The sequence below is a fragment of the Phocoena phocoena genome, chromosome 1, assembly GCF_963924675.1.
Source record: "Phocoena phocoena chromosome 1, mPhoPho1.1, whole genome shotgun sequence".
In the NCBI taxonomy this organism is placed as follows: domain Eukaryota; kingdom Metazoa; phylum Chordata; class Mammalia; order Artiodactyla; family Phocoenidae; genus Phocoena; species Phocoena phocoena.
The window spans coordinates 116722855-116794943 of record NC_089219.1 but is presented as its reverse complement, the minus strand read 5'-3'; the positions used below and the strand labels follow the sequence as shown (position 1 = coordinate 116794943).

The following is a 72089-nucleotide window of genomic DNA, read 5'->3' as shown; positions in this document are numbered from 1 at the left end:
GTGCTCAAGGAGAGGGGATTCAGAGCACCGCGAAAACAAGCTCGAGAGGTGGGCATCAGCTGCAGCTATCAGCGCGGACACCAGAGATGGGCATGAGACACTAAGGCTGCTGCTGCAGCCACTAAGAAGCCTGTGTGCAAGCACAGGTCACTATCCACACTTCCCCTCCGGGGAGTCTGTGAAGCCTGCCATGGCCAGGGTCCCGTGATCCAGGGACAACTTCCCCAGGAGAACACACGGCGCACCTCAGGCTGTTGCAACGTCACACTGGCCTCTGCAGCTGCAGGCTTGCCCCGCATTCCGTCCCCCTCCCTCCCCCCAACCTGAGCGAGCTAGAGCCCCTGAATCAGCTGCTACTTTAACCCCGTCCTGTCTGAGTGAAGAAGAGATGCCCTCAGGAAACCGACATGCAAAGGCGGGGCCAAATCCAAAGCTGAACCCCAGGAGCAGGGCGAACAAAGAAGAGAAAGGGAAATTTCTCCCAGCAGCCTCAGGAGCAGCGGATTAAATCTCCACAATCAACTTGATGTACCCGGAATCTCTGGAATACTTGAATAGACAATGAATCATCCCAAAATTGAGGCAGTGGACTTATGGAGCAACTGTAGACTTGGGGTTTGCTTTCTGCATCCAATTTGTTTCTAATTTTATTTTTATCTTATTTTAGTATTTAGAGTTTATTATCATTGGTAGATTTGCTTATTGATTTGGTTGCTCTCGTCGTTTTTTAAATATATTATTTCCTTTTTCTACTTTTGTGAATGGGTGTGTGTATGCTTCTTTGTGTGATTTTGTCATATAGCTTTGCTTTAACCATTTGTCCTGGGGTTCTGTCTTTTTTTTATTATTATTATTTTTTAATTATTTAAAAAATTTTAATAATTTTTTCTATTTTAATAATTTTATTTCTCTTTCTTTCTTTCTTTCTTTATCCCTTTTGTTTTGAGCCATGTGGCAGACAGGGTCTCAGTGCTCCAGTCGTATGTCAGGTCTGTGCTTCTGAAGTGAGAGAGCTGAGTTCAGGACATTGGTCCACCAGAGACCTCCCAGCTCCATGTAATATCAAATGGTGAAAGATTTCCCAGAGATCTCCATCTCAAAGATAAGACCCAGCTCCACTCAACGACCAGAAAGCTACAGTGCTGGACTCCCTATGCCAACAAACTAGCAAGACAGGAACACAACTCCACCAATTAGCAGAGAGGCTGCCTAAATCATAATAAGGTCACAGACATCCCAAAAGACACCACTGTACGTGATCCTGCCCACCAGAAAGACAAGATCCAGCCTCATTTACCAGAACACAGGCACTAGTCCCTAGATCATGAGAGATTACTACAAGCAACTCTATGTCAATAAAATGGACAAATTGGAAGAAATGGACAAATTCTTAGAAATGCATAACCTGCCAAGACTGAATCAGGAAGAAATAGAAAATATGAACAGACCAATCACAAGAAATGAAATTGAGACTGTGATTAAAAATCTTGCAACAAACAAAAGCCCAAGACCAGATGGCTTTGCAGGCGAATTCTATCAAACATTTAGAGAAGAGATAACACCTATCCTTCTCAAACTCTTCCAAAATATAGCAGAGGAGGAACACTCCCAAACTCAGTCTATGAGGTCACCACCACCCTGATATCAAAACCAGACAAAGATGTCACAAAGAAATAAAACTACAGGCCAATGTCACTGATGAACATAGATGCAAAAGCCCTCAGCAAAATACTAGCAAACAGAATCCAACAGCACATTAAAAGGATCATACACCATGATCAAGTGGGGTCTATCCCAGGAATGCAAGGATTCTTCAATATATGCAAATCAATCAATGCAATAAACCATATTAATAAATTGAAGAAAACCATATGATCATTTCAATAGATGCAGAAAAGCTTCGACAAAATTCAACACCCGTTTATGATAAAAACCCTCCAGAAAGTAGACATAGAGGGAACTTACCTCAACATAATAAAGGCCATATATGACAAACCCACAGCAAACATCATTCTCAGTGGTGAAAAAATGAAACCATTTCCTCTAAGATCAGGAACAAGGTAAGGTGATTCAGTCTCACCACTATTATTCAAAATAATTTTGGAAGTTTTAGTCACAGCAATCAGAGAAGAAAAAGAAATAAAGGAATCCAAATTGGAAAAGAAGAAGTAAAGCTGTCACTGTTTGCAGATGACATGATACTATCTATACATAGAGAATCCTAATGATGCTACCAGAAAACTTCTAGAGCGAATGAATGAATTTGCTAAAGGAGTAGGCTACAAAATTAATGCACAGAAATCTCTTGCATTCCTATACACTAATGATGAAAATCTGAAAGAGAAATTAAAGAAAAACTCCCATTTACCATTGCAACAAAAAGAATAGAATACCTAGGAATAAACCTACCTGAGGAGACAAAAGACCTTTATGCAGAAAGCTATAAGACAGTGATGAAAGAAATCAAAGATGATACAAACAGATGGAGAGATATACCATGTTCTTGGATTGGGATAATCAACATTGTGAAAATGACTCTACTACCCAATGCAATCTACAGATTCAATGCAATCTCTATCAAACTACGAATGGCATTTTTCACAGAACTGGGAAAAAAAATTTCACAATTTTTATGGAAACACAAAAGACCCTGAATAGCCAAAGCAATCTTGAGAAAGAAAAATGGAGCTGGAAGAATCGGGCTCCCGGATTTCAGACAATACTACAAAGCTACAGTAATCAAGACAGTATGGTACTGGCACAAAAACAGAAATATAGGTCAATGGAACAGGATAGAAAGCCCAGAGATAAACACACACACATATGGTTACCTTATTTTTGATAAAGGAGGCAAGAATATAGAGTGGAGCAAGACACCCCCTTCAATAAGTGGTGCTGGGAAAACTGGACAGTTACATGTAAAAGAATGAAGTTAGAACAGTCCCTAACACCATACACAAAAATAAACTCAAAATGGATTAAAGATCTAAATGTAAGGCCAGACACTATAAAGCTCTTAGAGGAAAATATAGGCAGAATACTCTATGACATAAATCACAGCAAGATCCTTTTGATCCACCTCCTAGAAAAATGGAAATAAAAACAAAAATAAACAATTGGGACCTAATGAAACTTAAAAGCTTTTGCACAGCAAAGGAAACCATAAAGATGAAAAGACAATGCTCAGAATGGGAGAAAATATTTGCAAATGAAGTAAATGAGAAAGGATTAACCTCCAAAATTTCCAAGCAGCTCATGCAACTCAATATCAAAAGAAGAAACAGCCCAATCCAAAAATGGGCAGAAGACCTAAATAGACATTTTTCCAAAGAAGATATACAGATGGCCAACAATAGCACATGAAAGAAGGCTCAACACCAGTAATCATTAGAGAAATGCAAATCAAAACTACAATGAGGTATCACCTCACACCACTCAGAATGGCCATCATCGAAAAATCTACAAACAGTAAATGCTGGAGAGGGTGTGGAGCAAAGGGAACCCTCTTGCACTGTTGGTGGGAATATAAATTGATTCAGCCACTATGGAGAACAATATGGAGGTTCCTTAAAAAACTACAAATAGAACTACCATATGACCCAGCAATCCCACTACTGGACATATACCCTGAGAAAACCATAATTCAAAAAGAGTCATGTACCAAAATGTTCATTGCAGCTCTATTTACAATAGCCAGGACATGGATGCAACCTAAGTGTCCATCAACAGATGAATGGATAAAGAAGATGTGCACATATATACAATGCAATAATACTCAGCCATGAAAGGAAATGAAATTGAGTTATTTGTAGTGAGGTGGTTGGACCTAGAGTCTGTCATACAGAGTGAAATAAGTCAGAAAGAGAAAAACAAATATTGTATGCTAACACATATATATGGAATCTTAAAAAAAAAAATGTTCTGAAGAACCTACGGGCAGGACAGGAATAAAGATGCAGACGTAGAGAATGGACTTGAGGACACGGGGGTGGGAAGGGTAAGCTGGGAACAAGCGAGAGTGGTATGGACATATATACACTACCAAACGTAAAATAGATAGCTAGTGGGAAGCAGCCGCATAGCATAGGGAGATCAGCTCAGTGCTTTGTGACCACCTAGAGGTTTGGGATAGGGAGGATGGGAGGGAGACGCAAGAAGGAGATCTTATTGGGATATATGTATATGTATAGCTGATTCACTTTGTTATAAAGCAGAAACTAACACACCATTGTAAAGCAATTATACTCCAATAAAGATGTTAAAAAATTTTTTTAAATAAATAAAATACAACAGAAAATAATCCAAATGACTTCAGCTTCATGTGATCTGGGAAATATTCAGTATTAAACTAATATCTAGTATTAAATTTTGGTTAAGTTTATTAATTAATACAGACATGTCTTTAGAGTCATCAACATTAAGTATAATACTTTTTTACTGTACCTAGCTATCCTGAAAGTCAATAGTTCATATTATATTTATTACAAAATTTTTCAGCAATAAAATTATCTTCATATGATATTGTCATAGCTAATGAAAAAGAGGTAAATGGTAAAGATGTCTTACGTGAAATCTTTAGAAATAATTATGTTTTAGTTTTTATAGATTCTTAGTAACTTGAAACTTTAGGGTTTTGCTAAGTTAACTTCAATGATAAAAATTCATTGAAAGTCTAGGTCATTTTAATTAAGATAAGATATTAGAACATTGCTAGACAAGCCATTTTATTAAGAGAAAAAAACTTAAAGATATTTGGGTTTATTAGGTACATGTTTTGTACCACATTAAAAATTATGCTATAAAAATGTGTGTTTTTAGAGGTTATGGTATATGTTGTTAAGTTCTTTGCTATTCAGGAAATACTGGTATGACATACAGTTCACAATTGCTTGTTTCTTGATTTCCATTTGAGATTAAGGTTTTTAATGGTTAAAAATGGTAATATATGTAATTCAATCTACTAAAAATGACAAAGGAAGCATTTCAGTGTGTAAAGAATGTAGGAAATAGGTTGTCAGTGATATAAAATATGAAGACTAGATATACATTTGTTGGAGAAAAAAGAAGAATAATTTTTTCTTAGAGTTGATTATTTCTGGATGAAAAAATGGGACAAATTAATATGGATTCAGAAAACTATGAAAAAAATGTAGAAAAAGAACCTTGAAAAAAGAGTTTTGTACATGGTCAGGATTGATTAAGATTTTAGTGAATTTAATTAGTTAAATGAATTTTGTTATTAACAGTAAACTAATTTAAGGCTGGAATCTGATTCTCTCTCTCTGTTAAGAGAACAAAGTTTCCTTAGAATGCTGCTTTTGATAACAGGCTAAAGTTTTTTCTCTAGCTAACTTTAGGATGCTTTACAGGGCTCCTGAAGCATCTCAGAAAAATATTAAACTAACTAGGATTATTTGGTAGATTGGATTACAGGGGAAGCATTGTCAAATAAAAGGTAATGTTAAGCCTTCTTATGTTATGTCTATATAAATATATATTATAGGTGTTCCAGAAGTTATATGAAGTTCCTGGAAATCATATATGTCCTAACATAAAATGTTATCTGTCATCAAAACTGAGGCTCACTCTAAGGGGACTGAACCCGAGTATTAAGGAAATGCCCTAGCTGACTTTCATGTAAAGGCAACAACAACAGAATCTATAAAGATTATGGCACATATAGATAAAGTCCATTCTACTTCTACAAAAAATTAACCCCGCATGTCAGATTTTTGTCATCCTGATAGCCTTGTGTCATGGCAACAGTCTGCTCCTAAATCAGAGAAATTAAGATGGGTAAACAATAGTGGTGAATTAAACAATCAGGGCTATGGGAAACCTAATACAGCCAATTGGCTCTTCCCAACTCCCTGGAAAACCCCATTTTTCTACTTGGTGTGTTAAAGCCTTCCTTTAATGCAACGCTGACGCTCTCACAATAAAAAAAGAAATGGTAAAAATGTATTTTCTACTTGGGGTATACTTTCTACACTCTCCAGTGATCAAGGCATCCACTTCACTGGACAAAATATACAAGCCTTAAAAAAATCCCACAAACTTGTTGACATTATCACTATCATTCTTAATCATCAGGCAAGGTCAACAAAACTAATGGAAAAAATGGACTCAAACAGAACAAAAATTAATTACATGGGACTGAATGAACTGAAAAATATGATTATAATTTTTATGACTTTTTGTCTGACATATTACTGGCTTTCAGTCTTTGTTTTTCAGATGTAAGGGAACCTTTCCCCTTAAGCTGATTATGATTTATAACAATTTGGTAAATTATACCTTATAAATTGAAATATTTATCTTTTCTCTCTACCTGATCTCTCCAGAAATTAGAAACTCTCAGGTTCCCAGAAGCCTAATCAGATGAATAAGGAAGGCCACCTCTTAACAAGCTCAAGAATCTCAAAGGAGTTCCCTGGTGGCCTAGCGTTTAGGATTCAGTGCTGTCACTGCTGTGACATATATGTGTGTGTGTGTGTGTGTGTGTGTATGTGTGCGCGTGCATGTAAAATCTCAAGCTATTTTGGGGACCTTGAGAAGAGAAGAATTCACCCAAATCTATAGATATTGCAGGCAGAATCTGTGACAACACTTGGTGTGGCTTTACTGGCCTTGAGATTCCTTTTAAAAGTTCAGTCTGAGATTCCTTATGAAAAGTTTAAGCACAGCCAATTTTTTAAAAGCCTATGTGATCAATGAATCAGACTTATTTTACAAACAAATTAATCTTAATTTGGCTATATTTGGTAAAAATGAGGGTAATTTTAGAGAGAAAAAGATTGTGTTTTGTTATATATTAAATTCTAGTTTTGTTAATTGACATCAGTATTTACTGTCTAAAACTCATTTCCCAAATAGCTCTTTGTTGCTATGTTACATTATTGTAAAGCTTAATTGAGTTATTAAGAAGATATTCTAAGCTTGTTTCTGATCACTGTAATCTATTTTTGGATGAAGATCAGATGTACCATGATCTATAACCAGGGGATTATGCATACAGGAAAAAGCATCATTTAAAGGACTATCTCCAAACTAGATGAAAGACTACTTATCAGGTATTCTTAAGTACATGATGGACAAAGAAACTGAAGTGAATTAACTCAAATTCATATTTCTTACTTAAGAAAGGCCTCTGTATTGGACTGGTCTATAGAAAAGACTGCTGACTCCAAACAATATTAATACCAGAATGAGAAGAAGACAACAGCAGTGGTAGGCAGTTGAACCAGACTGGACCTGCAAGGCCTATCATACAAATCTAATGGAACTGTTTACCAAATGTTTGTCTCCCTATCAACATCGAAAGTTACTGTTTTACTTTTAACCACACTGTTGCCCTCAGTGTTTAGGATAGGAATATAATCCTCTAATGGAGCTTTCACAGAGTATAACTACTCATGATGTAAAACTGCTGGCTTAAACCTATTGCTGAAAGCACATGTACAATGTTTATGTGACAATTGATTTTTGTGACAATTATTGATAAAATGTATAGCCTATAAAATGTTTCCCCATTAACATACCTCTGAGCCTGTTCACAATATCTGATTAGTTTCCCTCAATGTGCATAACTAGGCAAATATAAAGGAGGCCTAGCACCTAGGGACATGATCTAACCCTGGGGCAGGCAGATGAACCACCCCAGCATCAAGGGACAGATATTCTGATTATCAATACTTTCTAATGAAAGATTTGCCATCAAAAGTTGAAAATAATGAAAGAAACTTTTACATATTGAGGTATGTGGAGGTCATTCTGGCTTTAGGCTAACCAGAACAGCCTGTTTGTGGGCTATTAAACATGCATTGTATATCTGCTTTAGCCATTAAGGAAACATACATTAAAAAAATCAGAATGAAGTAACTGTGGTTCAGACATCCAAAATGGAGATAGGTGGCCATTGTGGACCTGGGTTCAGACACATTCCTATGTTACTGAGAACTTTGTTTCTAAACTTTAGTAGACTTAAGGACATCACCAGCTGTTCTCAAAACAATATCTACTAACAGCTGCCAAGTGCAACCTTATGGTTTCAAGGTCTCCTTGTAACTATGAAACCTTTTCTCACTTTAGAAATAGCATTGGCAAATTAGACAGCTCAAGCTATAGCCTCCCAGCAAAAGGCACTTGTCTCTTTAGTCAGAATAATATTAGCTAATAAAATTGCTTTAAATTATATTTTGGGCAAAAATAAAGGGAGCCATGTATAGTGGCCAATAGTTACTGTTATGTATAATTAGTACCCCTGGAAAAGTTAAAACCCAAATATAGAACAATTCAAAAATCTACTTGATTACTGAATGTATGTAAAGAGGAAATACTCCAAAACTTATTTTCCTGGTTGCCATCTAAAGTAGGAGGACTCTTTTGAAAAATACTATAAACTATAGTTTGATCATTATCCTCATTGTAATATGTCTATTAATATTCAAATGTTTGTCCAGGTGGTATAACAAAACAATCAAAGATGGAAGTACTGTTTTCATAATACAAAATATTGATGCTGAGCTTGGAACTAGAGACTATTTCCAATTCTGTGTCCAGTTCCCAAATTAGGCAGGACTACGCCCCATTTCAGCAGGAAGAGGGGTCATCACCCCATTCCCTCAAAGAGTTGGGGAAAATTGAAACAGAAATGGAAACTAAAACTGAGTTCCTCTGCCAAGTTTATGATTAACCTCTCAATCCAAAACTATATTCCCTTTCTTGTTATGCATCTGTCCTCCCTCAAGATTGAGGAGTATCCAAGGAAAGGGGGGAATTGTAACTGAGCAGGTCTCTATGGGGCCTTTCCTGAACATACCACCCCCCGTGTCTTCTGCCTGCATTTTGTCTGTAGAAAAACTTAGTCAAAGAATAAATTTAAACAGAGAAGTGAGAAAATGAAGAAAGAAGGAAAACAGTTTGGTTTAGTAACCTAGGATAAAGAGAAAGTCTTAAATATTTCCAGACAGAGAATTACAGAACAAGAATAAAAATAGCATACTTTTTTATGCAAGTCTAAATGCTGCTCACACATAAAAAAGAATAAAATTTTGCCATTTGCAACAACATGGATGAACCTGGAGGATATTGTGCTACGTGAAATAAGGCAGACAGAGAAAGATAAATACTGGATGATATCATTTATATGTGGAATCTAAAAAATAAAACAAATGAATGAATATAACAAAACAAAAAAATTCACAGGCATAGAGAACAGACTGGTGTTTACCAGAGGGGAGAGGGAGGTGGGGAGAGGTGGGATGGGGTGCTGATTGAGAAATACAAATGTGTAAAACAGATAGGCTACAGGGATTTATTGTACAGCACAGAGAAATATAGTCATTATTTTATGGTGACTTTCAATGGAGTATAATCTATAAAAACGTTGAGTTGCTATGATGTACACCTGAAACTAGTATGATGTTGTAAATCAACTATACTTCAACTTAAAAAATAGATTAAAATAAATATTTCCAAAAAGAGGGGCAAGTTATGGAACTCAAGATATACTGGTGAGGGCTTCCCTGGTGGCGCAGTGGTTGAGAATCTGCCTGCCAATGCAGGGGACACGGGTTCGAGCCCTGGTCTGGGAAGATCCCACATGCCACGGAGCGACTGGGCCCGTGAGCCACAACTACTGAGCCTGTGTGTCTGGAGCCTGTGCTCCGCAACAAGAGAGGCCACGACAGTGAGAGGCCCGTGCACGGCGATGAAGAGTGGCCCCCGCTCGCCGCAACTAGAGAAAGCCCTCGCACAGAAACGAAGACCCTACACAGCCAAAAATATAAATAAATAAATGAATTAATTAAAAAAAAAAAAAAAGATATACTGGTGAGAAAGAAAACAGTAATAGTAAATTCCCAAACTGCTGAGAATAAAATTTCTAACATAAGTATTACTAGGAGAGGATTCATAAAACAGGAAATGATTTTTTAAAGTAATAAAAGAATACAATTCCAGCTTATTTCAATGAAATGAAGAAATTGAGAGAAATAAATGCTAATATTTCATCTTGCTGGGAGTTAGGAATATCAGCACTAATTAATTCTCATTACTGATAGAAAAATATAGATTTGTATGTTCCTTAAAATGCTATGTGTAACCACTAATAGAACAGATTAGTTTCAAAAGTCAGCCCAGTCTGTTAAGGCATTGACATATTGGTGAAAGAACTTGGCAGTAGAAACACTGACTTCTGGCTAACCAGTTTGTGGATATGAGGCTAGGTAGCTCCACCAAATAGAAATTAGAAGAAAACACTGCAGTGAGCAGGACAAGAGACACCATCATGAGACTGTTAACTGGCCAAGTTAATCAGAATGAAAAGAAACATAACCATCCTTCTGACCAATTTTACTTGTATTCTAAGCTTTTTTAATATAGGAATGTAAATGCTATGTTGTTAGGTGCCTAAAGTTTTATGATCACTATATCTTTTAAGTATATTGTATATATTTTTTATCATCATGCATTTTCTCATTGAAACAACATACTACAATGTGCTTATTGCACAAAGCTCATATTAAAAAGGAAATTTAGAAATTATGTTGGAGGCTTGGTGACACCCAGAGTCTTGACAGTTTAATGTAAATTTGAGGACTTGGAACTAGATGATGCACAATCTACCATTTTCCAAGGAGAGGTGAAACTGATTATTTAAAATGTCTAATAGTAATATTGAGAGTATGACATTTGGGGATATTCAGTCAAATCTGAACACTTAAGACAAAAATTGAAAATAGTGTAAATTGAGTTTCAGGTACCCAAGTTGCTCTCTACTCAAGGGAACAGATGTAGGAGACTCCAAAAGTTCTTTGCTTAATTGTGTGAATACCTACATTTTTCACATATGTATACACAATGAAACATTACTACATTCAAGATAATGAACAGATCCATTACTGCCAAAAGTTTTTTTGTAACCACTAATCTTTTTTCTATCCCTATAGATGTCTCATTTTCTAAAAATTTTTATAACTGGAATTTAGAGTATGTTTTGTGTCTGACTTCTTTCACTTGGCATAATTATGCTGATTCATCTATGTAGTCATATTTCATGTGTATTAATGGTTCATTCCTTTTTACTGCTGAGTAGTATTGTATTCAATTAGTATAACACAATTTATTTATTCATTCTCTTGTTGAGAGACATTGGGGTTGTTTCCAGTTTTTGGCTATTACAAATAAAGTTGTACCGAACATTCATCTACAAGACTTTGTACAGCCATATGCTTTCATTTTCTTTAATAAATACCCAGAAGTGGAATAGCTGAATTTTATGGTAGGTGTAGCTTAACTTTTTAAGAAATTGTCACTGTTTTCTAAGTGGTTGTCCATTGTCTTAAGTCCATTCAGGCTGCTATAAAAAAAATACCATAAACTAGGCAGCTTATAAACACCAAAAACTTACTTCTTACAGTTTTGGATGCTGGGAAGTCCAAGATCAAAGAGCAAACAGATTCGGTGTCTGGTGGGGGCAAAATTCCTGGTTCATAGATGGCTGTCTTTTTGCTGTGTTCTCACATAGTGGAAGAGCGGAGGAAGCTCTCTGGGACCTCTTTTTTTTTCTTTTAGATTTTATTTACTTTTTAATTCAGATATAATTGACATATGACATTATATTAGTTTTTCTAATGGATCTTTTTTGGAGTATAATTGTTTCACAGTACTGTGTTAGTTTCTCTTGCACAACAAAGCGAATCAGCCATATGCGTATGCATGTCCCCATATCTCCTCCCTCTTGAGCCTCCCTCCCATCCTCCCTATCTCACCCTCTCTAGGTCATGACAAATCACCAAGCCGATTTCCCTGTGCTATGCTGCTGCTTCCCACCAGCCAACTATTTTACATTCTGTAGTATATATATGTCGATGCTACTCTCAGTTTGCCCCAGCTTCACCTTCCCATCCCATGTCCTCAAGCCCATTTCTTATGTCTACCTCTTTATTCCTGCCCTTTAACCAGGTTCATCAGTACCTTTTTTTTTTTAGATTCCATATATATGCATTAGTATACAGTATTTGTTTTTCTCTTTCTGACATACTTCACTCTGTGAAGTACAAATAACTCACTACAAATAACTCAATTTCATTTCTTTTTATGGATGAGTAATATTCCATTGTATATATGTGCCATTTATGCATTAATCTGTCAATGCACATTTTGCTTGCTTCCATGTCCTGGCTATTGTAAATAGTGCTGCAATGGACATTGTGGTACATGACTCTTTTTGAATTATGGTTTTCTCAGAGTATATGCTTAGTAGTGGGATTGCTGGGTCATATGGTAGTTCTATTTGTAGTTTTTTAAGGAACACCGATACTGTTTTCCATAGTGGTTGTATCAATTTACATTCCCACAAAGAGTACAAGAGGGTTCCCTTTTCACCACACCCTTTTCAGCATTTATTGTTTCCAGATTTTTTGATAGTGGTCATTCTGACCAACATGAGGTGATACCACATTGTAATTTTGATTTGCATTTCTCTAATAATAGTGATGTTGAGCATCTTTTATGTGCCTCTTGGTCATCTGTATGTCTTCCTTGGTGAAACGTCTATTTAGGTCTTCCACTCAGTTTTTAACTGGTTTGTTTGTTTTTTTGATATTGAGCTCCATGAGCTGTTTGTATATTTTGGAGATTAATCCTTTGTCTGTTGTTTGATTTGCAAATATCTTCTCCCATTCTGAGGGCTGTCTTTTTCTCTTGTTTATGGTTTCCTTTGCTGTGCAAAAGCTTTTAAATTTAATTAAGTTCCATTTGTTTATTTTTATTTCTGTTACTCTAGTAAGTGTGTCAAAAAAGATCTTGTTGTGGTTTATGTCAAAGACTGTTTTTCCTATGTTTTCCTCTAAGAGTTTTATAGTGTCTGGTCTTACATTTAAGTCTTTAATCCATTTGGAGTTTATTTTTGTGTATGGTGTTAGGTAGTGTTCTAATTTCATTCTTTTACATGTAGCTGTCCAGTTTTCCCAGCACCACTTATTGAACAAGCTGTCTTTTCTCCATTGTATGTTCTTGCCTCCTTTGTCATAAATTAGGTACCCATATGTGGGTGGGTTTATCTCTGGGCATTCTATCTTGTACCATTGATCTATATTTCTGTTTTTGTACCGTACCATACTGCCTTGATTACTATAGCTTTGTGGTATAGTTTGAAGTCAGGGAGCCTGATTCCTCCAACTCCGTTTTTCTTTCTCAAGATTGCTTTGGCTATTTGGAGGTCTTTTGTGTTTCCATACGAATTGCAAAAACTTTGGTTCTAATTCTGTGAAGAATACCATTGGTAGCTTGATAGGGATTGCATTGAATCTTTAGATTGCTTTGGGTAGTATAGTCATTTTCACAATATTGATTCTTCCAATCCAAGAACATGGTATATTCCTCCATCTGTTTATGTCATCTTTGATTTCTTTCATCAGTGTTTTATAGTTTTCTGAGTACAAGTGTTTTGCCTCCTTAGTCAGGTTTATTCCTAGGTATTTTATTCTTTTTGTTGCAATGGTGAAAGGGACTGTTTCATTAATTTCTCTTTCCGATTTTTTGTTGGTGGTGTATAAGAATGCCAGAGATTTCTGTGCATTAATTTTGTATCCTGCAACCTTACCAAATTCATTGATTAGTTCTAGAAGTTTTCTGGTGGCATCTTTAGGATTTTCTATGTATAGTATCATGTCATCAGCAAACAGTGGCAATTTTACTTCTTCTTTTCTGATTTATATTCCTTTTATTTCATTTTCTTCTCTGATTGCTATGGTTAGGACTTCCAAAGCTATGTTGAATAAGAGTGGTGAGAGTGGACATACTTGTCTTGTTCCTAATCTTAGCGGAAATGCTTTCAGTTTTTCACAATTAAGTATGATGCCTCCTGTGGGTTTGTCATATATGGCCTATATTATGTTGAGGTAGGTTCCCTCTATGCCCATTTTATGGAGAGTTTTTATCATAAATGGGTGTTGAATTTTGTCAAAAGCTTTTTCTGCATTTATTGTGATGATCATATGGTTTTTATTCCTTAATTTGTTAATGTGGTATATCACATTGATTGATTTGTGTTTATTGAAGAATCCTTGCATCCCTGGGATAAATCCCACCTGATCATGGTGTACGATCCTTTTAATGTGTCATGGATTCTGTTTGTTAGTATTTTGTTCATCAGTGCATCTATGTTCATCAGTGATATTGGTCTATAATTTTCTTTTTTTGTGATATCTTTTTCTGGTTTTGGTATCAGGGTGATGGTGGCTTCAAAGAATGAATTTGAGAGTGTTTGTCCCTCTGCAAATTTTTTGTAAGACTTTGAAAAGGATCCGTGTTAGGTCTTCTCTAAATGTTTAATAGAATTCAGCTGTAAAATCATCTGATCCTGGACTTTTGTTTGTTAGAAGATTTTTAATTACGGTTTCAGTTTCATTACTTGTGATAGGTCTGTTTATATTTTCTAATTCTTCCTGGTTCAGTCTTGGAAAGTTGTACCTTTCCAAGAATTTGCCCATTTCTTCGTGGTTGTCCATTTTATTGGCATAGAGTTGTTTTGTAGTAGTCTCTTATAATCCTTTGTATTTCTGAAGTGTCAGTTGTGATTTCTCCCTTTTCATTTCTAATTTTATTGATTTGCATCCTCTCCATTTTTTTCTTGATGAGTCTGGCTAATGGTTTATCAATTTTGTTTATCTTCTCAAAGAACCAGGTTTTAGTTTTATTGATCTTTGCTATTGTTTTCTTTGTTTCTATTTCATTTATTTCCACTCCAATCTTTAAGATTTCTTTCCTTCTACTGACTATGGGTTTTCTTTGTTCTTCATTCTCTCATTGTTTTAAGTGTAGGGTTAGACTGTTTATTTGAGATTTTTCTCATTTCTTGAGATGAGATTATATTGCTATAAACTTCCTTCTTAGAACTGCTTTTGCTGAGTCCCATAGGTTTTGGATCGTCATGTTTTCATTGTCATTTGTTTCTATGTATTTTTAAATTTCTTCTTTGATTTCTTCAGTGATCTCTTGGTTATTTAGTAGTGCACTGTTTACTCTCCATGTATTTGTGTTTTTTACAGTTTTTTTTTCCTGTAATTGATTTCCAATCTCATAGCATTGTTATCAGAAAAGATCCTTGATAGGATTTCAATTTTCTTAAATTTACTGAGCCTTGATTTGTTACTCAAGATCTGATCTATCCTGGAGAATGTTCCATGTGCACTTGAGAAGAAAGTGTATTCTGCCACTTTGGGGTGGAATGTTGTATAAATATCAATTAGATTTATCTGGTGTGTTATGTCATTTAAAGCTTGTAGCTCCTTATTTATTTTCTGTTTGGATGATCTGTCCATTGCTGTAAGTGGGGTGTTAAAGTCCCCTACTGTTGTCTTACTGTTGATTTCTCCTTTCATGGTTGTTAGCATTTGTCTTATGTTTTGAGGTGTTCCTATGTTGGGTGCATAAACATTTATTATTGTTATAACTTCTTCTTGGATTGATCCCTTGATCATTATGTAGTGGCCCTTCTTATCTCTTGTAAGAATCTTTATTTTAAAGTATATTTTGTCTGATACAAGTATTGCTACTCCAGCTTTCTTTTGATTTACATTTGCATGGAATATCTTTTTCCATCCCTTCACTTTTAGTCTGTATGTGTCCCTATGTTTGAAGTAGATCTCTTGTAGAAAGCATATATATGCTTGTTTTTGTATCTCTTCAGCCAGGCTGTGTCTTTTGGTTGGGGCATTTACTCTATTTACATTCAAGGTTATTATTGATATGTATATTACTATTACCATTTTCTTAATTGTTTTGGGTTTGTTTTTGTGGGTCTTTTGCTTTTCTTGTGTTTCCTGCTTAGAGAAGTTTCTTTAGCATTTGTTGTAAAGTTGGTTTGGTGATGCTGAATTCTCTTAGCTTTTGTTTGTCTGAAATGCATTTGATTTCTCCATTGATTCTGAATGAGATCCTTGCTGGTAGATTAATCTTGGTTGTACATTTTTTCTCTTTCATCATTTCAAATATAGCCTGCCAATCCCTTCTTGCTTGCAGAGTTTCCATTGAAAAATCAGCTGATAACCTTATGGGGATTCCTTTGCATGTTATTTTTTGTTTTTCCCTTGCTGCTTTTAATATTTTTTCTTTGAATTTAATTTTTGCTATTTGATTAATATGTGCCTTGGTGTGTTTTTCCTAGGGTTTATCCTGTATGGGACTCTCTGTGCTTCCTGGGCTTGATTAACTATTTCCTTTCCCAAGTAAGGGACATTTTCAACTATAATCTCTGCAAATATTTTGTTAGACTCTTTCTTTTTCTCTTCTTCTTCTGGGACCCCTACAATTCGAATGTTGGTGTGTTTTGTGTTGTCCCAGAGGTCTCTGAGATTGTCTTCAATTCTTTTCATTCTTTTTTTCTTTATTATGCCCCTCGGCAGTTATTTCCACCATTTTGTCTTTCAGCTTACTTATTCGTTTTTCTGCATCAGTTATTCTGTTATTGATTACTTCTAGTGTATTTTTCATTTCAGTTGTTGTGTTGTTTATCTCTGTTTCTTCTTTAGTTCTTCTAGATCTTTGTTAAATATTTCTTGTATTTTCTCAATCCATGCCTCCACTCTATTTCCAAGATTCTGGATCATCTTTACTATCATTACTCTGAATCCTTTTCAGGTAGATTACCTATTTCCTCTTCATTTATTTGGTCTTGTAGTTTTTTACCTTGCTTCTTCATCTGTGATATATTTTTTGCTGTCTCTCTCTCTTTTTTTTTTTTTAAATGAGTGGGATTGTGTTCCTCTCTTACTGTTTTTTTGGTCCGAGGCTTCCAAAACTGGGGTTTGTAAGCTATTGGGTAGAGCTGGGTCTTGGTGCTGAGATGAGAAACTCCATGAGACTTCACCCCAATAAATATTCCCTGGAGTCTGAGGTTCTCTGTTAGTCTAGTGGTTTGGACTCAGAGCTCCCACTGCAGGAGCTTTGGCTGGACACTGGGTTCATGAACCAAGATCTTGCAAGCTTCCTGAGGTGGCAAAAATAAATAACAAAGTAAAAACTAAAATTAGACTAGGAAAATAACAGACATGTTGGAAGAATATAAAAATTAAAATATAGATGAGTTGACAACTGGATGGTACATCAGTACCACAATAGTAAAAAAGAGGAGGAGAGAAAGAAAGAAAAAAAAGGGGGGGAGGTATGGAAAGGCCTTGGCTGTGTTGGGTAGGGCCAATGCTCAGGATCCACAGGGCTGGAAAAGGCCCTGGGGGCTGTGGGGTGTGGGGCTTAGGCTCAAGGAACAGAAGAGACCCTGGTGTGCCCCCAACCCGTGGTGTCAGAGGGCAGGGGACCTCACCTGGGAGCCCAGCAGGTTTATTGGGCTCTAGTGGGTGGGGCAAATGCCCTCCTCTCCTCTCCTTCTCCTCTGGTCTGGGAGGCCCCCTCCTGTCTGCTTCTCCTGATCTCCCTGGCCTCCCTCCTATGCCCACAAGGACCCATGCAGTCCAGAGGGGGCTTTGGAGGGCAGAGAGCTGGCCTGGAAGCTCAGCAGGCTCCCCAGCCCAAGTGGGCCAGGCAATCACCCTCCACTCCTCTCCCGCTCTTCCCGGAGAGTCCCTCCCACTTGCCTTTCCTGATCTCCCTGGCCTCAATTGCACCAATCCTGCCTGGCCTCCACTTCTCCTCCCCCCTCAGTCACCCTACATCCTACCAGTTCAGTTTGGGGTTCCTTCCATCTCTTTGGGCATCAGAGTCTCCCACCAGTGGCCAGCAGGTGCCCTAGTTGTAGGGAGATGCTAACTCCACATCTTTCCACACCATCATCTTGACTCTGCCTCTCTAAGACCCCTTTTATAAGGGCACTAATTCCTTTTATGAGGGCTCCAGACACATGATCAAATCATTTTCCATGGCCCCCACCTCTTAATACTGTCACATTGAGGGTTAGGTTTCAACATATGAATTATAGGAGGACACTAACATTCAGTTTATAGCAACCATTTAACATACATATACACCAAAAGTGTATAAAAGTTCTAGTTCCTCCATAACCTTGCCAACATTTGGTATGGTGAGTGTATTAGTCAAGATTCTCTAGAGAAACAGAATCAATAGAATATATACATATATAACTAAAATGAGAGTTATTATAAGGAATTGACTCATATGATTATGGAAGCTGTAAAGTCCCACAGTCTGCCGTCTGCAAGCTGAAGAACCAGGAAAGCTGGTGGTGTAAATTCCAGTCTGAGTCTGAAGGCCTGAGAACCAGGAACACTGATGGTGTAAATCCCAGTCCAAGGGCAAAAGACAAATGTTTTAGCTCAAGCTGTCGGGCAGAGAGAGCCAGTTCAACCTTCCTCTACCTTTTTGTTCTATTCAGGCCCTCAACAGATTGGGTCATGCCCACTGACAATGGGGAGAGCAGTCCACCAATTCAAATGCTAATCAGTCCACCAATTTACTCAGTCCACCAATTCAAATGCTAATCTCTTCCAGAAACACCCTCACAATACATTCAGAAATAATATGCAACCAGATATCTGGGCATCTCATGGTCAAGTTGACATAAAACTAACCATCACAGTGAGTATTTTTAATTTTAAAGGATGTTTAAATGTATCTCATTGTAGTTTTAATTCAATTTCCCTAAAGATTAATGAAGTTGAGCATCTTTTCATTTGCTTAGTTGACAGCCTTATATCTTCTTCGATGAAGTGTCTATTTAAACTTTTGTCCATTTATTTTATTGGGTTGTTTGTTTTTTTATTATTTAGTTTTGAGATCACTGTATTTTCTGGATATAAGTCCTTTGACAGATACATAGTTTGCAAAAAATTCCTCTCTGTGGCTTTTCTTTTCATTCTCTTAACAGTGTCTTTTGCAAAACAGAAGTTCTTAATTTTGGTCAGTTCGGATTTGTCAATTTATTCTTCTGTGGGTTGTGATTTTGGTGGTGTGTCTAAGAAATCTTCATCTGCCACAAAATTAAAAATATTTGACAAATATGTTCTCTTATGTTTTCTTCTAGAAGTTTTATAATTTTAGGTTTTACCTTTAGGTCACGATCTATTTTGAATGGATTTTTAAAATATGGTACAATGTATGAATCAAAGTTACTTTTCTATTTTTTCCTTTCCTTTCTCTCTCTCTCTCTCTCTTTTTTTTTTTTTTTTTTTTTTTGACTGCATTGGGTCTTCATTGCTGTACGCAGGCTTTCTCTAATTGCTGCGAGTGTGAGCTACTCTCCTTTGCAGTGCACAGGCTTCTCACTGCGGTGACTTCTCTTGTATCAGAGCATGGGCTCTAGGTGCACGGGCTTCAGTAGTTGTAGCATGTGGGCCCTAGAGCATGTGGGCTTCAGTAGTTGTGGTGCATGGGCTCAGAAGTTGTGGCACACAGGCTCTAGAGTGCAGGCTTGGTAGCTGTGGTGCACAGGCTTAGTTGCTTCACAGCATGTGAGATCTTCCTGGACCAGGGATTGAACCCATTTCCCCTGCACTGGCAGGCAGATTCTTAACCACTGCACCACCAGGGAAGTCCCTCCTTTCTTTTCTTTCTTTCTATTTCTTTTTCTTCCTTCCTTTCTTTATCTTCTTTTTCATATGGATATTCAATTATTCTAAAATAATTTGTGGGGAAGACTGCCCTTTATGTACCTCATTTCTTTTGTGCTTTCATCAAAATCCATTTGTCCATATATGTGTGAGTCTGTTTCTGGACTCTCTATTCTATTCCATTGATCTGTTTGTCTATCTTTAAACCAATACTACACTCTTCAACTCTATGTTCATAATTATTATTTGTACCTCTCCAATTTTGATTTTCTTTTTCATAGTTGTTTTGCCTATTTAGGTTTTTTGCATTTCCATTTTAGAATCAGCTTGTAAATTTCTGTTAAAAATCCTGCTGGTTATGAATAATTATACAACTACAAATTAGACAACTTAGAAGAAATGGATAAATTCCTAGAAACATACAACATACAATGTACATACATACATACATTCTTTCTTCATCATGAAGAAATAGAATGTCTGAACAGACAAGTAGTGAATAAGGAGATTGAATTAGTAATCAACAATCTTCCAACACATAAAACCCCAGGACCAGATGACTTCACTGGTGAATTCTTCCAAGCATTAAAAGAAGAATTAATATCAAACCTCAATCTCTTCCAAAAAATAGAAGAAAGAATACTTCCAAACTCATTTTACAAAGTCAGTATTACCCTGATACCAAAACCAGACAAGGACACCAGAAGAAAAGAAAATTACAGAACAATATCCCAGATGAACATAGATGCAAAATTCCTCAACAAAATTTTAGAAAACCAATTCAACAATACATTAAAAAGATCATACACCATGATCAGGTGGGATTTATCCCTGGAATTCAAGGGTGGCTTAACATCTGCAAATCAGTCAGTGTGACACATCACATTAATAGAGTGAAAAGTAAAAATAATATGATAATTTCAGTAGATGAAAAAAATTTTGGAAAAATTATCATTAATTCATGATAAAAATTCTCTAAAAAATGGATATAGAGGGAATGTACCTTAAATTATAGAGGCCATATACGACAAGCCCACAGCTAGTGTCATACTCAACAGTAAAAACATAAGTTCCTCTAAAATCAGGAACAAGACAAGAATGTCCACTCTCACCACTTTTATTCAATGTAGTACTAGAAAACTTAATACTAGCCAGAGTATTTAGACAAGAAAAAGAAATAAAGGCATTCCAATTGAAAAGGAAAAAGTAAAGTTCTCTCTGTTTGCAGATGACATAATATATGTAGAAAACCCTAAAGGCTTCACCAAAATACTCTTAGAAGTAATAAGCAAATTCAGTAAAGATGCAGGGTACAAAACCAATCTGCAAAAATCATTTGCACTTATATACACTAGTAAACTATCAGAAAGAGATATAAAGAAAACAATCTCATTTACAATTGAATCAAAAAGAATAAAATATCTAGGAATAAATTTAATGAAGGAGGTGAAAGGTCTGTACATAAAAACTATAAGACATTGATGAAAGAAAGTGAAGAAGACACAAATCAATGAAAATGTATTCCATGCCCATGAATTAGGAGAATGAATAGTTAAAATGCCCATACCATCAAAAGCAAACAATAGAGTCAATGCAATCCCTACGAAAATTCCAATGGCATTTTCACAGAAATAGAAAAAACAATATAAAATTTATATGAAACCAAAAAACACCCTGAATAGCCAAAGCAATTCTGAGAAAGAAAAGCAAATCTGAGGCATTACAAGTCCTGTTTTCAAACTATATTACAAAGCTACGGTAATCAAAACAGTATGATATTGGCATAAAAACAGACACATAGATTAATAGAACAGGATAAAGAGCTTAGAAATAAACTTTATGGCCAATTACTTTGTAACAAAGGAGCCAAGAATGTGCAATGAAGTAAGGATAGTCTCTTCAATAAATTGTATTGGGAAAACTTGATATTCACATGCAAAAAAATGAAACTGGACCCCTAGTTTACACCATAAATCAACTCAAAATGGATTAAAATATAAAACCTGAAACCATAAAACTCTTAGAAAAAAGCATAGGCAGTAACCTCTTTGACAGCAGTCTTGGCAATGATTTCTTGGATTTGACACCAAAAACAAAGGCAACAAAAGAAAAAAATTAAAAAGTTGTACTCATCAAACTAAAAACCTTCTGCACAGTGAAGGAAATCATCAACAAAATGCAAAGAAAGCCTAAGGAATTCGAGAAAATATTTGCAAAACATATATATTATAAGGGATTAGTATCCAAAACATGTAAAGAACTCATACGAGTCAACAGCAAAAAAACCCCAAACAATCCAATTTAAAAATAGGCAGAGGTACTAACTAGAAATTTATCCAAAAATGGCATACAAAAGGCAAACAGGTACATGAAAATGTGTGTAAACATATCTGGTATTTTCACAGTAAGAATCTTTGCTGCAAGCAGTTTCATCACAGCAGTTTTGTTGCCCAACTAGTTAGCCATAAGACAATTTTGCCATAAAAGAAAATAACAAAAACAAATCAAAGACAGACATAAAAAAGGACATAATGAAACATGAAAAATCAATAACAAAAGATTTCATTGTGAAACAAATGAACCTGTCTATGAAACAGAAACAGACTCACAGACATAGAGAACAGACTTGTGGTTGGCAAAGGGGAGGGGGAGGGGGAGTGGGAGAGGGCTGAACTGGGAGTTCAGGGTTAGCAAATGCAAACTATTATAAGTAGAATGGATAAAAAACAAGGTCCTACTGTATAGCACAGGGAACTATATTCAATACCCTGAGATAAACCACATGGAAAAGAACATAAAAAAGAATTATAGGTTTTGTGATGAGAGAGGAATAGTGGTAGTTCAGAGTACAGATCTCGAGATACACCAGAAATACATCTGCATGTGGAACAACTCCTACAGAACACCCGCTGAACGCTGGCAGAAGACCTCAGACCTCCCCAAAGGCAAGAAAGTCCCCACGTACCCAGATAGGGAAAAAGAAAAAAGAATAAACAGAGACAAAATGATAGGGACGGGACCTGCACCAGTGGGAGGGAGCTGTGAAGGAGGAAAGGTTTCCACACACTAGGAAGCCCCTTCGCGGGCGGAAGACTGCGGGTGGTGGAGGGGAAAAGCTTCGGAGCCGCGGAGGAGAGCACAGCAACAGGGGTGCGGAGGGCAAAGCAGTGACATTCCCGCACAGAGGATCAGTGCCTACCGGCACTCACCAGCCCGAGAGACTTGTCTGCTCACTCGCCAGGGCGGGTGGGGCTGGGAGCTGAGGCTCGGGCTTCGGTCAGAGCGCAGGGAGAAGACTGGGGTTGGCGGCGTGAACACAGCCTGCAGGGGGTTAGTGCCCCACGGCTATCCGCGAGGGAGTCCGGGAAAAAGTCTGGACCTGCCGAAGAGGCAAGACACTTTTTCTTCCCTCTTTTGTTTCCTGGTGCGCGAGGAGAGGGGATTAAGAGCGCTGCTTAAAGGAGCTCCAGAGACGGGCTCAAGCTGCGGCTAACAGCGCACACACCAGAGACGGGCATGAGACACTAAGGCTGCTGCTGCTGCCACCAAGAAGCCTGTGTGCGAGCACAGGTCACTATCCACACCTCCCTTCTGGGGAGCCTGTGCAGCCCACCACTGCCGGGGTCCCGGGATCCAGGGAAAACTTCCTCCAGAGAACGCACGGCGCGCCTCTGGCTGGTGCAACATCATGCTGGCCTCTGCTGCTGCAGGCTCACCCCGCATCCGTGCACCTCCCTCCCCCCGGCCTGAGTGAGCCAGAGTCCCCGAAGCAGCTGCTCCTTTAACCCCATCCTGTCTGAGCGAAGAACAGACGCCCTCCAGCGACCTACACGAAGAGGCGGGGCCAAATACAAAGCTGAGCCCCGTGAGCTGTGAGAACAAAGAAGAGAAAGGGAAATCTCTCCCAGCAGCCTCAGAAACAGCGGATTAAAGCTCCACAATCAACTTGATGTACCCTGCATCTGTGGAATACATGAATACACAACAAATCATCCCAAATTGAGGAGGTGGACTTTGAGCGCAAGATTTAGGATTTTTTCCCCTTTACCTCTTTTTGTGAGTGTGTAAGTGTATGCTTCTGTGTGAGAATTTGTCTATACAGCTTTGCTTCCACCATTTGTCCTAGGTCCTATCCATCCATTTTGTTTTTCTCCTTTTAAAATAATTCTTTTTTTCTTAATAATTATTTTTTATTTTAATAACTTTATTTTATCTTTGTTCTTTCTTTCTTTCCTTCCCTCCTACCTTCCCTCCCTCCATCCTTCCTTCCTCCCTCCATCCTTCCTTCCTCCCTCCCTCCCTCCCTCCTTTCTTTCCTTTCTTTCTTTCTTTCTTTCTTTCTTTCTTTCTACTTTTTCTCCCTTTCATTCTGAGCTGTGTGGATGAAAGACTCTTGATGCCACAGCCAGGAGTCAGTGCTGTGCCTCTGAGGTGCGAGAGCCAACTTCAGGACACTGGTCCACAAGAGACCTCCCAGCTCCACGTAATATCAAACGGTGAAAATCTCCCAGAGATCTCCATCTCAACACCAGCACCCAGCTTCACTCAATGACCAGAAAGCTACAGTGCTGGACACCCTATGCCAAACAACTAGCAAAACAGGAACACAACCCCACCCATTAGCAGAGAGGCTGCCTAAAACCATAATAAGTCCACAGACACCCCAAAACACACAACCAGACGTGGACCTGCCCACCAGAAAGACAACATCCAGCTTCATCCACCAGAACACAGGCACTAGTCCCCTCCACCAGGAAGCCTACACAATCCACTGAATCAAATTTAGCCACTGGGGACAGACAACAAGAGCAATGGGAACTACGAACCTGCAGCCTGCAGAAAGGAGACCCAAAACACAGTAAGATAAGCAAAATGAGAGGACAGAAAAACACACAGCAGATGAAGGAGCAAGGTAAAAACCCACCAGACCTAACAAATGAAGAGGAAATAGACAGTCTACCTGAAAAAGAATTCAGAATAATGATAGTAAAGATGATCCAAAATCTTGGAAATAGAATAGAGAAAATCCAAGAAACATTTAACAAGGACCTAGAAGAACTAAAGAGGAAACAAGCAAATGATGAACAACACAATAAATGAAGTTAAAAATACTCTAGAAGGGATCAACAGCAGAATAACTGCGGCAAAAGAACAGATAAGTGACCTGGAAGATAAAATAGTCTAAATAACTGCTGCAGAGCAAAATAAAGAAAAAAGAATGAAGAGAACTTAAGACAGTCTCAGAGAACTCTGGGACAACATTAAACACACCAACATTCGAATTATAGGGGTCCCAGAAGAAGAAGAGAAAAAGAAAGGAACTGAGAAAATATTTGAAGAGATTATAGTTGAAAACTTCCCTAATATGGGAAAGGAATTAGTTAATCAAGTCCAGGAAGCACAGAGAGTCCCATACAGGATAAATCCAAGGAGAAATACACCAAGACACATATTAATCAAACTGTCAAAAATTAAATACAAAGAAAACACATTAAAAGCAGCAAGGGAAAAGCAACAAATAACACACAAGGGAATCCCCATAAGGGTAACAGTTGATCTTTCAGCAGAAACTCTGCAAGCCGGAAGGGACTGGCAGGACATATTTTAAGTGATGAAGGAGAAAAACCTGCAACCAAGATTACTCTACCCAGCAAGGATCTCATTCAGATTTGATGGAGAAATTAAAACTTTAACAGACAAGCAAAAGCTGAGAGAGTTCAGCACCACCAAACCAGCTTTACAACAAATGCTAAAGGAACTTCTCTAGGCAAGAAACACAACAGAAGGAAAAGACCTACAATAATGAACCCAAAACAATTATGAAAATGGGAATAGGAACATACATATCAATAATTACCTTAAATGTAAATGGACTAAATGCTCCTACCAAAAGACACAGATTGGCTGAATGGATACAAAAACAAGGCCCATATATATGCTTTCTACAAGAGACCTACTTCAGACCTAGAGACACATACAGACTGAAAGTAAGGGGATGGAAAAAGATATTCCATGCAAATGGAAACCAAAAGAAAGCTGGAGTAGCAATTCTCATATCAGACAAAATAGACTTTAAAATAAAGACTATTACAAGAGACAAAGAAGGACACTACATAATGATCAAGGGATCAATCAAAGAAAGAGATGTAACAATTGTAATTATTTATGTATCCAACATAGGAGCACCTCAATACATAAAGCAAATACTAACAAGCATAAAAGGGGATATCGACAGTAACACATTCATAGTAGGGGACTTTAACACCCCACTTTCACCATTGGACAGATCATCCAAAATGAGAATAAATAAGGAAATAAAAGCTTTAAATGATACATTAAACAAGATGGACTTAATTGATATTTATAGAACAGTCCATCCAAAAACAACAGAATACACATTTTTCCCAAGTGCTCATGGAACATTCTCCAGGATAGATCATATCTTGGGTCACAAATCAAGTCTTGGTAAATTTAAGAAAATTGAAATTATATCAAGTATCTTTTCCCACCACAATGCTATGAGACTAGATATCTATTACAGGAGAAGATCTGTAAAAAGTACAAACACATGGAGGCTAAACAATACACTACTTAATAACGAAGTGATCACTGAAGAAATCAAACAGGAAATAAAAAATACCTAGGAACAAATGGCAATGGAGACACGAAGACCCAAAATCTATGGGATGCAGCAAAAGCAGTTCTAAGAGCGAAGTTTATAGCAATACAATCCTACCTTAAGAAACAGGAAACATCTCGAATAAACAACCTAACCTTGCACCTAAAGCAATCAGAGAAAGAAGAACAAAAAAACCCCAAAGTTAGCAGAAGGAAAGAAATCATAAAGATCAGATCAGAAATAAATGAAAAAGATATGAAGGAAATGATAGCAAAGATCAATAAAACTAAAATTTCGTTCTTTGAGAAGATAAACAAAATTGATAAACTATTAGCCAGACTTATCAAGAAAAAAAGGGAGACAATTCAAATCAATAGAATTAGAAAAAAAAAGGAAAAGTAACAATTGACACTGCAGAAACAAAAAAGATCATGAGAGATTACTACAAGTAACTCTATGCCAATAAAATGGACAACCTGGAAAAAATGCACAAATTCTTAGAAATGCACAACCTGCCAAGAGTGAATCAGGAAAAAATAGAAAATATGAACAGACCAATCACAAGCACTGAAATTGAAACTGTGATTTAAAATGTTCCAAAAGACAAAAACCCAGGACCAGATGGCTTCACAGGCGAATTCTATCAAATATTTAGAGAAGAGCTAACACCTATCCATCTAAAACTCTTCCAAAATATAGCAGATGGAGGAACACTTCCAAACTCATTCTACGAGGCCACCATCACCTTGATACCAAAACCAGAGAAGGATGTCACAAAGAAAGAAAACTACAGGCCAATATCACTGATGAACATAGATGTAAAAATCCTCAACAAAATACTAGCAAACAGAATCCAACAGCACATTAAAAGGATCATACATCTTGATCAAGTGGGGTTTATTCCAGGAATGCAAGGATTCTTCAATATATGCAAATCAATCAATGTGATACACCATATTAACAAATTGAAGGAGAAAAACCATATGATCATCTCAATAGATGCAGAGAAAGCTTTCGACAAAATTCAGCACCATTTATGATAAAAACCCTGCAGAAAGTAGGCATAGAGGGAACTTTCCTCAACATAATAAAGGCCATATATGACAAATCCACAGCCAAAATCATTTTCAATGGTGAAAAACTGAAAGCATTTCCAGTAAGATCAGGAACAAGATATGGTTGCCCACTCTTACCACTCTTATTCAACATAGTTTTGGAAGTTTTAGCCACAGCAATCAGAGAAGAAAAGGAAATAAAAGGAATCCAAATCGGAAAAGAAGAAGTAAAGCTGTCACTGTTTGCAGATGACATGATACTATACATAGAGAATCCTAAAGATGCTTCCAGAAAACTACTAGAGCTAATCAATGAATTTGGTAAAGTAGCAGGATACAAAATTAATGCACAGAAATCTCTGGCATTCCTATATACTAATGATGAAAAATCTGAAAGTGAAATCAAGAAAACACTCCCATTTACCATTGCAACAAAAAGAGTAAAATATCTAGGAATAAACATACCTAAGGAGACAAAAAACCTGTATGCAGAAAATTATAAGACACTGATGAAAGAAATTAAAGATGATACAAATAGATGGAGAGATATACCATGTTCTTGGATTGGAAGAATCAACATTGTAAAAATGACTCTACTACCCAAAGCAATCTACAGATTCAATACAATCCCTATCAAACTACCACTGGCATTTTTCACAGAACTAGAACAAAAAATTTCACAATTTGTATGGAAACACAAAAGACCCCGAATAGCCAAAGCAATCTTGAGAACGAAAAAAGGAGCTGGAGGAATCAGGCTCCCTGACTTCAGACTATACCACAAAGCTACAGTAATCAAGACAGTATGGTACTGGCACAAAAACAGAAAGATAGATTAATGGAACAGGATAAAAAGCCCAGAGATTAACCCACGCACATATGGACACCTTATCTTTGATAAAGGTGGCAGGAATGTACAGTGGAGAAAGGACAGCCTCTTCAATACGTGGTGCTGTGAAAACCGGACAGGTACATATAAAAGTATGAGATTAGATCACTCCCTAACACCATACACAAATATAAGCTCAAAATGGATTAATGACATAAATGTAAGGCCAGAAACTATCAAAGTCTTAGAGGAAAACATAGGCAGAACACTGTATGACATAAATCACAGGAAGATCCTTTTTGACCCACCTCCAAGAGAAATGGAAATAAAAACAAACAAATGGGACCTAATGAAACTTAAAAGCTTTTGCACAACAAAGGAAACCATAAACAAGACCAAAAGACAACCCTCAGAATGGGAGAAAATATTTGCAAATGAAGCAACTGACAAAGGTTTAATCTCCAAAATTTACAAGCAGCTCATTCAGCTCAATAACAAAAAAACAAACAACCCAATCCAAAAATGGGCAGAAGACCTAAATAGACATTTCTCCAAAGAAGATATACAGACTGCCAACAAACACATGAAAGAATGTTCAACATCATTAATCATTAGAGAAATGCAAATCAAAACTACAATGAGATATCATCTCAAACCAGTCAGAATGGCCATCATCAAAAAATCTAGAAACAATAAATTCTGGAGAGGGTGTGGAGAAAAGGGGACACTCTTGCACTGCTGGTGGGAATGTGAATTGGTTCAGCCACTATGGAGAACAGTATGGAGGTTCCTTAAAAAACTACAAATAGAACTATCATATGACGCAGCAATCCCACTACTGGGCATATACCCTGAGAAAACCAAAATTCGAAAAGAGTCATGTACCAAAATGTTCATTGCAGCTCTATTTACAATAGCCCGGAGATGGAAACAACCTAAGTGTCCATCAACAGATGAATGGATAAAGAAGATGTGGCACATATATACAATGGAATATTACTCAGCCATAAAAAGAAACGAAATTGAGCTATTTGGATTGAGGTGGATAGACCTAGAGTCTGTCATACAGAGTGAAGTAAGTCAGAAGGAAAAAGCCAAATACCGTATGCTAACACATATATATGGAATTTAAGGGGAAAAAATGTCATGAAGAACCTAGGGCTAAGACAGGAATAAAGACACAGACCTACTGGAGAACGGACTTGAGGATATGGGGAGGGGGAAGGGTGAGCTGTGACAGGGCAAGAGAGAGGCATGGACATATATACACTAACAAACGTAAGGTAGATAGCTAGTGGGAAGCAGCCATATGGCACAGGGATATCGGCTTGGTGCTTTGTGACTGCCTGGTGGGGTGGGTTAGGGAGGGTGGGAGGGAGGGAGACACAAGAGGGAAGAGATATGGGAACATATGTATATGTATAACTGATTCACTTTGTTATAAAGCAGAAACTAACACACCATTGTAAAGCAATTATACCCCAATAAAGATGTTTTAAAAAAAAGAATTATATATATATATTTATATAGAATTATATATATATAAAATTTTGCTCTACAGCAGAAATTGACACAACAGTGTAAATCAGCTACACTTCAATTAAAAATATTTTATTGTGGAAAATAAAATACAAAAATATTTGAAAACATGTTAAATGTGTAGATTCATGATTGTAGCTGTATTTAGGTATATCTTAAATTGAAGAATGATACTTCCTTTCTCAAGGTCAGCCATTAAGGATTCAGGATCCAATGTTGGATCCAATGTAAGTTGTTTATAATACAAGAAAGTCTGCTGTAAATCTCTTCAGATTTCCCTAGAAGCAAAATGAACAGATGAGGAATGTTGTTATCTCTTATCAATGCATATAACCTATACAACTGGTAGAACACATCTGGACTACATTTAAATGTTCTATCACATGCCCAGTCCTCATATTTCACCAAATCATCTAAGCCAGATTCTGTGCCAAATGCAAAATTCTACATCACATTCTCCACTCTCAGGTAGAAAATATTTCCACTATTTTCAAGAAACTTATACTCATCAGGAATCTTGTAATTTGTCAGGGGTAGGGAAAGTTTGATTCTTCTGTCGTCTCCAACATCTAATATTGCTTGACACATTTGGTAAAGATGAGATTAGAGAACAAGTGGATGTATCTAAATCAGGTAAAGAATTGATAATTAATGCTCTTGAAGACTGTTGTGAATTACTAACCACCTCTTTTATATTTGCTATAGTTTGGTAAACTTTTCATTTTGATGGAGGGAGGGATGACTGTGCTCACCAAAGGATTTTTCAATTTTAGTTTTTGCCACAGGTTTTCTCCAGATAGTATAGTAATCATCACAGTGATTATGAAGAACTAGGCTATAGTAGGGTCTACATGTTTGTAATTATTACTTGTTTAATATAATTACAGCATTTTATTATATGTATTTAGAGAAATTTATTTACTAAATAAAACAAGTGTCTTACAATGTTCAAAAACAAAAATACCTACTGGGATTTTGAGTGGGATTTTGTTGGATCTATAGATCAATCTGGGGAGAACTAACATCTTAACAATATTGAATCTTCCAACACATCAATAGGCATTCCTTCCCACTTATTTCTAGTTTTCAGTATCTTTTGTCAGATTTATCCTTAAGCTTTCATCAAATTTATCTGTAAGTATTTCATATTTTTGATCTCCTCTCTACTTCAGTTTGAATAGTTTTTATTGTCTTGACGTTCAATGACCCTTTCTTCTGAAGTGCTTATTCTGATATTAAGTCCATCTAATTAAATTTGTTTCATATATCATATTTTTACACTTTAGAATTTCAAGTTGGTTCTTCGTTGGGATTTTGATTTCTCTCTGGAAACAGGCCATCTTTTCAAAGTTTCAACACATTTTCCTGTAAATTCTTCAAAATATTTATAGCAGTTGTTTTAAAGTCTTTACCTGCTATTTCTCAAACCTGTTCATCTGTAGTTTATTTCTATTGATTTAGCTTTCTCCTGATTATGAATCATATTTTCTTGCTTCTTAACAATTCTCATAATTTTTATTGTATTCAAATAGTTGTATAAAAGAAAATATATTGTTAAGTATAATGCTTTTTTTGTTTGTTTTACTTTATTTCCCTAGGAATGCAATCCCTTCCCTCTGCCTGGCATTTTGAGTGAGAAGGTGATCATTAATATTCTGCTTAGAATTAAATTGAGCTGGGATAGTGTCATAGCTTTAATTAGATTCAGTTCACTTACAGTTAGCCTAACCCCCAACCTCCTTCACCACCACTGCCTTTCAGATCTTACTAATATTTGAAGTGGGAAGGGGTTGGGCTGTAGTTTCATTATTTTTGGTTCACTTTTATATTAAAACTCCAACTACATGTGTCATACAATCTGCCTCTGTTTTCCAGATCCTTCTCAGTGCCACTTTCTCAGCAAAATTCTGGAGCGCATGGGAAATGTTGGACAAAAAGAATTTGTTTTTGCACTGGAGACTTTTCCAGATTCCAGCTTGTCCTGCCATCCCACAGGGTCACCTAAGTTTTATCTAATCTTTCTGTCTTCTCAAATTTTCTGTCTGTCACAGACTCTCTCTTCTATTGGTCTGTACCCCAGACTGGCCTCCTGCCCCAGATCTCAAGGTATTTGGCTCTTTGCTCATCTACAAAGGGCACATCAAGAGAAGAAGTCTCAAAAGCTAGTATCTTCTTGATAAAAAAAAATACACTATTGTGTGGCAGGTTAAGGCTGAAAGACAGAGATAAGACACTGGTTCAAGCTTAAGAGAACATAAGTCCTTGAGTAAGATGCCAATATAGGAGTTCTTGTCTATGGCCATACCACCCTGAATGTGCCTTATCTCATCCAATAAAGGAGTTCTAAAGACATACACATGAGACCAAGCAAGAGTTTTAAATGCAAGAGACGAAGAAACATTTTTTCAGAGACTGAAGAAGGGATAAAGAGGATACAAAGTCAGGTTTCCAGCAGCTCTTGGCAACTTCATAGTCTTTCTTCCTTCTCTGTACAACTAATACAAGATAGATGTGTGGTTTTGCAAATGTATTAAGTACATATTTCAGGAAGATATTCTTGCTAAAACTGTGAAAGTAATATGGTTTTATCTTGTGAACGGAAAAAATAAAATTGGGAAATTTTATTTTAATCCTTCTTTGGTCTCAGCTTCCCAGTTCACTATATCTACATAAAGGCACTCAACTATTCAATATTGAATAAGTATATATGGAGAATGATGAGCAGGATTGACTCCAGATGCTCAGGACCCCTAGAAATGAGCTAGCTGGCTAAGGGAAAGGCTGCATAAAATCTTACTTCCCCAGGTCTCAGGACCTATCTCCTCAGTTTTCCCAGCACTTCCCAAAACATCTGGGTCCAAGTTCAAACTGCTTAGCATCTGGTCCCAAATATTTACTCATATTACCACTCTCCAACACACCCCACACAGACAAGGTCCTTGTTATACTTCTAACAGGGATTGGCTAGGAGCATAACTAGAGGAGTATCCTAGAAGTATACTAGAGAACAGTCCTGTGTTACATCTAGCTCAATCATAACATAATTATACAAATTATACATTATATATATTATTTATGTATATACATATATACATTACAATGTATAATATAATTTATATATTATCTGATAATATACATTATATTACTATTACATATAATATAATTATTATACAGTATAAATAATTTTACAGTTATATACAATTCTAAAACTGTATAATAGAATTATAAATAATTATTATTACATGCAACTATAATTATGTAATATTAACTGCTACCACTTATTAAGCTCCTATAGTGTTAACACATTCTTCCTATTCATAATCCCTCCCACCTTTCTCCTAATAATGTTAACTTACTCTTCAGACCTGACTCAGCTTAGTTGTCAGTTCCTTCAGGAAGCCTTCCCCACACTGTCCTAGTCTGGGTTAGAACTCCCCGCTGCCCTCTCAGTTCCCATTATTTTCTCTTCAGCAACACTTATCACACTATATTGCGTGTTAATATTGATCTCCCCAACAAGAATATGAGCTCCATGAAAGGAGGGTGATCAATTGCTTTGTTGTTCTTTATATTGCCAGTGCCCAGAAGAGTGTCTGACACATAGTAGGCATTCAATAAATATTTGTGGAAAAAATAACTAATTATACAATAGAAAAAAAAAACTAGCATGTCCTTCATAAGCTAACTCACTTCCTTTCTTCAATGCCTTCTATAAAAAGCGGCATGAAAACAGAAGTGAAACGGATTCTCCGCTGGAAGAGAGCCATACTTTTGCACAGAAGTTTATACTCTGGAAGAAGATGGCTCTTCACCACCTATGGATCTTGCTCCTTTGTCTACAAACCTGTGAGTTCTGACCCTTGATGATCCCCTCCTAATTTTCTGTTGTTTTAGAAATTTCCCTTAAGGAAGACATTGAAATGCCCTTTTGATCTGCTTTAACAGAAACACCCTGGGTCTCAAAAGGAATCCAACTGACTGGGGAGAGACCTAAAATCCAAACCTAACTGTTTTTCAGCTTTAGAGTTTATATTTCCGAATTTTATTTGTATTCAGTCTCTAAAGGTCTGAGACAAACCCTTCTGCTCAGAAGAGTCAGCATATGGTAGACCTGCCCAGAAAACCAACAGAGGAACAGATAATCCAAAACCTTGAAAAACTTAAAAGCAATTTTTTTTGGTGTTAGAATGTGTTATATAGACTTTAACAGAGACAGACCCTTCTCAATTATTTCATTTCTTCAGCAGATTAGAGAGATGCATGACTATAATTATCATTGTAACAATTTCATTGCTATAAGCCCCCTTTATTTTCAAAGTAAATTCAGAGCTATTGCTCTGCTTCTGTCCTCCAAAAACCCTAAAATAAATGGAGAAGAGATTATCATCCCTGTTCTACAAATAAGTTAGTTCTCAAAAGAGAAACAGAGAAGTTGAACTGAAAATTCTGTTTTTCTTACTTATGGCTTAACAGTAAATTATAAAGGTTAAATGAATATTGGTTGTTGTTAGTACAAAGAAAACTATGTAACATCAACATAGTTCTGGGAGTGCTTTGTCATTTCATATATTATCTCATTGAATCCTAACAATTGCCTTATTTATGTAAAAACTGACTATATTTGGCATTTCTAAATCTACTTATAGTGTCTCTTACCAGCTTTGGAAATGCATTAGCAAATTCCTGGCATGAGTTAGAACACAGAGAATCTAGTGGGTTAGGATTTCTCGAAAAGGTAGAATCCATGCACTTTGGTCTCTCTGGTTCCCTTAACCATTTAAAACTGTGGCTCATTTAATGTGAGCTTCATAGATATTGTATCCACTGGGCACGTCAAGTTTTTAGAGCCTATATTAGTCATCTGGACATACAAGTAGAAAATGCAAGTAGACGGGGAAAAAAGTTGAATAGAACCTAAGTGTAAATCTAGGGATGTCCCCAATCTTCCAAAGAAGGGTTGGACAGGGTGGTACTTGATATCACTTAACTTGGAAAGCATTTTACAATTTTTATGCCCACATTCTTATGTGATACATACTAAAATCATTTAAATAAGCAAGATAGATATTATTAATTCCATTATGCAAAAAAGTGTAATCTAAGATTCAAGTTAAAAAATTCACCTGAAATTTCACAACTTGAAATTGGTAGAGCTGGAAATGGACATTTGTTCTGTTAACCCCAGGGCTATAGTTCCTTCTGCTGCACGCTTTTCTGACCTCTTCACTCATTCAGTTTCCACGTCCTTGATACTCTTCAAAGGGCAAAACATGCTACGATGAAAGGCAGCTCTAAGATACACTTGCCTCATCTACTGAAACTGAAATCGAAGTTGTCAAATCAGCTAGCAGTGAATCATTCATCCATTAGTTTTAGGACTTTGGGAAAGTTATATAAACTCCACCTGTTGTCAGGAAGAGGACTATTTCCCCTCTTCCCCCTCTTGAGTTCTTGTGGCTGGACTAATAATAAAATTGACACAAGACAAATTATAGGAGAAAAGAGACAAATTTTAATTTGTGCACACAGAAGTCTCATAGAAATTAGACCTAACAAGTGGCCAACACAAACAGCTTTTATACTTTTTAGACAAAGAAAAAATAAACTTGTGAAGAATCAACAGGACAAAGAAACTTAGGCTTTGGGTGCTCAATCAGTGAAGAATGTAAACAGAGTTTGGGCTTGAAGTAGTAAATTAAAGTAACAAGGTTTGTTTATACAAGCTCCTTGCCCCAAATTCCCTGTCTCTGGTGATAAGGATGTCCTTGTACCTCCAGATATAGGGAGTGCACCTTTCATATGGGAGATTTATTTTCTGCTTTCAGGGGGACAGAGAAGAGTCAGAGTTTCCCTCTTGCATTGGCTGCTTCTTAAGGAACTTCAATTCAAAATAATCAACATTGGGAGTTACCTGGTGGCCTAATGGTTACAATTCCGGGCTTTTACTGCCATGGCCCGGGTTCAATCCCTGGTAGGGGAACTGAGATCCCTGCAAGTGGCACGGCCAAAAAGTAATAATAATAATCAATATGCCATTGTGGCATATTTGGGGACAGCCCATCCTGGGCCCCAAAAATGTTATTTAGATTTCAAAATGGGAGAACTATTAGTACAATAGGATTGTTTTGAGAGCCAAAATGATAATCCATGTACAACACTTGGCACAGTATCTGAATATAGTAGGTGCTTAACAAATATTAGCTAATGCTTCTGTTTTTCACACTTGCTTTTCACGTGGTTTTAGGAGGAGCCAGGGCTTTCTTGCACTGAGATCCTGGGCGAGACTCCTCTGTTTAGGATGATCCAAGGAACATGAGCAGATGGAAAGATGGTGGGAATTTGAGCTTAGGTGTGGGATTTTGGGGTTCCATAAGAGAAAACCAGGGATGAAATATTCATTTTGTCAGGGATCCATAAATGAGGGATGGGGACTTGTTTTTATAGCAGTAAAACTAAAAGTACTTTCAGGTACAATTTGCCTTTGCTGAATAGATCTGTTTACCTTTTAAAATTTATTCCACCAACATTTCCTGAGTCAAAAATATACCCGAAATCCCTCCTGCTGCTATTCCTGGCAAAGATGGTCCCTTACATTTAGCACTGGGCTTAGACATCAACACTGACTTTACTTACTTCCCTCGAATTCAGAGCAGCGGAAGCAGCTGAAATGCAGTGGGAAAAGGGGGTTGGAAATCCCATTTTCCCTTGAAATCACTGAAATAAGAGGAATCTGAGTGTGCAAAGCTCATGACCATTCCATGTTGGAAAAGTTTTCTCTAAGAACCAAGACTCACAGTCTTATGCTCTATAATCTCAACTTCCTCATCATGACCTGTGAACACTGTGACTCTGACTGTCCCTCCAAGTATTCTACTAGCTACCTACCCTTTGGGGTAGAAAACAAGAATCCACCACTTTTGCTTCATGCCCCTCTATGTGTTCTTTCTCACACTCCTTTAATTCTTCCTTTTCTCCGCACCTTTCTCACTTCTCTTTCTTCAGCCCCTCCACTTGCTCCCTTATCCTCTCACCTGTCAATAATAGTAATAATTAACCATTTATGAAGCAATCACTACATGTCTGGCATCACTCTTAAGTAGCGTACGTTTGTTATTTTGTCTAATCCTCACAACACCTTATGAGATGGATACTATTAATATCCCAGTTTACAGATGAAGACATTAACACAGAAAATCAGAAGTCATTTAGCCAAAAAGTGGGGGAAGTATGATGTGAACTCCAGTGTCTTTAGGCTTAACCACTGAGCAGTGCTGCCTTCACCCACTTTGATGCTGAAGTGGAATTGTCCCTGAGATTGATGGTTATCCCACTTTGGGATTTATCATGAATGGTGATTTATTCCCAACAAGAAAGCATTATTCAGCAGAAGCTGGGCCTATCTCTCCATCTACCTACAGAGGAGGATGGGGGTTAGAAGCCAGACCTTTGCCAATAACAGAAGTTTAGACAGGCCAGCAAGGCAGAATATCCAAGGAAATGACCATATCCAGACATGGTTCAGGTATCATTCACATGAACATGGTTATGTGTTGACTTGAATTTTCTTCTTCAAAACAAACAAGGGTCCAGTATCAACAAGGTCTTGATGTCTTGTTGAATGTAGAGCACATCATGGTGTGTTCCAGCAGGTGATACTTAAAAGTACAAGAGAAGTGAGCGGGCCCCTCTGGATATCTGTTCCTGGATAAGTAGGCCCCAACCATCATCCTGGGGGTTAGGGAGAGGATTTCATGCCTGGAGAAGGGTCCTGGCAAGAGTCAATTTGCCACTAGTCCAAAGTCCTAATGAAGAGGGGCCTTCAAGATAAAGACCAAGCCTCTGTTCTAGAAAGCGATTTGAGCAGACTACTACCATAGACACTCAGAAAGGGCTTAAAAGCAAAAGCCCAAACTAACACACCATTGTAAAGCAATTATACTCCAATAAAGTTGTTAAAAAAGAAAAACAAACTACTATGTATAGAACAGACAAGCAAAAGGGTGTATTGTATAGCACAGGGGAATATAGCTATTATTTTCTAATAATTTTAAATGGAGTATAATCAATAAAAATATTGAAAATATAAATAAATAAAGCAAATCATTGTAAAGATTCCATGATACAGAGCTAAGCACAAATGTCTGGCACATAGTAAGTGCTCGATAAATATTGGCTATTGTTCAAAAAAAAAAGAGCAAAAGCCCAGTTATAGACAAGAAAAAATATATTAAGTATGGGGAAAACTAGGTATCAGGACATTAGCTTAAAAATCCAATCTCTAAGTAGAGGCTCGAAGCTGCATACTTGTGACAACACAGGACTCCAGTAGAGGGGGTAGTGACCCACCACACCAACCCAATCCACAAAGCAGCCCTAGAGATCAATATGGTGACCCACAAAGCAGCCAGATTGCCTTCACAACAAGAGCCCAAAAGTCAGTGCTAGGCCACTTGGGTTACTCAAGTATTTTCTAAATCAAACCTTTCTTCTCTTGAACCTAAGAGAAGGATGAATCTGTAAGTTTGGGGGTATCTAAACTCATCTACGTGGAAGTTGGAAAAGAAAGAGGTGTGAACAATCAATTGGGGAGCTGATGTTAGTAGAGGTATGTACCCACATTTCCTTTGTTATACTCGATTTTTGATTATATGCTTGCCGTGCTGAGTAGTGATAAAATAATGGGTGGTCAGGACCCCATCTCTGTTTTGAGAATCTGTGTGTGTGTGTGTGTGTGTGTGTGTGTGTGTGGGTGTGTGTGTTTTGCAGAAATGGAATCAAGTCAACCCAAATCTCAATAAAGATAATATAAAGTAAAAAAAAAAAAAATCCAGCAGAAAATAGCATACTATTGTATGGGGGTGGTAGGTTCCTTTTTTAAAAAACCTCATAACCAAGGACTTTCCATGCTCATGGAAAATAACACAAAACTTCTGGCTGCTAACACTTTGTTTCCTCTTTGTCTGCTACTTCACTTCACCCAGAATAACTGGTTACAACCACCTCTCTTCTGGGTGCCATTGGGTGGTGCTACGTCTGGTCACCCTTCCAGGCCTGGAATATTCAGGCAGGCAGTGAATGGGAGGAGAGGAGGGGAAGGTTAGCTGGAGTCAAAAAAAGGACAAGAAATACTGACTTGAAGAATCCTAAAGAAGTGAGGGGGTTTGGGTCACTATTAAGCAAGAGTCTACCCTTCCTTATTTCCACTCCCATGAATAGCTTCATGTTGGCCTTCTCTAATATCTCCCCAATACTGCAGCTCTTCTTTTGGAACACATAAAAGTTGTCTGGGGATATTATCTTAATCTCTGTAATAATGCTTTCATTTTACATAACAAACACATATGGTGCCTAGTATATGCAAGGTACTTTTCCAAAAGGCTTACAAATATTAACTTGATTAACTCTCATAATGCTTCTATGAAGTAAGTGCTACTATTAGTCTGCTGGCTTCATTTAGAAGCTGATAAAACTGAGACACAGAGAGGTGGTTAAATTTCCCAAAGTCTCATGGCTAGAACAAGGGCAGAAGCAGGATTCAAGCTCAGGCAGTCTGGATCTTCATCACTAAGTCATGGTCCTTGACACAGGGGCAGAAGGAGGGTGCTCTACATGGCAAGACTCCCTTTGGGGGTTCTAGAGTCTTCTCTGTTGATATATACATCTGAGAGTACTCTAGTGTCATTTGTTTTTGGAATTTTTGAATTTTATTTTATATTTTTATACAGCAGCTTCTTATTAGTCATCAATTTTATACACATCAGTGTATACATGTCAATCCCAATAGCCCAATTCAGCACATCACCATCCCCAAACCCCCACGGCTTACCACTCTTGGTGTCTATACGTTTGTTCTCTACATCTGTGTCTCAACTTCTGCCCTGCAAACTGGTTCATCTGCACCATTTTTCTAGGTTCCACGTACGTTTGTTAATATATGATATTTGTTTTTCTCTTTCTGACTTACTTCACTCTGTATGACACTCTCTAGATCCATGCACATCTCAACAAATGACTCAATTTCGTTCCTTTTTATGGCTGAGTAATATTCCATTGTATATACGTACCACGACTTCTTTATCCATTCATCCATCGATGGACATTTAGGTTGCTTCCATGACCTGGCTATTGTAAATAGTGCTGCAATGAACATTGGGGTGCATGTGTCTTTTTGAATTCTGGTTTTCTCTGGGTATATGCCCAGTAGTGGGATTGCTGGGTCATATGGTAATTCTATTTTTAGTTTTTTAAGGAACCTCCATATTGTTCTCCATAGTGGCTGTATCAATTTACATTCCCACCAGCAGTGCAAGAGGGTTCCCTTTTCTCCACACCCTCTCCAGCACTTGTTGTTTGTAGATTTTCTGATGATGCCCATTCTAACTGGTGTGAGGTGATACTTCATGGTAGTTTTGATTTGCATTTCTCTAATAATTAGTGATGTTGAGCAGCTTTTCATGTGCTTCTTGGCCATCTGTATGTCTTCTTTGGAGAAATGTCTATTTAGGTCTTCTGCCCATTTTTGGATTGGGTTGTTTGTTTCTTTAATATTGAGCTGCATGGGCTGTTTATATATTTTGGAGATTAATCCTTTGTCCATTAATTCTTTTGCAAATATTTTTCCCATTCTGAGGGCTGTCTTTTTGTCTTGTTTATGGTTTCCTTTGCTGTGCAAAAGCTTTGAAGTTTCATTAGGTCCCATTTGTTTATTTTTGTTTTTATTTCCATTTCTCTAGAAGGAGGGTCAAAAGTATCTTGCTGTGATTTATGTCAAATAATGTTCTTCATATGTTTTTCTCTAAGAGTTTTATAGTGTCCTGTCTTACATTTAGGTCTCTAATCCATTTTGAATTTATTTTTGTGTATGGTGTTAGGGAGTGTTCTAATTTCACTCTTTTCCATGTAGCTGTCCAGTTTTCCCAGCACCACTTATTGAAGAGACTCTCTTTTCTCCATTGTTTATTCTTGCCTCCTTTGCAATAGATTAGTTGACCATAGGTGTGTGGGTTTATCTCTGGGCTTTCTATCTTGTTCCATTGATCTATATTTCTGTTTTTGTGCCAGTACCATATTGTCTTGATTATTGTAGCTTTGTAGTAAAGTCTGAAGTCAGGGAGTCTGATTACCCCTGTTCCGTTTTTCTCCCTCAAGACTGCTTTGGCTATTCGGGGTCTTTTGTGTCTCCATACAAATTTTAAGATTTTTTGTTCTAGTTCTGTAAAAAATGCCATTGGTAATTTGATAGGGATTGCATTGAATCTGTAGATTGCGTTGGGTAGTAGAGTCATTTTCACAATATTGATTCTTCCAATCCAAGAACATGATATATCTCTCCATCTGTTGGTATCACCTTTAATTTCTTTCATCAGTATCTTATAGTTTTCTGCATAAAGGTCTTTTGTCTCCCTAGGTAGGTTTATTCCTAGGTATTTTATTTTTTTTATTACAATGGTAGATGGGAGTGTTTCTGTAATTTCTCTTTCAGAATTTTCATCATTAACGTATAGGAATGCAAGAGTTCTAATTTCTCTTGTGGTCAGCAACGATGCTAGATATGATTTCAATTTTCTTAAATTTACTGAGGCTTGATTTGTCACCCGAGATGTGATCTATCCTGGAGAATGTTCCATGCGCACTTGAGAAGAAAGTGTAATCTGTTGTTTTGGGATGGAATGTCTTATAAATATCAATTAAATCTATCTGGTTTATTGTGTCATTTAAAACTTCTGTTTCCTTATTTATTTTCATTTTGGATGATCTGTCCATTGGTGCAAGTGAGGTGTTAAAGTCCCCCACTATTATTGTGTTACTGTCGGTTTCCTCTTTTATAGCTGTTAGCAGTTGCCTTGTGTACTGAGGTGCTCCTATGTTGGGTGCATATATATTTATAATTGTTATATCTTCTTCTTGGATTGATCCCTTGATCATTATGTAGTGTCCTTCCTTGTCTCTTGTAGCATTCTTTATTTTAAAGTCTATTTTTTCTGATAGGAGTATTGCTACTCCAGGTTTCTTTTGATTTCCATTTGCATGGAATATCTTTTTCCATCCCCTCAATTTCAGTCTGTATGTGTCCCTAGGTCTGAAGTGGGTCTCTTGTAGACAGCATATATATGGGTCTTGTTTTTGTTTCCATTCAGCAAGCCTGTGTCTTTTGGTTGGAGCATTTAATCCATTCACATTTAGGGTAATTATCCATAGGTATGTTCCTATAACCATTTTCTTAATTCTTTTGCATTTGTTTTTGTAGGTCCTTTTCTTGTCTTGTGGTTCCCACTTAGAGAAGTTCCTTTAGCATTTGTTGTAGAGCTGGTTTGGTGGTGCTGAATCCTCTTAGCTTTTGCTTCTCTGTAAAGCTTTTGATTTCTCCATCGAATCTGAATGAGATCCTTGCTGGGTAGAGTAATCTTTGTTGTAGGTTCTTCCCTTTCATCACTTTAAGTATATCATGCCACTCCCTTCTGCCTTGTAGAGTTTCTGCTGAGAAATCAGCTGTTTACCTTATGGGAGTTCCCTTGTATGTTATTTATCATTTTTCCCTTGCTGCTTTCAATAATTTTTCTTTGTCTTTAATTTTTGCCAATTTGATTACTATGTGTCTTGGCGTGTTTCTCCTCAGGTTTATCCTGTATGGGACTCGCTACGCTTCCTGGACTTGGGTGCTATTTCCTTTCCCATGTTAGGGAAGTTTTTGACTCTAATCTCTTCAAATATTTTCTCTTGTCCTTTCTCTCTCTCTTCTCCTTCTGGGACCCCTATAATTTGAATGTTTGTGCATTTAATATTGTCCCAGCAGTCTCTTAGGCTGTCTTCATTTCTTTTCATTCGTTTTTCTTTATTCTGTTCTGCAGCAGTGAATTGCACCATTCTGTCTTCCAGGTCACTTATCCATTCTTCTGACTCAGTTATTCTGCTATTGATTCCTTCTAGTGAGTTTTCATTTCAGTTATTGTATTGTTCATCTCTGTTTGATTGTTCTTTAATTCTTCTAGGTCTCTGTTAAATATTTCTTGCATCTTCTCGATCTTTTCCTCCATTCTTTTTCCGAGGTCCTGGATCATCTTCACTATCATTATTCTGAATTCTTTTTCTAGAAGGTTGCCTATCTCTACTTCATTTAGTTGTTTTTCTGGGGTTTTATCTTGTTCCTTCATCTGGTACATAGCCCTCTGCCTTTTCATCTTGTCTATCTTTCTGTGAATGTTGTTCTTGTTCCACAGGCTGCAGGATTGTAGTTCTTCTTGCTTCTGCTATCTGACATCTGGTGGATGAGGCTATCTAAGAGGAATGTGTAAGTTTCCTGACGGGAGGGGCTGGTGGTGGGTAGAGCTGCCTAGTGTCATTTAATCTTCAGAATTCCTCAAAGTGGTAGAGGAATTTTATTTCATTTACCAACTAGAATCCTGAGGTTTGGCAGGTAAGTGACTTAGTCATGGTCATTTAGCTGGTTGGCAACAGAGCCTTGACTAGAACATGTTTCTTGATCCCTATTTCAGGACACTTTTACTAACCATGCTATGAAGCCCCAGCCTCTGGACCTATGCAATTTTTTTGTTGTTGTTAACAACATGAGAATATTGGAATGGAAAGTAGTTACAGTTAGCCAACTGCTCCTTCTTATTAATCAGTTTACACCATGGACCTTCCACACCAAGACCCAGAGACCAGTAGAGTTATCTCTTGCCCTCACTCTTTCTTGCTCTGAGTTTTCTACCTTGCTTTTTATTGCTAGAAAAAGGGCAACTGGGTCAGTAGCTTAAAAAGTATTTAGTCTTTCAACAAATATTTAATAATCATCCATTAATTGTTAGGGAAATACTAGTGACCAAAAAAGACAAGGACTGCATGGCAATTATATTCTCATGGGGGTGCAAAGTGGGGAAGACAACAAGTAAATACGCACATACAATGCTTTAGTAGTCAAAACTGCTATGAGGAAAAATAAAGTAAGGCAAGGTCATAGGGAGTGATGGGAAGGAGACTGCTACTTAAACACGGTGTTTAAGAAAGCTCTCTCTGATGAGATGACATTGGAGCAGAGTTTCACAGTAAGGGAGTGCTAGAAACAGTGTAGAAAAGGAGGACAGCAAGTACAAAGTCTCTAAGGCAACAGCAGCTGGTTTGAAGAATGAGGAAGTCAGTGTGGTTGGAGTGAGTAGGAGAGAGAAGGGTAGGAGATGAGGCAGGAGAGCAGGGGCAGACCAGACAGGATCTAGTAGATGGTGGCAAAGTACATGAAAAGAGACTAGGGAGCCCCTCAAAACCCCAAATGTACACTGTCTTTGTTTTTAATAGACTCTAAGGAGAACTATGAGGGTTAAGTCTAAACACCTTCTTTGTTGTCATCAATATTTGATATTTCAAAATCTCTTTAGATTCCACCCAACACTTCTTAGTAAGTTTCCCTTGCTCAGCTATGAAGAATTTCCCTCTACTCAGTTAATGTTCTCCTGCCCCATCAATATTTCTAACACAGATGAAGTTTCTGATTCTTTATTTTTCCCAAACACATTTCTTATTCTCATATTCTCTATTGCCTTCTTCCAGTTAGTGAGTCAGTGATTTTTGGCAGCTACTTTATCATGAAATGTACATTTGTGAAGTCCACCCATTCACATGGGTTCATCCAGGGGAACAGGAGTTATCACCTAATACACAAAAGATATATTAGGCTGGAAAATGTGCCCAGCTTCCCTTCCAGGAGGGGAAATCCAGCTCCAGGGAATAGCCTGCCCACGGTGCTCTCTGTCTAAGCTGGTGTCATCCTGCCCCTCTGGTCCCCTCTTCACCATAGCTACCTAGGGGTCACAGCAAACATATTTTCCCATCCAAGCCCACATCCCAGGGTTCCAGGCTTTTCTTGCCTTTGCCTCTCCCCTAGAAGTAGTGCCTTTCTCCTACCCACCCCTGCTGTGGTCTGGCTATGGGAGTCAGGATATCACACACAGTCAGAGATGTTATAAATGTGGGTCATCTCTTCTTCGTTAGGCTCCCAAGACTGCTCAGCAGTACCTTCATCCACTTAATCAATCTCTTGTTAACTCCCTGAGGTGTTCCCTAGAGCAGCATTTCCTCAAAATTTTTACATTCATCAAAATAATAATAGCAGCTACCATTTTTATGTGCTAGGCATTGTGCTAAGTGCTCTATCTTTATAATTTCATTGAATAATTATCCACATTTTAAAGGTGAGGAACATGAGGATCAGAGAATTTCAATAATTTTCTCAAGATAACATATGTAGGTTCAAATATACCTAGATTCAAAACATGTGTCCCTAACCTTTATACTTCCTAACTAGTCCCACTCTTGCCTCTTCTTATCTCCTACATTACTGAAGAGATGAAGGCCATCAACCATGACTGTCTACTATTTTATCTTCTCTACTCCAAAATGTCCACTATGTATTAGGCACCTTCTGTTTACCCTCACAGCAATTCCATGAGGCAGGCATTATTATATCCTATATTGTAGTTAAGTAATATAAGGGCCTCAGTAAATATCAGGGATTGAACTTGAACACAGGTCCATCTGGCTCAAACCTATGTTTCCTCCACTTCACAAAGCCGCCTTTCTTCTATCACTACTCCCAACAGGACCTTAAAATACCCGTATGCTTTCACTCATCCTTTCCTTTTTTTCTTCCACTTCAGATGAAGGCATTACCCTCCTCTGATTGAAAACCTATACCTTTCTCTGCCCACCATTTCCATTCCATCTTTTGTTCCACACAAGCATTAGTGACCAGTGTATCCTGCACTGTGCTAGGTGCTTGGGATTTGAAGGCAAGGTCCCTGGATTCAAGTGATTCACAGTGTCCAGAAACAGACACATGGATTCATGACTACCAGCCAGTGTGGCAAGAACTATTAGAGAGAAACACCAAACTCCATGAGTAGGAGCACGTAACCTAGAGCAGACATGATCAGGGAAATCTCTATCTTCTCTCCCTCCTTACCACCCTTCCCCCACCAATACCTTCTATTTTAAAACAAAATCAAATAGTAGTTTTGCTTGACCCTCTAGCTATTATTCTACCTTATAACATTTCTTTCACTATTAAGCTTTTCCACTTCTTTACCACATATTCTATCCTCAATCCTCTGTACTCTGGGCTCCATTTGAATCATCTTAACTTGCACTACATTCTCAAGCACCATCAATAACCTCCTAATGGACAAATCTAGGGATCATTTTCAGTCTTTATCTTACTTGAAGACTCTGAATCATTAGACATCAGTTACAGCCCCCTTCTTGAGATTTTTTGTCCTCCTGGATTTCATGATATTGTCCACTATTGGTTCCTTTCTTGCCACTCCTACCACTTGGTCTATTCAGTTTCTTTTGACAGTGCCTCTTTTAGAACTGTGAGCACTGTTCACAAGGCTCAGCCTTGGACTTCAGCCAACTCTTCCTGAGTGACCCTCTTCTTCAATCATCTTCTCTCCATAGATGATTCCTAAACCACTTGAATTTCAGTTTGATGGCAAATGACAGAGACTCAAAAAAAAAAAAAAGAATTCCTTAAAGAAGAAAAAAGTTTATTTCTTGCTCATGTAAAATGTCTGGAGTTGGCAGTTCTGTTGGTAGAATAGTTTACAAGGTCATCAGGAATCCACACTTTTTCAGTCTTCCTGTGCCACAATTCTCAGTACTTGGCTTCCTCTTCTTGATCCAAAATGTCCAAGATCCAGTTGTCATGGCATTTCAGCCTGCAAGAGACAAGGAAGAGATGAAGAAAACAAAGCATCCTCTTCTTAAAGATATACAAGTTGATACAATACTTTCAGTTTCATCCTATGGACCTGAACTTAGTCACATGACCAAACTGAGCTAGCAGAAGGCTGGGCAATGTAGTCTTTTTTTTTTTTTTTTTAACATCTTTATTGGAGTATAATTGTTTTACAATGGTGTGTTAGTTTCTGCTTTATAACAAATTGAATCAGCTATACATATACATATAACACCATATCTCTTCCCTCTTGCATCTCTCTCCCTCCCCCCCCCCATCCCACCCCTCTAGGTGGTCACAAAGCACCGAGCTGATCTCTCTGTGCTATGCGGCTGCTTCCCACTAGCTATCGGTTTTACATTTGATAGTGTATATATGTCCATGCCACTCTCTCACTTTGTCCCAGCTTACCCTTCCCCCTCCCCATGTCCTCAAGTCCATTCTCTAGTAGGTCTGCGTCTTTATTCCCGTCCTGCGCCTAGGTTCTTCATGACCTTTTTTTCTTTTTTTTCTTTTAGATTCCATATATATGTGTTACAAAGAATGGAGATGAAAACAAATATTGGAAAACAACTAGCAGATTCTGTCACAGTCCCCCAAATAATACTTTGAATCCATTAATTTTTCTTATCTTCCATCCTTCCAACTCCTTATTTAGATGGTCCACCATCATCTCACATTCAATATTTCTGACACTAAACTTGTCTTCTCCTTTTGACTTCTTTCAAGCATAAACTTAATCAATTTCCAGTAGCTATTAGTTTTCCACTGACATGAAGTAGACATTCAAAATATATTGTTGAATTCTGTGACATGTCTCCTTATTCCTTGCCTTTATTTGTGCTCTCTCTCAAATTCAGCCCTTCCTTTCCACTCTCATCATCATCCCCCGATTCATGCCCCGATGGCTACAATAGCCTATGAAATGGTTTCTTAAGCCCAGCTTCTCTTTCCTCTTATTCTTCCTACATGTTATTACCATATTACTACGACCCTAAAACATCATTTAACTTTTATTCTCAAAAACTTTAATAGCTCCTCTCTGCCTGTGGTGTAGACTTCAAACTCAGGGCTGTCCTAAATCTAAACAATTTATATCTCCAGCCTTATTGCTCTCTACTCTGTTATGCAAATCTATACTTATTCAACCTATATCACACATTCTCCTGCTTTTAAACTTTTATTCAGAACCTGAAGACCCGAGACACCAATCCTTTCCCTTTCTATCCAATAAAATTCTATTCACTCTTCAAGGTCTTCCTCAAATTCTATTTCCTCCAAGAAGTTTTCTCTAACAACTGCAGATCAAAGTGATCTCTCCCTTCTTTGAAATCCTACTGCAATTATTGTCTCTACCATTTGCTTAAATTTATCATTTACCACTTCATATTGTAAAGGAGATTTATGTGTGTCTGTGTGTGTGTCTCATTTCCCTAAGCATATATGAAATTTCTAAAAAAGACAAGGAATTTGTCTTGGTCATAGACTTGCATAGTGCATTTCATAGTAAGTCCTTAAGACATTTTTGTGCCACAAATTCTCTCTGAAATTGAGTTTTCTTAAGGTCTCCTCCAACACTAATATAATGTTTGAGTCCCCTCAGCACCTAGAAAAATAAATATTAGGGTTGGTTGATATGGAGATTCTTTTTTTAAAAGACTGAAGTCTTTAAGAGAAGAATAAAGGCCACCAAGTGGAGTGGTACTGAAAACTCTATCCCTCTGTGCTTTACTTGAATTAGCCCTTAATAATGGCTCTTCATACATTCTTCAGTATGGCCCTGGTGTCATGAAGGCCATCAGAGAGAGGGACTAGGGAAGCCCTAAAGGGCATGTCCTAATTGTTAAGGTGAGGATGAGAATGAGAATCATTACTAACATTTATTTCGGCTTGATGGTTACCAGAGTTTCTACTCATATGATTTTCTGATCACTAATTAGATAGGCAATTTTTATAGTTATTATTTCCATTCTGTGGATGAAAATACTGAGACTCAGAAAAGTCTTCTGGCTTTATTAAGTTTGCCCAGCTCATAAGTAGAAGTACTAGCACCTATGTCTTCATGCCTCCTTATCTTTCCGCTGCATGCTATGGTTTTGCAGCTGCCTCAGACCTCAGATGGAATGTCCAAAGGTGCATATTACGTTTGTGCAAGCCCTACACCTTTTCTCAGCAAGCCCAGGAATCTCATCCCCAACACCACAGCACAAAATAGCAACAGGGCTTCCACTAGCTTAACGTATCTGCCACCCCCACTGCCTTATCCTTTGATGCCCCAACATCGCTTCCTGAATGACTTGCTGCAGAAGACAAGACATACTTCAAAAACAACACCACACACCAATCATTTTGTGACCACACAATTGTGTTCTTATTAAGAAGGCCTCAGCCTTAGCAAACTTCCCACCACTTCCTGGGGTTTGATAAGAGAATTATGAGTCTATGGAACCCACACCCTTTCCATCTTCTCACACTGAACCTGAATCCAAAGAGCAGAATGGAAATTAGGCACAAGGACCTGACTAAAAAAAAAAAGCCTTATGAGACGTGGGAGGCCTGGCACCAGGACCAGCCATATAATTTGTGGAACCCAGTAGAACATGAAAATATGGGGTCCCTTGTTCAAATAATATTAAGAAGTTCAAAGTGACATGGCAGCATTAAATCAAGTTCAGGTCCTTCTGAGCTCAAGGCTCTGTACGACTGCACAGGTCACATGTTCATATCTGGCACATCCAAGAATTCAGGCTGGGAAACTCTAAGTGCCCCTCTACCTGAGCTTATCAGCCCAGAAGAAGAGTTTTTCTGGGGAGAATTAATGTTCAAGGAATGGATTTTAATAAACTCTGACTCCTGTCACTGAAGGCAAGCTTAGTCTCTCCTGTTCCCCTAGTGGTTTGTTCCTTTTGCTTTTACCATTTAGTACTCATCATATTGTATTATTGTTTACTTGAATGCTCATGTGTCTTATTCTCTGGGCTGTGAGCTCCTCAGGGCTGCCACCATGTTCTATTCATCCCTGAGTTCGTAACACAGCATCTGACAATTAGCACTTAATAAATGTTTGTAGATAGGGATCATTTGTGTCGTTCTTTCCCTCAGGACCCTGTTACGTCTCATTCTGTACTTAGCCCACCCCAACTAAGTCACCACTCCTTGCCTGGGATATTCCTCCTAAGGGAAAATCTTGGATGTTCTGAAAAGAAAGAGGTTTATATTAGAAGTCCCTGGCTCATTAAGGAGTTACTGTGTTGGAGAGCGGGGCTGGCCATAGTGAGACAGCACCATCAGGTTAAGAAATATCTTTGCTTTTCTAACACTTCAAAATAACTTGTATTCTCAATGACCTTTATTCTTGACCTCTTTTCTGTTTTTAATTAATTTATTTTTATTTTTGGCTGTGTTGGGTCTTCATTGCTGCACATGTGCTTTCTCTAGTTGTGGCGAGCGGGAGCTATACTTCGTTGTGGTGCGCAGGCTTCTCATTGTGGTGGCTTCTGTTTGTTGTGGAACACGGGCTCTAGGAATGCGGGCTTCTGTAGTTGTGGCACATGGGCTCAGTAGTTGTGGCACACGGGCTTAGTTGCTCCATGGCATGTGGGATCTTCCCGGACCAGGGTTCAGACCTGTGTCCCCTGCATTGGCAGGCAGATTCCTAACCACTGTACCACCAGGGAAGCCCTACTCTTGCCCTCTTTATGCCAAGCCTGGATAAACTTTAGGGTCAGCCTGAACTCACTTACATGGGAAACTTTTGTTCTGCTCTTCGGGGCTTACATGCAACCAGTACTCATCAGAATGGCCCTGTTACTGTTTATGGCTGAAGCCCTACTTGATTGGTCAAGGCCTGTACTTATTGGTTATTAACCATTTGAATATCATACATGCTGGCTTAATATACTATTTCACACTATATAGCTCAGTGAGAATAACAAAGTGATGAAAGAATAGAAGGAAAAGGAGAAAAAACACCCTATAGTTATATTGCCTTTCATTTTACAAACTATGTGTTAAATCAATTTATCTTCATAAGGTAATAGAGGAGAAGAGAAAAAAATAAACATTTCATTTTTTTCCATGTTAGATTTTAAAAGCATTCATCCTTCAGCTTTTACCCGAAAGTATTCCTGGATTCCCAGAACAAATCAAGTCCCCTTCTTATTCTCTCTCAAAGTACCATAACACTTAATACCATTTGCACTTATCCAATCAAACCAGTTCTCTTCATTTAACTGTTAAGTTCCAGAGAGCAGGAACTACGTCTATTTTTACTCACCATTGTACCCCCATTTCCTTACATCATGCTTTAAGGAGTAGATGTTCAACAAACTTTTGTATTATAATTAAATTAATAAATACCTGCCATAGTATCTGGAACAAAGCTGACCTTGAATAAATACATTCATTCATTCATAAAAGTATAAATGAATAAACGAACTTTGCTTACTTCAGAAGTTGCTCCAAAAGATCCTAGGCAACACATAATTCCATTTATTAACTCATTCCACAAATATTTACTAAGCGCCCACTATGTGTCAAGTACTTGTCTAAAGACTGGGGATATAGCAATGAACAAAAAAGCCCCCCCCAAAATCACCAGCTTGGGGAATATTTACTCCAGAGCCTCTAAAGCACTCTCTGCCTATATCTTCTAGGAATAGAGGCATACGTGTAGCTCTTTATTTGCAAAGACCACAGTAGCCATCGTAGGCTCTTGTCCCAGCTCTTTGACCACTTGGCAATATGACTTGGGAAAGAAAGAACATTTAATATCTCAGACCTCATGGAAGTTTATGGCCTTCATCTCTCAAATTCCATCTAGCTCTCAGAGTCTATATGTCTAGATAAACAAATTTTAATGAAATGGATCGCTTAAAATTCACTGGGAAACTTAGTTTTTGAAAGAGAATCCTTTAGAATATTTAGCCATCATATTAAATATATTAAAAGCAGAATGCCCCCTCACAAAAAAGAAGATATCATCAAGAAACTGGATGAGCTGCTCCTTGGGGAGATTCAAGCCTGGGGAAACAGGGAATTCTAAAAGGTGCAACAGTCAAATGGTTATGATTTTCTATTTATGTCCTCAGGTCTGGAAGCAGCTGGAAGTGACACAGACATCTTCATGGTGAATGGGATTCTGGGGGAGTCAGTTACTTTCCCCTTAAATATCCAACAATCACAGGAAATTAACAGCATTTCTTGGAATTCCAAAACATCTGTCGCTTTTGTAACACCAGGAAACTCAGGAGCAGCACCCACAATTTCCATAACCCACCAAAATTACCATAAACGAATAAATGTCTCAGGTCAGAACTATAACCTGGAGCTCAGAAATCTGAGGTTGGAAGACTCAGGGATCTACAAAGCCGACATAAATGTAAAGACCTCTGAAACAATCACCACCACCACCAGGTGCTACAATCTTCAAGTCTATCGTAAGTTGTGGGAAGACAGAGGGCTTGTTTTTTTATTTTTACTTTGCAATTTGCTGTCTAAAGAACACTTTTATTTCTGACAGCTGGGTTCCCTAAATCTTTTTATACTTATAAATACTTAAATAAATATATCAGTACTTAAGAGGATGTGGCTTTGTTTGCTTTTAGCTATGTACTCTTCCTGTGGACCTTGTTTCTGTTTTCTATAAAATGTAAATAATCATACTATCTATTTCCCATAGTTATTGTGAAGATCAAGTAAGACAGTGTATGCAAAGTACTTTTTAAAAACCTTTTTATTTTGAAATAATTATAGATTCATAGAAAAGTGTAAAGAAATGTATAGGGAGGGCCTGTGTGCATTTCACCCCCACCTCTCCCAATGGTAACATCTTACATAACTAGAGTACAATATCAAAACCAGGAAATCGACATTGGTACAATCTGTAGAGCTTATTTATTGAATAGATTTCACCAGTTATATAGGTATTTATTTATGTGTATGTGTGTAGCTCTGTACAATTTATTCACAAAAATAGCCTTATGTAAACACTACATAATCAAGATACTTAACTGTACCGATGTCACAAGATTCCTTCATCCCTTTATAGTCATTCATTGCCACCCCCTTTCCCCTCCCAAACTCCTGGAAGACATTAATCCATTCTTCATATCTAAAATTATGTTACTTCACAAATGTTACATAGATAGAATCATGCAGTATGCAAGCTTTGGAGATTGGCTTTTTTCATTCAGCATAATTTCTTTGAGCCATCCTAATTGTTGCAAGTATCAATAGGTTATATATTTTTATTGTTGGATAGTATTTCATGGTACAGATGTACTACTTTGTTTAACTATTCACCTATTGAGGGATATATTAGTTGTCTCTAGTTTGGGGGTTATTACAAATAAAACTGCTATGAATATTTGTGTACAAGTTTCTGCATGAAGTAAGTTTTTGTTTCTTTAAGATAAATGTCCAAGAATGAAATCATATGGTAAGTCCATTTGTCTCTCTTTAAATGGTTTATTGTGATAAAATATACATAACATTTAACATGTTAACATGTTAATCATTTTTAAGTGTAACATTCAGTGGCATTAAGTACGTTTACATTGTTGTGCAATCATCACCACTCTTCAACTCCAGAAATTTTTTTCCCCTTTTAGATAGATTTTATTTTTTAGAGCAGTTCAAGGTTCATACAAAAGTTAAGTAAAAAGTACGGAGTTCCCATATGCACCCTGCCTCCTACGACATACATAGCCTCCTACATTATCTACATCCCCCACCAGAGTGATATATTTATTACAATTAATAATGTACATTGATACATCGTTAGCAACCAAAGTCCACAGTTTACATTAGGGTTCACTCTTGGTGTTATACATTCTATGGGTAATGACAAATATATAATGACATTTATCCACCATGACAGTATCATTCAGAATAGTTTCACTGCCCTAAAATCCCTCTGTGTTCTGTTATTCATCCCTCCCCCAAGCCCTGGCAACCACTGATCTTACTGTCTCCACGGTTTTGTCTTTTTCAGAATGTCATGTATTTGGAATCACACAGTATGTAACCCTTTCAGGTTGGCTTCGTCCACTTAGTAATATGCATTTAAGTTATCTTCGTATCTTTTCATGGCTTCATAGCTCTCTCCAGAACTTTTGAGTCATTTTTAGTGTTAAAAGGATTGCCAAATTATTTTGCATTCCCACCAAAAATGTACGAATGATCAGTATCTCCACATCCTCACAGCATTTAGTGTTGTCACTATTATTTTGGTCATTCTGATGAGTGAGTAGTATATTTCATTTTGGTTTTTAATTTTAATTTCTCCAGTAGCTAATGCAAAATGCCTTTAAAAGGTAAAATATTAGTACTGTTATCATCACTAAAATTACTGCAATTCACTAGGAGATGTATGTGGTGTGTTACGCAATGCTACTCAAAGTGTGGTCTGTGCGCTGGCAGCATCAGCATCACCTGGGAACTTATTGGAAATGCAAATTCTCAGGCCACAATCCTTACCATTGGTAGTGAAGCCCAGGAATCTGTGTTTTAACATTCTCTCTAAACTATTCCTATGTGTGCTGAAGTTTGAGAAGTGCTAATCTAGAACTGCCCTGTCCAACATGGTAGTCAGTAGCTACATATAGCTATTAAGTATTTGAAATGTGGTGAGTACAAGTTGAAATGTGCTCTAAGTGTAAAATACACACTAGATTTAGCATCAATAAAGAAACCCATAAAATATCTCATTAATCAATTTTATATTGGTTCCAGGTTAAGATAACATTTTGGATATATTGAGTTAAATAAAATACATTATTACATCATCTGTTTATTTTCACTACTTTTAATGTGGCTATTAGAAAAATTTAAATTACATAAGTGATTAACATTTTATTTCAGCACTAATTTCTATCATAGAGAATATTTGAGCCATGTCTCAAGGATTTTACTGTCCATCTACCCCACGGCAGAAAAACACAGAAATGCGACTAATAGATAAAATTCAGGTATACAGTTAATCCACTAAAGTTCAAGCTCCATAAAGGCAGAGACTGGTATAGGATACACTTCATGTTCCCAGCTCCTACCTTGCCAGGCACATAGTGGGTGCTGCAGAAGTATTTGTTGAATGGAAAAATGAATTAATCATAATAGTCCCAGGTCCTAATACAGTGCCTGACAATTGTAAGTGCTCAATTAATATAGCATAATTCAATCGGGTTGCATCTGGATAGGACGCATACTGTAAAGAGCATTAATGTCAGCATTAGAACCCTTGCCAACTGTGTGATCCTGGCAAAGTTGTTTACCTTGTCTGGGCCTAAATTTCCTTATCTATAGAATGTAGATTGTAATAGGTGGGATTAATTGAGATAGGGTTAGTTGAGCTCCTAGTACAGTGCAAGCCTTAAAGTAGATGCTCAATAACTAGCTGTTGTTATTAATTTTTTAACCCTTGTCCCCTTTTTAGATTCTAGTTAGGAAGAACTTCCTAGATGAAGAAGGCTCTGAACTGGGCATGAGCGACAGAGTCAAAGAACCATACCCAAGTGTGGACACTTCAGAAAATATCTGACTCATTCAAGAACTTTGGCTGAGAAAATATAGAGGGCGTTCAATTTTATGATGTTTGTTTTCATCCCGTTATATGTTTAGTTTTACCCACTCAATCTTTAGGGGGTGTTAAACCACCTGCAATTAGGGCAGACTACTGTAAAATCTTAGAGAAAGTCCATACAACAAAATCTTCACTTTTTGGGTAGTTAGCTGAGAAGATAAAGAGAAAGAAACTGACATTTAATGAACACTATCTATTTGTATGGCATTCTACCACCTAATTTTTTAAAATACATAAAGATTATACATATTTAGGCAATATATGCACAAACAGAGCAAAAGATAATACAATGAAATGCAACTGTTCCTTTTCAGAGGCAGTCACTATTGCCAGTTTATTTTGCTTCTTCAGTAGAAAATTAAAGTACATATAAGCATAGATAGATTGATGCTGGAGAGATAGATAGATAGATAGATAGATAGATAGATAGATAGATAGATAGATGATAGATGGATAGTAGAGTGGTCTTTATATATAATAGCTCATCTAATCCTCACAACCACCCTAGCTAGAGAAAATTGTTGTCCCCGTGTTATAATTGAGGAAACCAAAGCTCAATGCAGCTGGATACCTTCTCCACCATTCCATAGTTAGAGAAGAGTGGAGCATGGATTCTGAACCTAGTCTCCAATGGCTTCTCCACACTTTTACTTGGGAGGATGAAGGTCTGTCAGCCACAACCCTGACCTTCTCTGCCCATCAGCTTTGTGTAGGTAACATCTCTGTTCCTGCAGAGAAAAATGAGATGGAATCCTATTCTTCACCACTATCCCCCACCTTGACACCCACACACAAAAAAAGTCTTTTTAAAAATAAGTGAACAACAAGCAGAGACTTAATCACTGTTGTAAATCAAGTTTCTACGGAAACACACACACACACCATTTGGTTCCTTTTTCATTATACATATCTGTATCTATCACTGTTATAGCTAATCAAGGTCTTTACTCCAAACTTGTTTAGAAGCTCTTTGGCAAGTTATCACTAATTCTGATTTGGAATGGTTCCCTCTAAGAGACTCTTAGGACCAGAGTATCTGGTTAGGTTGGAATCAAAGACTTTACAGCTCTTAGTTCCCATGTTCTACTCCCTCACAGGTACAGAAAAATGGTTCCTATATTTACAGTGCTGAATTTATTGCCTTTACAGACCTCACATTAATTAGAAAGTTATGTGCCATTTCCTTCCTCTATTTCCTCCCTCACATGGCAATAGTGGGAGGAGCAAACCACATTGCAGCAGTTTTGACAAGAATGAACTAAACTTACCAGCTCTGAATGTGGTCCTTTTCTTATCTCCTGGTAAAATGTTTTTCCTTTCCTTCTGCCAGCTCCAGATCTAGATATTGCCTCAACTTATATATAATTGGATTTTTGGTAACCTTTTTCTACTTACAACTTTTTCATTGCTTTAGTAAAAACATTTTTTAAAATGAACTTTTATTTTTTTATTATTTAAACATCTTTATTGGAGTATAATTGCTTCACAATGGTGTGTTAGTTTCTGCTTTATAACAAAGTGAATCAGTTATGCATATACATACATCCCCATATCTCCTCCATCTTGCGGCTCTCTCCCACCCTCCCTATCCCACCCCTCTAGGTGGTCACAAAGCACCAAGCTGATCTCCCTGTGCTATGCGGCTGCTCCCCACTAGCTATCTATTTTATGTTTGGTTGTGTATATATGTCCATGCCACTCTCTCACTTTGTCACAGCTTACCCTTCCCCCTGCCCATATCCTCAAGTCCATTCTCTAGTAGGTCTGTGTCTTTATTCCCATCTTACCCCTAGGTTCTTCATGGCATTATTTTTACTTAGATTCCATATATATGTGTTAGCATACAGTATTTGTCTTTCTCTTTCTGACTTACTTCGCTCTGTATGACAGACTCTAGGTCCATCCACTTCACTACAAATAACTCAATTTCGTTTCTTTTTATGGCTGAGTAATATTCCATTGTATATATGTGCCACATCTTCTTTATCCATTCATCTGTCGATGGACACTTAGGTTGCTTCCATGTCCTGGTTATTGCAAATAGAGCTGCAATGAACATTGTGGTACATGACACATTTTGAATTATGGTTTTCTCAGGGAATATGCTTAGTAGTGGGATTGCTGGCTTGTATGGTAGTCCTATTTTTAGTTTTCTGAGGAACCTCCATACTATTCTCCATAATGGCTGTATCAATTTAAATTTCCACCAACAATGCAAGAGGGTTCCTTTTCTCCACACACTCTCCAGCATTTATTGTTTGTAGATTTTTTTTGATGATGGTCATTCTGACTGGTGTGAGGTGATACCTCATTGTAGTTTTGATTTGCATTTCTCTAATGATTAGTGATGTTGAGCATTCTTTCACGTGTTTGTTGGCAATCTGTGTATCTTCTTTGGAGAAATGTCTATTTAGGTCTTCTGCCCATTTTTGGATTGGGTTGTTTGTTATTTTGATATTGAGTTGCATGAGCTGCTTATAAATTTTGGAGGTTAATCCTTTGTCAGTTGCTTCATTTGCAAATATTTTCTCCCATTCTGAGGGTTGTCGTTTCATCTTGTTTATGGTTTCCTTTGCTGTACAAAAACTTTTAAGTTTCATTAGGTCCCAATAGTTTATTTTTGTTTTTATTTCCATTTTTCTAGGAGGTGGGTCAAAAGGACCTTGCTGTGATTTATGTCATAGATTGTTCTGCCTATGCTTTCCTCTAAAGTTTTATACTGTCCGTTCTTACATTTAGATCTTTAATCCATTTTGAGTTTATTTTTGTGTATGGTGTTAGGGAGTGCTCTAATTTCATTCTTTTACATGTAGCTGTCCAGTTTTCCCAGCACCACTTATTGAAGAGGTTGCCTTTTTTCTATTGTATATTCTTGCCTCCTTTATCAAAGTTAAGGTGACCATATGTGCATGGGTTTATGTCTGGGTTTACTATCCTGTTCCATTGATCTATACTTCTATTTCTGTGCAAGTACCATACTGTCTTAATTACTGTAGCTTTGTAGTGTAGTCTGAAGTCTGGGAGCCTGATTCCTCCAGTTCCGTTTTTCTTTTCTGAAGATTCCTTTGGCTATTCAGATCTTTTGTGTTTCAGTACAAATTTTGAAAATCTTTTTCTAGTTCTGTGAAAAATGCCATTTGTAATTTGATAGGGATTGCACTGAATCTGTAGATTGGGTAGTAGAGTCATTTTCACAAGGTTGATTCTTCCAATCCAAGAACATGGTATATCTCTCCATCTGTTTGTTTTTTTTTTGTTTGTTTTTATGGTAAACGGGCTTCTCACTGTTGTGCCCTCCCCCATTGCAGAGCACAGGCTCTGGACACGCAGGCTCAGTGGCCATGGCTCACGGGCCTGGCTGCTCCGCGGCATGTGGGATCTTCCCGGACCAGGGCACGAACCCGTGTCACTGGCATTGGCAGCCAGACTCTCAACCACTGCACCACCAGGGAAGCCCTCTCTATTTGTTTGAATCATCTTTAATTTCTTTCATCAGTGTCTTATACTTTTCTGCATACAGGTCTTTTGTCTCCTTAGGTAGGTATATTCCTAGGTATTTTATTCTTATTTTTGCAATGGTAAATGTGAGTGTTTCCTTAATTTCTCTTTCAGATTTTTCATCATTAGTGTATAAGAATGCAAGAGATTTCTGTGCATTAATTTTGTATCCTGCTACTTTAAGAAATTCATTGATTAGCTCTAGTAGTTTTCTGGTGGCATCTCTAGGATTCTCTATGTATGGTATCATGTCATCTGCAAAGAGTGACAGCTTTATTCTTCTTTTCTGATTTGGATTCCTTTTATTTCTTTTTCTTCTCTGATTGCTGTGACTAAAACTTCCAAAACTATGTTGAATAATAGTGGTGAGAGTGGACAACCTTGTCTTCTTCCCACTCCTAGAGGAAGTGGTTTCAGTTTTTCACCATTGAGGACGATGTTGGCTGTGGGTTTGTCATATATGACCTTTATTATGTTGAGGTAATTTCCCTCCCTGCTTACTTTCTGGAGGGCTTTTATCATAAATGGGTGTTGAATTTTGTCAAAAGCTTTTTCTACATCTATTGAAATGATCATATGGTTTTTCTCCTTCTATTTGTTAATATGATATATCACATTGATTGATTTGCATATATTGAAGAATCCTTGCATTCCTGGGATAAACCCCACTTGATCATGGTGTATGATTATTTAAATGTGCTGTTGGATTCTGTTTGCTAGTATTTTGTTGAGGATTTTTGCAACTGTGTTCGTCAGTGATATTGATCTGTACTTTTATTTCTTTGTGACATCTTTGGTTTTGGTATCAGGGTGATGGTGGCCTTGTAGAATGAGTTCATCAGTGTTCCTCCTTCTGCTATATTTTGAAAGAGTTTGAGGAGGATAGGATATCAAACATTCTCTAAATGTTTGATAGAATTTTCCTGTGAAGCCATCTGGTCCTGGGCTTTTGTTTGTTGCAAGATTTTTAATCACAGTCTCAATTTCAGTGCTTGTGATTCATTTGTTTATACTTTCTATTTCTTCCTGGATCAGTCTCAGATGGTTGTGCTTTTCTAAGAATTTGTCCCTTTCTTCCTGGTTGTCCATTTTATTGGCATATAATTGCTTGTAGTAATCTCTCATGATCCTTTGTATTTCTTCAGTGTCAGTTATTACTTCTTTTTCATTTCTAATTCTATTGATTTGAGTCTTACCCCTTTTTTTTCCTGAATGAGTCTAGCTAATGGTTTATCAATTTTGTTTACCTTCTCAAAGGACCAGCTTTTAGTTTTACTGATCTTTGCTATTGTTTCCTCCATTTCTTTATCATTTATTTCTGATCTGATCTTAATGATTTCTTTCCTTCTGCTAACTTTGGAGTGTTTTTGTTCTTCTTTCTCTAATTGCTGTAGGTGTAAGGTTAGGTTGTTTATTTGAGATGTTTCTTGTTTCTTCAAGTAGGATTGTATTGCTATAAACTTCCCTCATAACACTGCTTTTGCTGCATCCCATAAGTTTTGGGTTATCGTGTTTTCATTGTCATTTGTTTCTAGGCATTTTTTGATTTCCTCTTTGATTTTTTCAGTGATCTCTTGGTTATTAAGTAGTGCATTGTTTAGCCTCCATGTGTTTGTATTTTTTACAGATTGTTTCTTTTAATTGATATCTAGTCTCATAGTGTTGTGGTTGGAAAACACACTTGATATGATTTCAATTTTCTTGAATTTACCAAGGCTTGATTTGTGACCCAAGATGTGATCTATCTTGGAGGATGTACCCTGAGCACATGAGAAGAAAGTGAAATCTGCTGTTTTGGGAAGGCATGTCCTATAAATATCAATTAAGTTTATCTTCTTTAATATATCATTTAAAGCTTGTGTTTCCTTATTTATTTTCATTTTATATGATTGGTCCATTGGTGAAAGTGGGGTGTTAAAGTCCCCTACTATGATTGTGTTACTGTTGATTTCCCCTTTTATGGCTGTTAGCAGTTGCCTTACATATTGAGGTGCACCTATGTTGAGTGCATAAATATTTACAATTGTTATATCTTCTTCTTGGATTGATCCCTTGATCATTGTGTAGTGTCCTTCTTTGTCTCTTGTAATATTCTTTATTTTAATGTCTATTTTGTCTGATATGAGAATTGCTACTCCAGCTTTCTTTTGATATCCATTTTCATGGAATATCTTTCCATCCCCTCACTTTCAATGCGTATGTATCCCTAGGTCTGAAGTGGGTCTCTTGTAGACAGCATATATAAGGGTCTTGTTTTTGTATGCATTCAGCCAGTCTATGACTTTGGAATATTGGAATCCATTTACATTTAAGGTAATTATCCATATGTATGTTCCTGTTACCAGTTTCTGAATTGTTTTTGGATTTGTTATTGTACATCTTTTCCTTCTCTTGCGTTTCCTGCTTAATGAAGTTCCTTTTGCATTTGTTGTAAAGCTGGCTTGGTGGTGCTGAACTCTCTTAGCTTTTGTCTGTCTGTAAAGCTTTACATTTCTCTGTTGAATCTGAATGAGATCCTTGCTGGGTAGAGTAATCTTGGTTGTAGGTCTTTCCCTTTCATTACTTTAAATATGTCCTGCCAGTCCCTTCTGGCTTGCAGAGTTTCTGCTGAAAGATCAGTTGTTAACCTTGTGGAGATTCCCTTGTATGTTATTTGTTGTTTTTCCCTTGCTGCTTGTAATATTTTTTTCTTGGTATTTAATTTTTGATAGTTTGATTAATATGTGTCTTGGCATGTTTCTCCTTGGATTTATCCTGTATGGGACTCTCTGCACTTCCTGGACTTGATTGATTATTTCTTTTCCTGTATTAGAAAACTTTTCAACTATAATCTCTTCAAATATTTTCTCAGTCCCTTTCTTTTTCTCTTCTTATTCTGGGATCCTGATAATTCGCATGTTGGTGCCTTTAATGTTGTCCCAGAGGTCTCTGAGACTATACTCAATTCTTTTCTTTCTTTTTTCTTTATTCTGCTCTGAAGTAGTTATTTCCACTATTCTACCTTCCTGGTCACTTATCCATTCTTCTGCCTCAGTTATTCTGCTATTGATTCCTTCTAGAGAATTTTTAATTTCATTCATAGTGCTGTTCAACATTGTTTGTTTGCTGTTTAGTTCTTCTAGGTCCTTGTTAAATGTTTCTTGTATGTTCTCCATTCTTTTTCCAGGATTTTGGATCATCTTTACTATCATTATTTTGTATTTTTTTTCAGGTAGACTGCCTATTTCCTCTTCATTTGTTTGGTCTGGTGGGTTTTTATCTTGCTCCTTCATCTGCTGTATTTTTCTGTCTTCTCATTTTGCTTCACTTACTGTGTTTGGGGTCTCCTTTTCACAAGCTGCAGGTTCGTAGCTCCCATTGTTTTTGGTGTCTGTCCCCAGTGGCTAAGTTTGGTTCAGTGGGTTATGTAGGTTTCCTAGTGGAGGGGACTACTGCCTATGTTCCGGTGGATGAGGCTGGATCTTGTCTTTATGGTCGGCACGACTGTGTCTGGTGGTGTGTTTTGTGGTGCCTGTGACCTTATTATGATTTTAGGCAGCCTCTCTGCTACTGGATAGGGTTGTGCTCCTGTCTTGGTAGTTGTTTGGCATAGGGTGTCCAGCACTGTAGCTTTCTCATCGTTGAGTGAAGTGGGTCTTAGCATTGAGATGGAGATCTCTGGGAGAGCCTTCGCTGTTTGATACTACATGGAGCTGGGAGGTCTCTGGTGGACCCATGTCCTGAACTCAGCTCTCCCACCTCAGAGGCACAGACCTGACACTCAGCTGGAGCACCAAGACCCTGTCAGCCTCACAGCTCAGAAGAAAAGGGAGAAAATAAGGAAGAATGAAAAAATAAAGTAAAGTTATTAATATAAAAAATAATTATTAACAATAGAAAAAATTTTAAAGTAATAAAAAAGAAAAAAAAAGAAAGAAAAAACAGAACAACCAAACCAAAAAACAAATCCACCAATGATAACAAGCACTAAAATCTATACTAAAAAAAAAAAAAAAGAGAAATAAACCGGACAGACAGAACCCTAGGTCAAAGCTATACAGACAAGATCACACCAAGAATCATACACATACACACTCACAAAAAGAGGAAAAGGAAAAAAATACATATATCTTTTGAGAAGTCTGAGGTCTTCTGCCAACGTTCAATAGGTAGGTGTTCTGTAGGAGTTTTTCCACATGTAGATGTATTTCTGATGTATTTGTGGGGAAGAAGGTGATCTCCATGTCTTACTCTTCCTCCATCTTGAAGCTCTCCCCCCTTTCAAATGCTTTGTTGAGCATTTATATCCCTAGCCAACATATGGTTGCAAATGATGAAGGAACCAACATGAGGAGTGGATAAACACAACCAACATATATATTGGTTGATATTTTCATTTAAGTTCAGTAATAAGAAAAAAGTGATTGAACAAAGACATATATTGGAACTTCACTTGTTCATCAATGACGTGAGCAACTTCTTTGCTGAACTGGATAGTGGTTTTCAAATACTGGAAGAACATTTCTAATTTTTTGTGTGCTATTCACAATGTAATGGCTACAGACAGGATGCATTGTTATTTTAATCTGCTTCAGTACCCTCTCCTCCATTGCTTTCTTAAGTCTAGTGTGACAATCAAGAAAACAATAAGTCAAGCCCTAGTTTGCAGCATTTGCCAATTTCTTTGGTGTAAATACTCCCACTTTGGCTGATTTTAAGACCTGCAGAGTTGGGAAGACTTTGTATTGATACATCATTACAAGGGATAGATACAATAGATGTAAATAACCTCTAGAGCATAGATTATAGTAAATTGTCCAAAAAAAATTAGTAAGTGATGAGTTTTAAAGAGTTATTAGATTGTTTTTAATATAATTTATTTCATTGTAAGTTTTTAACATCCATCATGAAAATTTCTGAAAATTTAACAGTTGGCTCGCACAAGCTGGTATAGGCCAGCTCCAGCTTACCACTGGCTCATGTGTTTACTCCTCATAGGTCGGCTTGGGAAGCCAAAAATTACTCAGAGTTTAATGACATCTGTGAATAGCACCTGCAATGTCACACTGACATGTTCTGTCGAGAAAGAAGAAAAGAATGTGACATACAGTTGGAGTCCACTGGGGGAAGAAGGCAATGTTCTTCGAGTCTTCCAGACCCCTGACAACCAAGAGCTGACTTACACGTGTACAGCATGGAATCCTGTCAGCAACAATTCTGACTCCATCTCTGCCCAGCAGCTCTGTGCAGGTAACCATCTCTGTCCATCTCTCCTGAAGTCTCAGAACACTCTAACCTGCTGCAAGGCCTGAATCAGCCCTAGTTCTCCAGGGAAAAGTGCCTCCCTTATACCAGGGCTGGACTCAGGGGAATTCTCTTCCCAAGAAGCCCTGGAACAGAATCCAAAGCCTTCTGGGTGATGCCGGGCATTTCAGGGTGTTCTGAGGCAGCTCCCGCTCAGCTCCCCAATTCAGTTTCTGATCTTGACCTTTAATAGCAGGAAGTACAGTTTCCCTCTGAGCTTTGGCACTCCCCTCTATCAATATTGAGTGTCCTTCAGGGGAGTGCCCCTGAATGTGGACAAGTTTGCCCAGCCTCTAAGGCCTATTTCCTGAGAGTCAAGTCTCACCACATCTTCTATTTCCAGACATCGCAGTGGGCCTCCATACTCACCGCACTGGGCTGCTGAGTGGGCTGGCTGTGTTCTCTCTGCTTCTAATCATTCTACCTTCAGTGATTTTGTTCCTTTTGCACAAAAGAGGACAAGGTAAGATTTTCTCAGAAGTTAAAATGTGGAAATGCACCTGCCTTCTTCCTTCTTCCTGGGACTGAAATCATTTATCCAAGGTGAGGTGGAAATGTCCTTTGTTCCAGGGAATTAGCCTTCCTAAAATCCCCAGCCCCTCACCTTACCATCTCCCAGAAAGATGGTCCCGAGGACTATATAACATTACCCTGAATGGTCTTCAAAATATGTTACTGGGATCACCAAGATGTCGTGGGCCCAGAACATGGGTTCGAGTTTAGCACTGCCATTAACAAGCAGTGCTTCATGGGATGCATGTCTTTACCTCTCTGACTTAGTGTTCTCACATGTGAAATGAGGTTTGGACTAGGTCTCCAAGGTCACTTCCAATTCCATCAAAACTGTGACCTTTGAAATGTCATTGAGGGACATGTACTAATTTTATATTCCATGGTTGCCACTAGATCCCTTTGGGTCCCTCTGGATCACTCTGTAATTGTAACCATTCTCAATTCAGAAAACCTGATCTGGGGTTCTAGGGGATCATTATACCCTCCTATTCCTCCTAACTCCGTGTCCACCCAAAATCTTGCTTTCCCACCAATCGTAATAACAAGCCTGTATGTAGCGAGGCTCTACATCTGATTCCATGTTCCTGACTCTCCTTTGTGTCTGATTCCTCAGGTTCCTACTTGAAGATCTTCAGTAAGAACCCTGGTAAGTTCTCAGCCACGAATTTTCCTGTATGATGGAAGAGATGCATTCACAGCACAGTGATTAAGCCTAAGCTTGTACTTTGCAGGCAGTCTGGGATGAAGGTGCCAGCTTGACCATTTATCAACTACCAGTTATTTTATCACTGTCTCAGTTTTCTCTGTTGTAAAATATACATAAAAATAGGATTGCTGCATATACTTATTAAACGGATTTAATGAATTACACATATAAAATACTTGGCCCAGTGTCTGGTACCTCGTAAGTACTCAGTCAGTGTTAGATACTATACTTACAATTGACCAACCTGGTCTTGGCACAGAAGGAGGCATTCTGGGGGCAGAGAGTTTGTGACATGAACTGTAACTCAAATGGCCTCATGATGGGGAGAAATCACACAACCTGCTGTAATATCACTCAGCTCAGGCTTGTTGTCTGCAGATATGTTGGTGCCCTGGAATATGAAGGCCCCAAATTCTGGCTATCTCTTTTCAACTTGACCCTCAAATGTTCCATGTTAGGAGCAAAGAAAAGCAGTACACTGGGAGGAATTCCCACGAATTCTTAAAAGTAGGGACTTATCTCTCTTGTCTGCTGCTCCGTGACCTCATACATTGCTTGGCATGTGGAGAGAGCTTAACAAATCTTTGACTCTGTGGATCAGTCAAGCAACAAATATTTGTGGAGCATCTACTACAGGTCTAACATTGAGGTGGTAAAAGAAAGGTGTGCACCAGAAGAGGCCAACACAGTGTATAACTAGAGAGAATCATTCTAGTCAAAAAATTAAGACCCTCACATGAAAAGAAAACTAGCCATGCAAGGTAGTGGATGCTAAGTGCCAGAGACACTAAGACCCTGTGTGGAAAAGCTACCTTCAGTGCCCACACAGGGATTGGGGAGAATCTCTTTACCCTAATGTGGGCTTTGGAGCAGAAAAGAATTCCCACTGAGCTCTGAGTGAAACCTGAGCCAGGTGTCTCCCATACCACATGCCATCCCTAGAAAAGGAAAAGACAGTCAAGGATCCAAGCATCCATCTCAAGAGAATGGGAGTCATTTAACTTCTTTGGGTTTTATTTCTTCATTTGAAAAAGAGAACATTAGAATAGATCACCTCGAAAACTTCATCCACATTTCACATACTGTGGTTCTATGTTTGTTTGTGACACAGATGCTGCCTCAAAGAAAACAATATACACATACGTCACAGTTCCAAGAGACACCCAGACAGCAGAGCTCAGGATCTATGATGAAATCCCCCAGTCCAAGGTGAGGTGGTGCTACTCGTGGGTCTCCACCACAGGCTCCCAGGACAGGGAGTCATGGGCAGCAGGCACAGCCAAGAGCCTGACGGGGTCCAACCAGGAAATACCAGGTCAGGGAAATGATGCCATGAGTCTTTTTATGAGGACAAGAATGTGGTCAAGTGTCACCCCATGACAGCCTCCCGGGGTTGAAGCCTCATGCTTCCACATGAGAGCCTCACTCCAGGTTAGATGAGAGTCATGACTGAGAGCAAAGCACCTTCTATAGGGGACCCACAACAGGGGAGTCCCTGATGTGAGGTGAGAGCTGTTATGTGGCCACTGACAGGTGAACAAGTTGCTAAGCGGGGTTCAAGGACACAGAACTGAGAGAGGTCCCCTTGAACTTGACTTCTTGGTCTGGCTGTAGCAACAGCTTGCTTTCCTCAGGCTGCTTTGCTCTGTTCCACAGCCTCCCCTCTCGCCTGCCTTTTACCTGCCTGTCTCTCCCTCACCTCCACCCTGAACCAGGCTTCTACATGGTATTCCCTTTCTCTGTGCCCCCACCAGCCTGTCTCCTAAAGTCTCCAAGGAGTGAAAGGGAAACTGAGGTCTGCCCGGTAAATCCAGCCTTGTACTTGGACTGATAGGTCAGCTGGGTCCATAGAGCCCATGGAAAGCTAAAATTCTGACTAAGCAAGACTCAGTCTGACCCCTTCTCTTGGCTCCTGAAGATTTTGCCCAATGGCTGCCAACTGTCCCATGCTCACCCCCACCTGAACCTGATTCTCTCCAAAGCTGGATGGAACCAAAGTTGAAGCTGGAGAGGAGGCCACCTAGTGAAAGTGCAACCAGGGAGGGCTGATGGGCAGAAGCAGAAGTAAGAAGGGGGGACTCATAAGATTTTGCCTGGGCTCCCTCACTGAGGGAAGATGGGTGTTTTACAGGTGCTCCCCACCAAGGAGGAGCCAGTGAACACGATTTATTCCATAGTGCAGTACTCTGATAAGGTAAAGACTTCCTGATTTTTAGCTCTGTTGTCCTGTCTATTCCAACCTTTCTGCTGTATCTTGTCCATCCAACCAGCAGTCAGCTGGTTCCCTTGGGACTCTATGCTTCTCAGGATTAATTGCTGAGGGCCTTGGTCTCATTCCACACATGCACACAGCCTTACTCCCCAGGTCCATGACCATCCACAAGCTGGCCTCCTTGATGCTGATCCCACACTTTATATGCAGGAGCCCCTAGGCCTCTGAACTACAGTGTGGAAACTCCAGCCTCTATAACATCCAAGGCCATTGCTAGCTCACAGTGTGGAAATTAGAAAGCAGGTGTCCCCCACCTTCCCCCTACGCTGGGCAGACACAGGTCCACACCAAGTGCACAGTAGAACACAGGGGCAAGTAGAACACAGGCTGAACCCCAGTTCCCATTTGCTCCCTCAGCAGACCCTCACAGTGTGCAACATGCCCAACCATTTGTAGAGCTCTAGTGACACTCACATTCCCTGTGCCTCAGTGTCCTTCTCTCAATTATGCAAAGAGAGAAGGTAAGTCCTGATCTTTGACAGGACTTTCAGTTTGGGGAATCTGGTGAGGAGTTGAGGCCCTGTCTGAGGGTCCTGATTTCTGCTACAGTAAGGACAGCTCTGGGGTATCTGGGTGAATCAAATATTTTGGAAGTATTTCTGTTTAATAGCTGAGCTAATAGGTAGGAAGCTAATCATGAAAGATAAATTTGAACCCGGAAGTCTCGGAGGAAAGGGATAATAATGATAACAAATAAAGAGTGAGAAGAAATATCGGGATACCAAAATGGAATGCAAATGAATCCATGAATAAGAATTAAGAGCTGATTCTATGAGGCATCTATGAATTGGCCAAATAGGAAGGTCGTAAGGGAACTCAATGCACAGGTCAGTTTGAATGTAAAGATAAGCCAAGTGTCCTGGAGAACAAGATAAAAGGACCTTGACTTCCTCAGTGATCAGGAGATGAAAGGAGGGAGAAGGAAAGGAAGGAGGTGAGTGAGGAAAGAGGAGGAGGAGGGAAAAGGAAGGAGAAGCAGGAAGCGGGAAGCAAGGTGTCCACATGTTTGAACCAGGATTGGAAGGAGAGTGGGAGGAAACAGAGAAGAAAATACAACTGGAAAAGACTAGACTTGAGGGATTAATCAGGGACTCTTGGATTGAGACATCTCAAAGTAAACCCTCTAGACAAGTTGGATGACAATTATTAATTTGGATAATGTGTAATTTAAAACCTAGGACTCTGCAAGCCAATGGGAGGGTTGTTTGCAGTATTCTAAGTAACTAGAGCATACGACACCAGTGGAGGTGACTCACCACTAAATATAGGCCAAGGTGCAGTTATCGGGGTACAGAAGGAATGAAGGCTGAACTAGGAACATGGAACATGGGTAGCTTGAGCCTGGATGTTGCCTCAAGCCTATAATAAAAATCAGTGCAGATATCCACATTCTCTACTGCTGCTTTTTCTAAGCTAAGAAGTTGATTACCCAAGGGCTTCCAAATTGGGTGGCTGGAACAGAGGTGAGGGACTCAGCAAAGGGCAAGGCCCTGCTACCCCAGTTTACCCCAGAACCAGGGAAATCTAAGGCATCGGTCTGTGCCATTTGCATGACTCTAGAGGGCTCCTCGTGGGACTGGAATTCCCTACCAGCCCCTTTCAGTCAACATGTCCTCCTTCTCCCTTTTGTGCAGATGGGGAAAACCAACACTCAGGACAGCAAACCTCCTGGGACTTCAAGCTATGAAATTGTGATCTAGGCTCCCAGATGGAATTCTCCCCATGGAAACTGAGCTACAACCATACCTACTGGCAGATGCTCCAGACCTAGACTTGCTCTGCCCAGATCTTACCTGGAGATTGCAAATCACCAGATCCCAACACGTAAGCAAAGAAGCAAACACTTTGTTGCTGGACATAGCTCATGCCTAGATAAGCAAATGGATACATGCCCTTTCTGAAATTGCTCCCTTCCTGATGAATGACAAGGAAGGTCCTTTGGAACAGTGCTTCCCACCCTTCTTCACATCGCAGCACATGGAGAAAATATTTTTGTGGCCCAATGGGGTAAACAGTAAAGATTGCTCATGGTTGGAGGCTGTGTACGACCAGAGGTGATGACTCTTCCCAGCAACCCCATATGTGAAGGATCCACATTTTGCACACCTGTAATCTGCCATGACACACCACTTAGGAGCCTCTTCTCACAATATATGGGAGGAGCCCTGGTCCATGGCTTCCCCAAGTCCACACAGCACCTTGGCCAGATGAGCCCCTCACTTGAGTACATGGCTTGGCATGTACTGCATTTCAGCCTCTGTTTGTCCCTTTGCCTGGGAAACTTTGTTCAAGGTACACCTGGCTGGACCAGTTCAACCCTATGTAACTGTGTGGCATGGGAAGCCATCAGAGTTGTGGCTCTCAGCTGTGCAGACACAGTCTCCCAATAGAGTGTTGGAAAATGCTCTTTCTGTAGGAACTAGCCTGCTGGGGCATTTTTCTTCAAGCTCCACTTCAGAAACCTCATAATATATTTTTTCTGGCCAAGTTTTCCTTCTATATCACTCTGTGATTGTTAATTTTATGTGTCAACTTGATTGGACCATGGGGTGCCCAGATATCTGGTTAAACATTATTCAGGCTGTGAGTTTGAGGGAAGAGGTAAACATTTGAATTGGTAGACTGAGTAAAGCAGATTAATCTTCCCCTCCAGTGTAGGTGGGCATCACCAAATCCATTGAAAACCTGTATAGAACAAAAAGGCAGAGTAAGGGAAAATCCATTCTCTCTCTCTGCCTGTCTTTGAAATGGGACATCAGTCTTCTCCTGCCTTAGGACTTGCACATGGACTGGAATGTCCACGATCAGCTCTCCTGGTTCTCAGGCCTTTGGACTCAGACCGGAACTATACCATCACCTCTCCAGCTTGCTGACTACAGATCTTGGAATTTTTCAATCTCCATAACCACATGAGTTAATTCCTTTATAGCTATTTCCTGTTAGATCTGTTTCTCTGCAGAACCAGGCTAATAGAAACTCCAAACAGCTTCATCAAGAAGAAGAAGCCAGGGCTTCCTGGTGGCGCAGTGGTTGAGAGTCCACCTGCCGATGCAGGGGACACAGGTTCATGCCCCAGTCTGGGAAGATCCCACATGCCGCGGAGTGGCTAGGCCCGTGAGCCACGGCTGCTGAGCCTGCAGCCTGTGCTCTGCAACGGGAGAAGCCACAACAGTGAGAGGCCCGCGTACGGCAAAAAAAAAAAGAAGTAGAAGCCATAGCCAGTAACCTCATTCTCTAAAAAGAATTGCTAAGCTATATTTCTGGCACTTTAGGGGAACCCAACCATCAAAACAATAGACCTTGAAGGAAGCAGTCATTCTCTAGAGGGAACTTTGTAGATGACAGTATAGGTGATGAAATTGGATTCACCTCAGTTCCTAAGGCTCATCCCAGAAAGTCATGGAGTTCAAGCTGATGTTAATGACCCTCCCTCTTTCCCTGACAACACTAAGGAGGAATCACCTATGGCTGAGCAGAACATTGAAGTAAGCATTTGAAAAATTGTTTCCCTTATGTGTTAGCAAGCATAACCAGCTAAATCCTAAAACCCCATGAAAAATCCCAGGCTGGATAGCAGAAATAAACTGCATTTAGGCAGAATGAAGTTGTTAGTCCCCACTAATGGGTCCATAGAACCACCTAGCCCTGACTCTCATTAGCACTGTGTTGGGGGTTGCAAAGCCTCCAAAGAGTAAGATGAGCATGACGTCTGCCCTGGTCTAACTACAGTACAAGTACTACAGTTAAGTTCTGAACTACATGCTACAGAGAGTGGCATGAGCTAGCACAGTCAGAAAACATCTTACGGAGGAAGTGCTGCTGAAGCTGGACCTCAAAGGATGGATGGAATTTGGCAGAGAATGAAGAAGACAGAAGGCATCCAAGTGAGGAAGGCATGAAAGAAAGAAAAGGACTGGATCTGTGTCATGTATTTGGGATACCTCCCCAGATATACCATGCATGTTCACAGTCTCTTGCCTGTGTGTGGCACAGTGCTCAGCTGGAATGTATGCCCCCATCCCCTGTCCATTTACACAGCCTTCAATACCCAGCTCAAATGTCACCTCATCTATGAAGCTTTCCCGGGTATCAGTCGGCAAATTAACTATGGTTCTTTTTGCACTCCTTCCCCCACCCCTTTGGTCTTTCTGTCATTAAAACTCATTTCATTCTACCTTACAGTATAGATTATTATTTGTTTCCCTCTATGTTGCCCATTACTTAAAGACAAGGCCCATGATTTCATGATCATGAAGAGGTAATAGCTTTATTCATCTCTGCATCTACCGCCAGCCAGCATGGTGTCTTGTACCTTGCTTGTGAGCTATAAATGCTGTTGAATAGAATTGAAAGTGACCAGCCAGGTTGCAAAGAAGATACATATTGGAAATACTGATGGATAGGAGCCAATAAGCACAGTGGAATCAAATCACGGCAAGCATTACATATCAAGAGGCAGACATCAGAGACTATTCCTAGTATAAGGACACTTTGGAGGGAGAAGATTTTCAGAGTTAGACAGACCAGCTAAGACATCAAGTGATGCAATGAACCAGGTGTGAAGAGGTGAAAGGCAGTCACCCTAGGGAAGGGTATGAAGGAGGAAATAAAAAGATGTGGTCCTAAAGGATGAAGAAGTTCCAAAGTCACACTAACAGGCTGTTTTTTCTAAAATAAAAGTATTCTTTTATGTGAGTTGAGGGATTGCTCCTGAATATCTTCATTCTGTAACTGCTGTCCCTGCCTTTCTCTGGTGTGCTCACTCAGTCACATTCTTAGTATACTAACACTCCAGTGGAAAGGTGGGATGGGAGAGAAAGGAAAGCAAGAAAGCAAGCAAGAAAGAAAGAAAGTAAGAAAGACAGAAAGAAAGAAAGGAAGGAAGGAAGAAAAATGAAAGAAAGAAAGAAAGAAAGAAAGGAAGGAAGGAAGGAAG

General features: G+C 38.4%; 1 protein-coding gene across 1 annotated transcript; it reads left to right on the top strand.

Annotated features, from left to right (window-relative positions):
* Positions 1-51425: 51425 nt before the first annotated feature.
* CD84 (CD84 molecule) lies at positions 51426-68853 on the top strand. Its single transcript, XM_065887014.1, has 6 exons — positions 51426-51738; positions 63357-63608; positions 64006-64125; positions 65993-66090; positions 67013-67075; positions 68788-68853. The coding sequence occupies exons 1-6, from the start codon at positions 51426-51428 to the stop codon at positions 68851-68853; spliced, it is 912 nt and encodes a 303-aa protein (XP_065743086.1).
* Positions 68854-72089: the final 3236 nt, after the last annotated feature.

Excerpts from the sequence above, each read along its gene's own strand:
- CD84 (XM_065887014.1), top strand. The coding sequence starts at position 51,426 with ATGGTGAATGGGATTCTGGGGGAGTCAGTTACTTTCCCCTTAAATATC. Across the intron at positions 64,126-65,992 it reads TTTGCACAAAAGAGGACAAG|ATGCTGCCTCAAAGAAAACA; the intron begins GTAAGATTTTCT and ends TTTGTGACACAG. Across the intron at positions 66,091-67,012 it reads ATGAAATCCCCCAGTCCAAG|GTGCTCCCCACCAAGGAGGA; the intron begins GTGAGGTGGTGC and ends GGTGTTTTACAG.